The sequence below is a fragment of the Lolium rigidum genome, chromosome 2 (genome assembly GCF_022539505.1).
Source record: "Lolium rigidum isolate FL_2022 chromosome 2, APGP_CSIRO_Lrig_0.1, whole genome shotgun sequence".
Lineage (NCBI taxonomy): Eukaryota > Viridiplantae > Streptophyta > Magnoliopsida > Poales > Poaceae > Lolium > Lolium rigidum.
The window spans coordinates 151043429-151114231 of NC_061509.1; the positions used below are offsets into that span (position 1 = coordinate 151043429).

The 70803-nt window shown below is 44.7% G+C and overlaps 6 protein-coding genes across 10 annotated transcripts; 3 read left to right on the forward strand and 3 right to left on the reverse strand.

The window, feature by feature from the left end:
- Window positions 1-9050: 9050 nt before the first annotated feature.
- On the reverse strand, window positions 9051-10078 carry LOC124690224 (ethylene-responsive transcription factor ERF042-like). Its single transcript, XM_047223638.1, has 2 exons — window positions 9352-10078; window positions 9051-9253 (listed from the first exon to the last, which is right to left on the reverse strand). The coding sequence occupies exons 1-2, from the start codon at window positions 10076-10078 to the stop codon at window positions 9051-9053; spliced, it is 930 nt and encodes a 309-aa protein (XP_047079594.1).
- A 1074-nt stretch (window positions 10079-11152) lies between these two features.
- LOC124692446 (chaperone protein dnaJ A6-like) lies at window positions 11153-15414 on the reverse strand. Of its 2 annotated transcripts, none has more exons than XM_047225827.1 (8): window positions 15297-15414; window positions 14543-14720; window positions 14302-14458; window positions 14007-14145; window positions 12367-12500; window positions 12148-12290; window positions 11829-12027; window positions 11153-11751 (listed from the first exon to the last, which is right to left on the reverse strand). In XM_047225827.1, exons 2-8 carry the CDS (start codon window positions 14696-14698, stop codon window positions 11426-11428), a joined length of 1254 nt encoding a protein of 417 aa, XP_047081783.1. In that variant the 5' UTR covers window positions 14699-14720; window positions 15297-15414; the 3' UTR covers window positions 11153-11425. The 2 variants fall into 2 exon arrangements, with proteins under 2 accessions (XP_047081783.1, XP_047081782.1); XM_047225826.1 differs by having other exon boundaries at window positions 14284-14458.
- A 4415-nt stretch (window positions 15415-19829) lies between these two features.
- LOC124692444 (anaphase-promoting complex subunit 8) lies at window positions 19830-23942 on the reverse strand. The gene is made up of 4 exons (XM_047225825.1): window positions 23851-23942; window positions 23397-23766; window positions 20953-22203; window positions 19830-20632 (listed from the first exon to the last, which is right to left on the reverse strand). The coding sequence occupies exons 1-4, from the start codon at window positions 23940-23942 to the stop codon at window positions 20543-20545; spliced, it is 1803 nt and encodes a 600-aa protein (XP_047081781.1). The 3' UTR covers window positions 19830-20542.
- A 7053-nt stretch (window positions 23943-30995) lies between these two features.
- LOC124692447 (ceramide kinase) lies at window positions 30996-37295 on the forward strand. Of its 4 annotated transcripts, XM_047225828.1 has the most exons (13): window positions 30996-31140; window positions 31826-31984; window positions 32135-32302; window positions 32392-32484; window positions 32600-32692; window positions 33924-34185; window positions 34270-34296; window positions 34411-34495; window positions 35365-35514; window positions 35924-36025; window positions 36118-36498; window positions 36784-36850; window positions 36931-37295. In XM_047225828.1, the coding sequence occupies exons 1-13, from the start codon at window positions 31042-31044 to the stop codon at window positions 37066-37068; spliced, it is 1824 nt and encodes a 607-aa protein (XP_047081784.1). In that variant the 5' UTR covers window positions 30996-31041; the 3' UTR covers window positions 37069-37295. The 4 variants fall into 4 exon arrangements, with proteins under 4 accessions (XP_047081784.1, XP_047081785.1, XP_047081788.1 ...); XM_047225829.1 differs by lacking the exon at window positions 34270-34296; XM_047225832.1 differs by lacking the exon at window positions 30996-31140 and having other exon boundaries at window positions 31881-31967.
- Window positions 37296-39303: 2008 nt separating this feature from the next.
- Window positions 39304-40212, forward strand: LOC124690225. The gene has a single exon (XM_047223639.1). It carries the CDS (start codon window positions 39304-39306, stop codon window positions 40210-40212), a length of 909 nt encoding a protein of 302 aa, XP_047079595.1.
- A 25968-nt stretch (window positions 40213-66180) lies between these two features.
- On the forward strand, window positions 66181-69012 carry LOC124687472 (putative kinase-like protein TMKL1). Its single transcript, XM_047221253.1, has 2 exons — window positions 66181-67063; window positions 68130-69012. Exons 1-2 carry the CDS (start codon window positions 66409-66411, stop codon window positions 68717-68719), a joined length of 1245 nt encoding a protein of 414 aa, XP_047077209.1. The 5' UTR covers window positions 66181-66408; the 3' UTR covers window positions 68720-69012.
- The last annotated feature ends 1791 nt before the right edge of the window (window positions 69013-70803 follow it).

Here is a 70803-nt window from a genome sequence, read left to right on the forward strand (position 1 = left end):
CGACCGTATGTTCTCTTCTCAGCGTTTTCGAACTAGTTCCACCATTTTTTGAAATTTTGAATTAGTCCCACCTTTGCAAAAGTAAAAGGATGCATGGTATCGTTACATTGCACCATCCATAAGCAAAGCTTAATTAAAAGCTTCCGCTCACGCTAGCTCTCGCTGGCGCAGTGGCCACATGCACGCAGCGCAGTGGAAGAGCGTGATTAATTATAAAGCTAGCTTGACAGATATAGCAAGATGCCCTTCGTCATGTGTTCCGCGTGGGTAAACTAAGACCGTCGCGAGTTAACTATTAGTCGATAACGATACTATCGGATCGGGAGAGACGGAAGCCATGTGGGGTTACAGTTAAACAGCCATAGCTAGCTAACGATCGATGGACAAGATAGCCCCTCTTGCCATGGACAAGATAGTGGCAAATCTTTTGCCACTCGTTTCAAAAAAAAAAAAGCTCCTCTTGCCAGGTATAGCCTGGCGGGTAGCACGTCAATGGCCGAGCCATACCCCATTACCTCCAGACATTATATTGCGAGCATTCATGCATCACCTGATGCCAGCGTGAACGAGGGCCTTTCAGTGGAACGAAAGCTCCCCGATCCATGTCCATATACACATGTATGTGTAGTGTATATACTGGTTGCACTTACGAGCTGTATAGATGGAACGGTCTAGTAGGATCCGGTACCCATTTGGTCCTAGTCTAGGGTGCTGCATCTCGTAGTGGAGTATCAATGTATCGTCCTTCCTTTCTTTGGATGTTCCTTTCATTTAAAATGAAACTTTAACATATCTTAAAATGCCAAAATAAAAAATAGGTAAATACGTCGCACGGACATTTGCACAACCTATGTGCGCACCAGATCGCTTCACTAAAAGTCGATTTTTCATGTTGACGTGGTAAAAGAAAGATAAAATTCGGTGCTAGAATTTGTGTGATACATGTTTTATAACGTTTTATGCAATAGATTAGAAAATTGGATTTTCGCAAAAATTTACGTAAACATGGATACGTGAAATAAAATCAGAATTTTCGTCACAATATGGAATGTGTTTTTGGTAAAGGAAGCACCTGAAGGGGGGACTCGTATCGTTCCCCTCGTTCGGTCATGTGGGGCGATGGGGGAACCCTAACGCGCCACAACCTCTAGGCCCCCCTCCACCCCCCTCATCCTCCCCCACCGTCGCCAGAGGGCGAGGCTGGGAAAAAGCCTGGTCGGGGATGTCCCGGGACGCATTTTACTAGTTGGCATGTCGTGCGGCAAGGCGTCACGGCGAGGCTGTTCCGGCAGTGGCGTGGCAGTTGGCATCCGGTAGGGTGCATCCGGGCAGCGTAGGCCACATGGCTGTCTCGGCAGCTATGGTCTGCATGGAGGGCCATATTTTGTCTGTGTATGCTCGCCGTTTTGGTGGCTGCATCACGGACCATGTAGTGGGGATGTGCGGCTATCGTTTAAAACCGAGCTGACCTCGATCGGCGGACGATGGTGGCTTGCGTGTCATTACCTTGTTGAAGGCTTCATGCATATCTCACATCCTTGCTCGGATTGTTCCGGGGGAAATCCTAGATCTAGGCAACCCAGATCGGACGATTAAGACGCTCGATGTCATTCTACCTCTTGGGGGCATTTTCTTAGAGCAGCCGCTAGTCGAAGGGGGGGAGTAGGAGCGCCTTCGTTGCACGGAGTCTTCGGGGGAGATGTCAAGTCATGCCTAACCGCCGGGTGCTACGGACAGTCAATCCTAGTTCGGTAGGTGCTATGAACGACATTTTTTTGGAGGCTTCAAGCTGCGTCGGATGGCGGGACTCGGTGGCATGGTGCCGAGGGGTCTCATTGGTGACCGCGTGTGCGTGTTGATGGACGCTTGCAGGGTGGTGGCAATGTATGGCGTCGTGGTGGCATCGACGACAGGCCTAGCAAGGTCCTTACTTTGATCCTTCCGATGATGAGTTGGCGAAAGACAGTGGCAACAACGGTTTGAGTGTGCACGTTGGTATGCGCTCAGAACCAGCTGGACAGGTTAATTTGTGCTCCTGGCTCGCCGTTGAGCGGTTATGTGGACTCGGATTTTATGATGTTGTGCGTAGGTGTGTGGTCGGAGTGGGCTCCGACATGGCCACCCCCTTCATCAAGGATGTATGTTAGAGAGGTGGCTTCAACTTGTTCCTTGTATTCTCTTTATAAGGTTTTGTTAAATAACAAATAAAGAATGTCGTGTCTATTATATTAATGCAGAGGCCGAGTATCACCTCTGTATGGAAAAAAAGGAAAAGCACCTGAAAGCTCCCTGGTCGATGTCCACATACACATGTATAGTGGTTGAACGTAATTCCGCCGTTCCAAATTAATTGACGAGAGAGGAGCATGTAACGAGATGTACCGATCGACCGGTAGGATCCAGTCCCCATTTGGTCGTGGTCTACGTACGGTGTTGCATCCGGTAGCAGTTTCGTCGTACGAGTCCAGTAGCATCAATGTATATCGTCGTTCGTTTAAAAAAAAAGTATATCGTCGTTTCTTGCAGCTAGCTGCCCGTGCAGCGACGTTTGTGTCCGGTTAATTAAGTGTGCACCGCGCTTTACATCCTGGGTGGCTGGGTCCGTGTGGCTCGTGCTCTTACGTGCAAATGGCCTGGAGGCGTAAAAGCAGGTTAAAGAGGATCGACCTCGACATGCATATGGCGATCGATTTCGTAGGGCCAGGCCGACTTAATTAGCAAAAAACACACGGTGATGAATAATTGACTTTTTTTTCTTTGAGGAAAATCCTCATCTATAATAGAAGTATACACCTACTACAAAGCACCTCAATGTAACAGAAGTTGCATTGAGGTTACTGCATCAGCTAACAACCACCATCGTTGTGGCACGAGTGAACCCTCGACGAGCCGCTTTCGTTGTTTTCCTACCAGAGCCCGCCGGACTATTGAAACGGCAACGAAGCCTTCGTGCACGTGTACTAAGGACCAGCGCCCCGGAGCCCAACGTTTCCGCCATTAAACCCTTCAATTGATTTGAATCTTGTGACAGAAAATCTCTAAAACAAGTACACTGAACGAGACCCACCATTTCATGGCAAAACCAACAAGACAATTTCCCGCCCTCCTCAACGCTACTGGCAAGATCACCGCTGATGAGGTGGACGTCTTGTCCCGTACAACACCACCATAGCCACCATAACGTTGCTACCAATTAACAAATATGTAACTTTATGGACCTTACTACAATGTTGAGCGTAGGATCAAGGTCCCCGCCCCTGTCGCCGCCAGAGCAACGAGCAGAGGAGGCGGGGACCCTTCTATTCCCGGTTAGCGACGACGGAGGCCAGGAAAATAGCGACGACGGCTAGGGTGAAACCACTACCGAAAAACTCGTCGATGTCGTGTTCCATAGCCTTTGTCATGAGTAAAATCTTGGAAAACACATACTTTGTCGTGTTCCGCCACAAAAACACATGGAAAAACTTTGAAATACGGCAAAGTCTAGAAAAAATGCACGACAAAGAAATGGACCACAGCAAAGATCGGGATACATGGCCACCACGACCACCCTTCACGGAGCCGTTAAAACGGTAGGTCTTTTGTATTTGACGGACACTTGGCAAAAAATTAGGGACACATCGACTCCCCAGTCTGTGTGCGCCCTGTTCTCCTGTCCTTTTTCCACACCCAATTCTTCTTGTGGTCTAGAGGGGAAAAACACGGCATAGGGTGTATCTGTTGTTTGTTCAGCTTATGCGCCCACACGACAAAGGGTGTCTTTGTCGTGTGTTTTCTCACTACACCCAACAAAAACCCCTTATGCGTTATGTTTGCCGCCTTTTTACCTGCGGTTTTCTTTTGTTTCTTTCTCGTCCTATTTCAGCCATCATGTCCCTTATATATAGCCTCTCGACGCCACACAAAATTCACAACACAATGTAGAGAGGCAATTTTCCTTAAAATATACCTTCTTCGTTGGTTCTTTCTGTTCTCGGCAAATACAAATCATCCGGATGAGTGGGCTCATATCCAAGGGTGAATGTGATCATATCCAATATATAAAAGGAGATCACGAGCCTCCGTTGGGTATAACCATGTATAACCGTATGTTTTGTTACAAACCATCCGGAATATGTGTTCTTTCTATTCGTCAAATACAAACCGTATGAGGATTCCAACCATCCGAAGAGCGGTATCCAGAAAAACTCATGCCAGTTGAACGTGCGGTCTACCTCTTTGATTTAGTCACTTATGCCTTATTCCCCTATCCATGTTTCCTTATCGCCTTTTCCTTCCATACTTTCTTTTCCCGTTACGCTTCGGAGTCTTTGGATGTTGAGAGACCCAATAACTAGCTCAGTGTGACCCGCTTCACCGACATGCATCTCTACCTAGGAAGGTTATGGATAGGGGGAAACCGCCACGTCGGATCCGTTAGAGGGAATCTTGCGAGATCTTAGCCTCAAGCAGTGCTTTCCATGTTCCTATGTGCTAATCAAACACAAACCAAGGGAAATCCCATTGGCGGGCCATTCTTTGGAGATTCCAGAGGGGTAGACACAACTTACGTCCACACGCAAGTTTTAGGAGGATTTCGACCATCCGAATATCGGTATCCAGCGAAACCCATGCCTGACCTCCGGGTCAACCTATTTGACCGCCTTCCAATGACGGTTTCCCGATGGACTTTTATCTTTATTTTTGTTAGATTAGATCGTAGCAACATGGAAAACCAAGGTTGAGCCTGTTATATCTTGGAGCTGACACAGTGGTTTCCCCATGTACGTCTAGAACCTCCCTAAGTGACAGTGCATGTCTGTGAAGCAGGTCACAAGTCGGGGATAAGTCCAATAACCTTTCTAAGTGACAGTGTAGAACCTTCCTAAGTGACAGGGCATGTCTGTAAAGAGTGTCACACCCGGGGGATAAATATTTGATTTGTCAACATCCCACCACACTTGTATATACCTTAGGTACACATGCAAGTTTTAGGAGATTCCGATCATCCGAAGAGCTGTATCCAGAGAAATCCATGCCCGTTGACCGCGCGATCTACTCCTTTGACCGGGTTTTAACAACGGTTGAAATAAATTTAAAAGAAACTAAAATGGTGTTCATGTGGCAATACACACGGTAAAGACCATTTTCCGTGGCGATCAATGACGTGCGCTATTTGCCGTGCGTCGAGAAGAGCAAAGAGCATTTCTGCGGTAGTGAACCCTAGGTCGCCGCCCTTCTTCTATCGGTGGAGGAAAACAAATTTGTACGTTGATGAAGAAAGTAACTTACCATCAATCAGCTCGCTCAGATCGGATCATATCAGATGAGATGATGAGGCGCATTCATGCATTGGAAGACTGCGTGAGAGTTGGGCTGCAACAATTTGCAGACTTAGCGGTAGCCTGGTGGGCGATCAGCTAGCCTAGCTAGGTGGTTCACTTCACGTACGCGTGCGCCGGAGAATCGGAGCCAAAGATGGTCCATGGCGAGCGCAAATAATTCGATGGCTGCAGAGCTTGACACACACACGGCTGACGGGCAGACCGAGAGTAAATTGACCCAGCGAGGGCGGCGTACGGTACGTCCCACCTACCGGTCGAGCGGCGCTGGAGGTTTTCCGGATCGCGAGATCGACCCGGCAGGTGGGCCTGCACGCGGACAAAACCCCAATATCGTGCCAAAAGAAAAAATTCCGACGGGATATTCAGCCGATTCTCCTTGTCGCCGTCAGTATGTGTTGTCATAGGCAGAGATGGCCGGTGGGCTCTCTCTACCACTTCGTACCGCCATGCCATCCTCGTTCCAAGATGAATAGACGTGCGCCGTCTACTCTACGGTCGTTTGTCTCTGCAGCTGAAGAGTGTGTACATACTCCTACATGATTGTACGTATAGACAGTTGGCGAGAAATTGTGGCTTGGAATTTGGAAGCCTACAATTGTACTTACAACGTGTGGCTTGGAATTTGGAAGCCTACAAAGTGTGTCAACAGTTTGCGAGAAATTCATTGATCGAATGGTAAATGGGCCATATGGACAACAGAGTGTGGCAACTTCCAAGCGTGCCAAGACCAAACACGTGTTAAATTGCTAAACTTTGGCTTACAAAACATGGCTGGAAATCAAACACCCCATGAGTACAGAACCGTGTACAATTCTCATTTGTTATTCCAGAAGATTACGATAAATCCACTTTGATTGAACTGTGGTGTCAATTCGATCTTGTTTCTCTCAATCCCAACGGAAAAGGCGGGACTGCGATTAGGTCGACACGAGAGCTCCTCTTGGTATTTGAGTCGGTGGAAGTACTCTCGGGCAAACTTTAACATTCTTTGGGAGACGGTTGACAATTTAGATCATAAAAAATTTTGGAAAATCTTTTTTTTGTGCGACCCGTGACCTAGCCACCGCCATCCTCCTCTCCCGCCCCCCTCCCGGGCAGCGGCAGAGGATCCGCCCGCCTCGCCCCGAGCAACCGCCCCTGGACCGCCGCCCATCAGCCGCCGCTGCTATCGGCCCCAGCCCCAGCCTTGGCCCCGGCCCCGGCAGCAGTGGCGGCGCCCCTTCCGTCGAACGACGAGGGGGGGAGAGGGTTTCCGCGGCGGTGTTCCATGGGAGGTGATGAAGCGCCGGTGGAGGAAGCCGGGCGGCACGGCTACTTGGTCGGGGCCTGATTATCTCCGTCGGTAGCCATGGAGGATTCGGTGGAGCGGTGGAGGAAGCCGGGCGGCACGTCTACTTGGTCGGGGCCTGATTATCTCCGTCGGTAGCCATGGAGGATTCGGTGGAGCGGTGGAGGAAGCCAGGTGGCACGTCTACTTGGTCGGGGCCTGATTCTCTCCGTCGGTAGCCATGGAGGATTCGGTGGAGCGGTGGCGGCCTCCGCCCCCGGTGACGGTTCGGTGGTGGTACGCATGATCTGCGCAGTTGTCCTCTTCCCTGGTGATCCAACAGGAGGGACTGACGGCGTGGGGTTGCTGGTCTTGCTTTGTTTTTGGTGGCGGTCCTCGGGTTTCTCGCAGGCAAAGATGAAGATCTTCTGGAGGTCAGTTTGCTTTGATCTGGCTGGAGAGATGAGTTCCGGAAAGCTCCGCCGGCGAATGGAACAGTGCATCTTTTGCCTAAAGTTTGCTGGATCAGGTGGTATTCGGTCGCGCGCACCCATGTTTTTATTCCGACCGTTTGGTTTCGGAGGGAGCAGCGCGAAGCTTTATTTTGTGTTGACATCAGGTGACTTTTTGGTCCATGGTGAAGTCAGAAGAAGGAATATCATGAAGGCCAGATTGGTGGACTGGCTAAAAGAGGTTTGAGTCTCCGTGATGCTGAGGGATTTGCTTGGCGTTCCGGGGTCCGCGGCAGTGGTATGCATGTGGGGGCGGCAGCACTGGTGAAGTTCAGAGTCTTACATCTCAGGGTGAAAATCCAAGGTCTGGCCTTAACTGGTTTGTGCTTTGCAATGACCTTGTTGGAGGCATTGTTTTAAGTGTGGGGACTATCTTCAGGGTGAAAACCTAAGACCTTTGGTCGGGCGACAACGGTGCTGGTACACTGTTCCCTTCTTGAAGGCGTCGCTTTTGGAGAGTTTGTATTATAGGTGTTGTCACGGTGGTGGTTGTATTGCTGTTGCTAGGTCTGGAATGCTGTAGCGGGACTTTTATTTCTTAGTTTTCTTTACTCTTTTTTTGGCTATGTGCATCCATACTGCCACTAGGATGGGGCGTTGTTGCAGAGGCCGGGTGTAATTGATATCTTTTGATATTAATATATTCCCTTTATCGAAAAAAACAAAGAAAAGGACTCTTTTCGAGGTTTGAGTCAATAAAATAATTTCTTTGAACATAATGGTCAATAATCCTTATTATATTTAATATGTGATTCAATACCATAAATTAATCAAGCATGTCACATAGGAAAAAAACCTCGGATAAAATCATGTAAAGTTCCTATGAAAAAAATAGGTTTGCAGTTATCCTGCGGTGATCTAGTGGATTGTGACAGTCCATTTTGATTTAATCGTGCATATCAGGGATGTGAGTTTTGTTAGTTTACTATATTTTGTAGAAAGAGATGCTCAAAGTCACACCTTGAGTGACAGAAAAAGTGATATATACACATGTTCAATACTTCAACTAAACATGGTTGGGTGATTTTGGTTTGAATTGGTTACTTTATTTTGATGTGTTTTTTAGAGTAGCTTCTTAAACACAACTGTTGTACTTGTGGGCACATCTTCTGTCTAAAAGCTTAACTAGCATATTGAGCAAATGTAAACTAGGCCTAGGCCGGCGATGTAGTAGTGGAATAATAGCCGGAGTGATCTCAAATGTTAGTACTCCCTCCGTCTCACCAAAGGTGTCTTAACTTTATAAAAACTTGGTTGATAAAGTTAAGACACTTTTGGTAGGACGGAGAGAGTACATGCAATTAAATAGTGAGAAACAAATGTTCTGGAAAAGCGTAGACCCTTTTGGTTCACATAACTTTTAAAGCGTGGGACAGAAAAAACGCAGAAATATGTGCAAAACATTAGTTAAGATTGGGTTTGTTTTGTTGGTAGATGACCATTTCTTTCCTAGCTAGAATAAGAGTTGTGGTGGACGTTATGTGGAGTTCTTTTGATTCCCTCGGAACGTAACAATGTCCAATGAATTTTCGTGGAGCGATTTGTTTATAGAAATGCCCTGTTGTGGTAGAAGACAATACTCCAATCTAAGAGTTAAAAATCTTTGAAAGAGCTTCTGAAATGCTACGGATACATCTGAACTGAACAGGCCCTACATGTCTCAGTCCCAGCTTCACGTAACCTAGGATGGGTGAACAAAAGGGCAACATCGAAGGAAAGGATTGCAGTGTATCATTGTTCAACAGGAGGACAATGTCATGATGAACCACCGCACGTTTGAGATTTCCAGAACGAAGTATTGTATAGATTGTAATTTTTTCTCTCTTTCTTTTTTCTTCTTTTGTGGAAGATTATGTTTCACATTCCGGATACAAACACACATACACGCCGTGAAGAAACAAATGAAATTTCTAGCTAGTGGTTGGATTTTGAGCATATGTATCTGTCTCACGGACTTGTGACCATGGCGCGAAGCGAAAAACGAGTTGATTGGGAACGAAATACTCCATGTCCATGTCCATGTCCATGTGTCTCGATCGGTCTTCTGTTGCAGCCAACCACTGGCCGCGCCGGCGTCCGAACGGAACGGTAGGTCCAGCACTGCTCCGCCCACAGGAGCGGCTGGTGCAGCGCGGCTTCGCCGCCGTCGTACTCCTCGGCGGCCGGCGACCAGGCAGGCATGCACCAGAGGCCATCCCTCAGGTCCAGCACTGCTCTACCCAAAGGAGCGGATCATGCAGCGTGGCTTCGCCGCCGTCGTACTCGTCAGCGGCCGGCGCCCACGCAGGAGAGCACCAGAGGCCGTCCCTCAGGTCTAGCAGGAGGTCGGGCAGGTCGAACAGAGCGTTTTCTTCACCGCTGCCTGCCGTGCCGGAGCTTGCGGGCGATGTACTCGACGTCTCGGCGACAGAGGAAGAAGACTCGCACTGAGCCGGGGTCATGGAGGCCGATGCACTCGACGTCTCGGTCTTCTCGGCCACGGTGGACGACGGCTCACATTGCGCGGCGGCGATGGCTGCCGCGGCCTGGATGTCTGCGGGGGAGGTGGAGGCCGGGCGCGGGAGCGCGTCGGCGAGGTGCGGGAAGTTGAGGTGCGCAGCGCGGCCCTTGATGGCGACGGCGGCCACGTCGTGCGCGCGCGCGGCCATCTCGGCGGTGGGGAAGGTGCCGAGCCAGATGCGCGACTTCTTGCGCGGCTCCCGGATCTCCGACACCCACTTGCCCCAGCTCCGGCGCCGCACGCCGCGGTACGACGGGTGCCTCCCTGCCGTGCGCTCGTCCTCCTCGGCGACGGCCTCCGTTTCTTGGCCGCCGCCGGCAGTAGGAGCAGGGGAGCTGGTCGCCGTCTGCCGCTTGCGCTTCACGATCTTTGGGCGGTGCAGGTTCTTTGACACGACTTGCGCGCCACCATTGATTACCGTTGAATCCGAAGAGGAGGAGGAGGTCGTGGGTGCATGGATCGCGTCAGACTCCATGGCCGGCCGGCGCTCTAATTCTCTACTATAGCTCAGCAGCGTCTGTCTACGAGTGACAACCAATGCTGGAGTGAGAAGGAGCGGTGTGGGCGAGTATAAATAGCGGAATAATTAGTGGGAGGGAGCCCCATGATTTTTCTAGACGATTTCGCCACCATGCGGGGCTAAAATAATTGCGTTGTGGTTAGGATCTTCTGAATTAACAAACACAATAGAGAAGTTCTGCGATTGATTAGATATTTGTAGGTTGGTGCGACCGCGAACAAATGGAAGGCTCGTATTGGTATATGGTTTTAATCAAATGGCGACCGCCCAGTATATGTACTGCTAATTCAGAACCCCAATTGTATATGATGCATAAGTCGGGCCAAATGATATTTCTCTTCTTCTTCTTCTTCTTCTTCTTTTTCTTCTTCTTCCCGAGCTTGAACAAGGCAGCTGTCCACGCCTCTAACTACTAGCCGTTAGTTTAGCAAGATGTTCTTTAGGCAAAGACTCATTCCTTCAACCCGCAGGCGCCTATTATTCGTATTTCCGTGTGCCATATCAGACCACTTGTGCTGGAGTAGACTGAACTGCTGGTACAACTGAAGGATCTGGGGAACAAGGATGTGCTAACGGCAATGCCACACCATGGACGCAAAGACTGGGAAACAAGGAGCGGAAGAACATATATATCTGTTTCAACGGTCTCCTCATCCTATTAGAGTAAATTCCACTATTTCTGAGGAATGTCTTTCTTTTCTTTAGTTTTTCTGAACGAGTACGTCAACGGTCTCCTCTACCTACTAGAGTAAATTCCACTATTTCTGAGACATGTCTTTCTTTTCTTCAGTTTTTCTGAACGAGTACGTGTGAGACATGTCTTTCTTTTCTTCAGTTTTTCTGAACGAGTACGTGTGTCCACATGCCATTCTTAAGTAGCACCATGACTGACGTGTCTGCATTCCGAGGCAGACATGCAAACAGAAACACTGCTTCTTAAGTTGATCAGCAGCAATAGAGAACCCGCAGATACGATGATTTCAACATGAACCCCACATTGAAAGTAAATTGCATCCTCTGATGCGTAGATAGATGAAATTGTGTTCACGAAGCTTTACTAGAGTGAGCAAACAAAGTTACCAGCTCAAAGTCTAGATTCAGAAGTAGTACAACACAGCAGGCATTAGGCCAACATAGCTAGTATGAATGATTATGGCTAACAACTTGCAGTTTCAATACAGCAAAAAAAAATAACAATATCGCTACTTGACAGGTAAATTAAAAGGAACAATAATAGAATGAGAGTTTGACAAATGCAGACAACGCGCTTAACCAAGCACCCTGAATTGCTAGACATGCCCCTTACTGCTGGGCACACTGTACCCCTCTTGGTGCACCATCATCCTCCTCCTCGTCGTCATAGGCTTCCTGCCGCCTCTGGTTCTGCCTGCGCCTCATCTCCTCTTCGATATTCACGTCGTGCATGGTGGTCTCCTCGCACTCATCCAGCTCCATGTCGGACGATTGGCTTGGCCTTGGCGGCAGAATCTTCTCCAGTGATTTGCACTGGGCAGGGCTCAGTACTCCAGGCTCAGGGAACTGGACGTTGAACTCAACAAACAGCCTGCCTTTCATGAATGGCCGGCCATGCTGAGGCATGCCCTCGTCATTGATGGCCTTGTGTTGACCTATTTACACACAAAAAAAAGATCAGCATGTTGTACAGGGGAGAGGAATAGTTATATATAAGAGCAAAATTCTATACCAGGCTTTATGATCTCCCCAGGACTGGACTTAATAAGAAGCTGCCGACCATCAAGATGAGTCAGAACAAACTGGAAGCCACAGAGAGCCTCCGTAAGAGAGATTGTATGCTCAACGAATAGGTCCTCGGACTTCCTCTTGAACTTTGGGTGTTCTTTAAGTTGCAGGACGAAAACTATGTCTCCAGTAACTGTATCAGGCTGCGAAAACATTAATTGACATCGTTAGTACGATTCTCCTAGGTATGTGCATGCAAGTGTCAAGTGCTTTGCACAAATGCAGAAATGTGCTAGTTTGGCGCTTGTGTAAAAGGAACTCACAGCTTCATCAGCTTCACCCTGGAATACAATCTTTTGGCCATGTTGCATTCCTTTCTCCACATGAACTTCCAAAACCTTCTTCTCCTGGGCTAATTTGTTCCCTTTGCAGCTTTGACATCGATCCTTGTCATTTATCATCTCACCTGAATGAAGACAAATTATAAGAGAACTCAAGCAACAGATATAACTAAATGATGGAAATATGCAATGGTACCATACCTTTTCCTCTGCATTCAGGGCAAACAGTATTCATCTGTTGAATCATGCCAGGTCCTATCTGTCTTGTTATCATCCTCATTCCAGCACCACGACAACCAGAGCAAGTAGCCGTTGCCCCACTCTTGGATCCTTTCCTGAATGTGCAACAAGATACAGTGAGATCCTTGCAGCTAATATACAAATGAAAAACGGAGCACGGCACCAGATTTTGTATATAAAGCTGAAAGTACACCAGGTGAATTTGCAAGTTCCCTTTACGGAGTCAGAACCACATTAGAAACAACAAATCTGCAACGATCCCAAGGGGCTAAGTCAAACTGTGTACCCTCAAGCAAAGGCACGGTGCAGCAGCTGAACCGCAATAGATGCTAGTCAGGCAGAAGACCAGTGCCTAATCACCACTTAAGGAGGAGGCAGGAGGGTGCTACCTAGGCGCGCCACCTAGAAGGCCGCTTTAAATACTGTAGGCAATGGACATCCGCAATCAAACAGATTATTCTTCATACTTAAGACCATATTAGTATATATCCATTCCATTAATTAACTATTTTATTTTGGGGAATAGTCAATTCAATTCCATTAAATGCATAATCACCACTTAAGGAGGAGCAGGAGGGTGCTACCTAGGCGCGCCACCTAGAAGGCCGCTTTTGACTGATACATCGATACTGTAGGCAATGATCCGCAATCAAAAAGATTGTTCTTCATACTTAAGACCATATTAGTCTATATCCATTCCATTAATTAACTAGTTTATTTTGGAGTTCAATTAGCTACCTAATCTATTTTTTGGGTAGTTTATATGAACTGCTGATGATTAATGAGTCACGTCTTTGCACCTAATCTAATTTTGGGGGGATAGTCATTTCAAAAGTTTATACCTACTACCCATGAATAACGGGTCACTTTTTGCATTTAAGCCACCCCTGCCCGTGCTTCTTAATGTGAAGAGAAACAAGCAAGGGCATTTCATATGATAAGTGATTAGCTACCCTTTAAAGATCACACCTTAGAACAGGGAGGCAATTTACAGACACTAAAATCCATAACAGGACTTGAATGGAAGGCACAAACTACAGAAAGTCCACCTAATCAAACAGACGACAAACTTCTTTCAGCAACCACAGCTGGTAAAAAGCATGTTTGGCACTTAGACAACGCTAACACCTTTGCAGATAAACGGAACAAGATTCAACTTTTCCAACCTTGATGCAACAAAAAGGCATACTGGCAATACAGAAATTGCATTACAAGATTTCACAAATGAACATATAGTTAATCTACCGATTAAGATTTTGAAATGTTGCGAAAAATACTATTATGAAAACTAGATCTCTGGTGCCTCAATATACTTCAGAAGAACAGAAGAAAGCAAGCTTGAACTGTTGTAAAGAAGAATTATTCAAGCTGCTACATCCCCAAAGAGCATCGAACATGTGTTTTTATACTCGACAGAGCACAGATGTGTAAGAGAGACTTTGCTTGGAGCTAATAAAATTTAAACCACATAACTATGTACACGTGATTATATGTCTTTCTTGTAAAAGTACTGGTAACAAGATATACTCCAAACTTGAACACAGTAACAATCATGTCTGCAGGAAAGGCGATCTACGAACTGAGAGCTTGCAAAAACTTACCCTTTGCACTTTCCACAAAGAACATTACGTGACAAAGATAGCTTTTTGGTAGCTCCATTGTATAGGTCTTCCAAGGAAACCTTCATAGTATGCACCACATCTTCCCCACGCTTTTGTCTGCGTCCTCTTGAGCTACCACCTTTATATCCAAAAAAAACTCAAGTAAGTACACATGGATTCAATTACTTCGCACAAAGCAGAGACGCATTTAATCCAGACAAAGCTGGGTAGAGGAACAAAAGAAAGCACAAAGAACTTGATAACATAAATCTCATACCGCCAAAGCCACCACCACCTCCAAATAGTTGTTCAAATATGTCGAAAGGACTATGCATATCAGCACCGCCGCCTCCTCCCATTCCTTCCTTGAGGGCATCTTCTCCATACTGGTCATAAATTTCCCTCTTCTCGGGGTCATTAAGGACCTCATAAGCCTGCGCCAATTCTTTAAACTGGCCAAGATAAACAAATTGTCAGCGACCACCAATCCAACAAATAGTGCAAGTAGTCATATAAAGAAACGCTGTCGCCACAACCTTCTCAGGGTCTCCACCCTTGTCGGGATGGTTCTTGATAGCAGCTTTACGGTAAGCCTTCTTCAGCTCATCCGGGGTCGCTGTCTTGGATACACCAAGCACCTCGTAGTACTTGGTGTTGTTGCTGGCCTTCCTTGGTGGCATGCGCCCAAACATGGCTGATAAAGTGGGCTCCTACCTATATGAGACGAACTTAATAAGATCACCAAGTGATAAAGTACTACCTCCAGTATATTAAAATTGAATGCTTTTGCAGAAATAACCTGTAGGCAAGACTTGCAACTCTAAACATGGGTTTGCAAAATAATGACAAAACTACTTGTAACACGTTCTTAAATTCTAATGACAAAAGCAGCATGTTCTATTCCACAAACTGCTAGGTGCTGAATCCCCTTGTACAAAATCTGGACATATATACGGACGGACTTTCCGCATGAACTAGTACTCAGGAAGGAAAACAGGGAGCCGTCAAGTTCGGGGGCATCCTGATAAACTAATATTCCCAGGCATCAGGATATATTAAATCAAGTTAAACCACGATATCTAACCCGGTGAGCCACGAATCTAACACCCGCACCACCGAAACCCGCCGCCGCTCCTCGATTCGACAGGACGAATCAGATCGAAAAGCCAACACGCGAACAGATCGAGCAAAGAAGGGATCTTTTTTCTCCAAGAAGAAAGCGCGTCCACGATCTACCCGGGCACCGGGACTGAGACGACTGAGAGTGGAGATCTGGCGGCGGATCCTTACCTCGCCGGCGGCGCCTAGGGTTTTGATGGCGCGGCGGGGACGAAGGCGAGGAGGTCGTATACTGCTCGAGCCGGTCGCGCTGGGAGAAAGAGGGAGCTGACGGACCGCGGTTGCTCTGGCTTTAATATGGGCTTTCCTGCAGGAATCTTCGTGGTGTGAATAGATAGACGGAACGAAGGCCACCGGAACCGACTCTGGTTTGTTTGTGTTACATCCGGTCCCCGCACGGCTCTCTCTTCCACGAAAAAAGTCTACAGGCTACCGCGACTGACCTTCATATCTTTTCTTTTTTAAAGTACTTACTCCTTATATATGCAAAATCATAAGAAGAAACACCAGCATCCCAAGTTTAGATCTTGCTCATCCGCGAGCAAGGTAGCAGCAAGTCGATAAAATAAACGAGACATTGTATCGTATGATAGCTTTTAAGAGATGTAGAACATTCTTATGGGTTTATACCATACTTGCACAAATTGAATTATCTAGAAGGCATTCCACACATTTGTGCGAGGAAAAGTCGATAATGTGATATATCGCATTAAATTCAACCAAACAGGTGTTATAAGGAGATCGGGTTTTAAGGAGATCTTAAACATATTTAGAACGGTCGCATATCCACTTCAAATTTAATGATTTGATGATCGATTTTATTTCTTGTCGTAGTTGCAGCATGTCTGTTTGATCATAGCACACCTTTTTTTTTTACTCATTTAAGAGTTGTGTGATGAACTAGACATGGTTAGTTTTACATGAGAGGACTTAAAAGAGCACGAAACAAATGTTAACTTCGAAGCTGAGTGTGAAGTACTTCATCGTTTGTGATTTGAGTGTCAACCAATCTTACACATGTTCAAGCAACATAAACTGTGTGGAAGATCCCAAAGTAATTATAAAGTACAAGTGTATTTGTACTCAACCTAATTCATATAACTAATAAAACAACCTCGAAAAAAATATAACTAATAAAACAATCACAAACTTAATTCCTCTTTAAAATAAATTGGTCCGTGGTCCAAAGGCTAACAATAATCCCTGTCAAGAGGAGATGATGATGCGACTTTATTATGCAACATGAATAAACTAAACTTGCGAGGAAGTAAACATGCTCAAAGAGTAGCAAAGATTACAGGGTCTTGAGGATCTCCCCAATTAGCTTGGAATCAAGCCATGCATGATCAAATAATCCCCTGCGATTGTTTTGTAACGTGGGTTGACGATGAAGTGGAGCAAAGAGTGGAACGTTAAAGGTCGCTACCATGATCTTATTCACTACTTCCAAACCATGATACGAACTCCCTGGATCATGCTGCCGAAGACATGACCACACCGTCGCTAGAGCAGAGGTGCAGGGACAAAACCGGGACAGGGCGAGGCGGGCGACCGTGGCAGGGAATAGCCAAGAGATGCAGGCGGAGGACTGATATGACAAACAGGTAGAAGTAAAACAAAGACGCCGCTAAATCGATCGACCTAAACACTGAACTTGGAAATTTGCGGTTGGAATCTTTATCTGTCGTGATCAGTTTGATCAGCTAGTTCATCCAGCAGAATAAACTGATAGAGAATGGGAAATCAACTTTGACTCACAGGTGTAGGTGTATATGCATCCATTGTCTAAAAACTATTTTCAAAATGTATAAAAAAATTGAGAATCAACCACTGGTTTAGCACTTTGGTGTCTCATAAAGGCGGAATACTTTTCAGTGGGAGGCGACATTTCCGTCGACAGCGAGACGCCTGTGGTGACTTCGTCAATCTCAAGACTCGCTGGATCAAGTTCATGAACTAGTCTCTCGAAGGTGCTCATTGGGGTAGGGTGTGCGTGCGTGGGTTCATAGGGGTGAGTATGTGAACTTCTGCGTCTGTACTGTGTTTCGCAAAAAAATATAAATTCTGAAAAAAATATATCTAGATGTACATCTAGATATTCTATGTTTACACACTAAGTTTAGCAAATAAATGATAATTTTTATAGCTTGTGTAAAAAAATGACAATTTTCGATGATCCAAAATAGTTTTTCACAAATTTTTATTTTTTGCGTAGGCCACACAAAAAGTCATTTTTCCACAAACTTTCATGATTGAATATAGAATGTCGACATGTACACCTAGGATAGTTTTCCATAATTTTTTAATAATTAAAAATAAATATACTATGCATTTTTTAATAGATACATCTAGATCTATACCCTTTTTTAGGGGAAACCACACTCTCTATTAAACTTCAACAATCATATCTAGACCTATACCTACTCCCTCTCTCACAGTTTATAAGGCGTGCACGTACCTCTAGGTCGCAAATTTGATCAAATTAGCATTAGTTATATGTTATAAAAATTATATTATTAAAAAGTTTATATATTCTATTTTTAATAATATAATTGTTGCATTATATAATTTAAATTATATAGATTAAATTAGCGACCTATGAACTGAAACAGAAGGAAAAGAGCGAGTATGAGCCAAAACACGAGAGAGAACCTGTTTCAGCAAATTTAAAGTCACAAGAGGACCGGACACGTTAGCATGGGCCTTAGCTGCTGATACTATTTATGGGCCGACCCAGGGATGGTATGGGCCTTACGAGCTCCTTATCAACGAGACTCTGCAAGTCCATTGTGGACAAAGAGGCCCACCGGCTCGCCGGTAAAGCTGAGTAGTGACAAAGGGAGAGGAGCGGTAGTTTGTCTCCGCTCAGATCGGCCCGAGCGACAGGCATATATAGGCTCGGCCCATTTAAACTGTGTGCCTGTTATAAAAAATATAATATCAGAAATGTAGATTTTAAAATCAGAACAAAATTCAAAACATAGCAAAATTCAAATTCGAACAAATAAAAAACCAAAATTTTAAAAAGCAAAGTATTTTATGTCGAACAAAATTCATATTTAAACAAATTTTAAATTTGAACAAATTCCAAATTCGAAAAAATCCAAATTCAAACAAATTCAAACAAATATGAATATTTTTAAAATCATACCGAAAAAAAACTGAACAAATTTCAAAATCAGTAAACCAACACACAAAAACCAAAACGAAATCATCCAAAACCCGAAAAAACCAGAAAAACAAAAGAAAAAACCATAGACGCTAATGGGCCGGCCCACCCCATCCATCGCTTGAGCGGGAGCGAATCGCTACCACAATGAGCGGTGAATAGGAATTGCCAACAAAACATCACTGTCCCCTTCTCTTTCCGAAAAAGAGAGAAACAAAACAATGCCCAGCCAATGACCGACCCGCACAAAACTGAAGAAACAAAAAGGACCAACCCGCACACAGTACACCAACGCGAATTTTCACAACATGGACACTCCTACAACCTTATTATACTCACCTTGTCTCTGTGTTATATGGTTATTATCCGACCTATAAGTTATAGATCATTCGGAAACTTGAGATTTTTTCGTACCGTTGATTTGAAAACTTATCATTCTTCATCCAAAAAAAAAAACTTTCTTCGTTAAGCTACATACTTTCGATCTTTTAGTACGTAAATTGGCACGTACATACATGCGTGCGTCCTCTACATGTAAAAAGTTATCCGCATTTTTCAAGACTTGAAAATACGATTTTTAGGCTCGCACAGTATTTTGGATTCATATGTATACCCGGTGTGTATTTTCGCATTGTACACCACTGTTCATGACGAATTGGCGGCATCTTAGTTCCTTGTAGTTTCTTGCTGGACAGGGACGCACACGTGAATACACATCTTCTAGCCACACACACACAAGAACTGCCGAAAACCGAGCATACTTCTACTCTACATAAGCTTTTTGCAGTTCTTGGAACTAAAAAAGGTTCCACTTCCCAGATATTTGACCTTCGTAACAAAAGAATGATCTGTTTGCCCTCTCTGCCTGTTGCAACCAGAAATTGGAAAACAGCGAGCAAAGAACAGGGCGAGCTTGTACGGATAATTGTAATTATATGAGCATTCCGTCAGTTGCGTGCAAGGTGCATCTTGATTCCCAATCAGTGCGCGGTGCCGATCTATCACCTCACCAAGACGATTGATTACCTCATTTCGTTCATTCGTTGTGGATTACCCCAGGCGTAAAGCAATGGTGAATGTTCGTGATCAGCTCACTGCTCTAAGTAACAGAGATCAGACGATGCAAGCAACGGAACGTGTATTCTAAGCATCGTTGCACGCACAGGTGATGCTATTACTCGGGATACATGTGAACACTTTGCAAACTTACCATTGAACAGCGCACAATCACTTGCAGTTAAATAGGGGTAGCATCACAGCGAAGATACACACCTCAGTCCAGGATATCTAAAAGAAAAGGGGGATTTGCGGCTCAATAATAAAGACAACATCACCAACAACTAAATGGTAGTATGAAGAATAAAACGTGCGTGCCACTTAAACGATAGCCATTAAACCAATAAAGAGTAGAATATTTGCAATCAGATAATGTTTTTTTCTTCGGAAGTGCTATACTACTACTCCATCCTTACTGCAAGATAATAAATCCCTACACTCCAACGGCCACATAAAGTGGGGCTACCAAACATCCACCATTGCAAACGGCAGAGATGCCATACTTCGTAAGCAAACAAACTCTATTGTCGTTATAATAAACAGTGAACAGCAACTACTGTAAAGATAAGCAATAATGTATGCACCCGGGGTCCAGACAAGGCAAGCCTTCCAAAGAAGCTCAATAGATTATATATGCAAGCAACTGCAGGGGGGCAACACAGACCAAAGCAGTCCAGTGAAGAAAAGCCATAGATATTCAGAACTAGAAGCCTGGCAGAAATCCATCGACGATGCTGCTTGAATTGGCGATCTGGATCATCCCAATGACGCTCATCTTCGCACCATGCAGGCGCCTAGTTCTCCTAGTTGCCAATCTCCAGCAACTCAAAGCGAGCATCATGCGTACAAGGTCATCATCTCCAGAATTGTGGAGTCGTCTGGCAAGGCTACAGACGATGAGCATCACTGTGTGAGGGAAGATTGGAGCTAGATCCTTTGCCCCAGTTATTAGAAACACCAGTTTCATCAGGTGGGCAGCCCTTGCTAGCTTTTCCCTGGCTGGAGTGGGGTGAGTAACAAACCGACTCTCCTTGTCCATGAATACTCTGGTTTGTAGCTTTCTCTTGAAATCAAATGTATCGTGCCTCACTGCATGCAAGATGGAGATAAAAAAGAAGCAGATTGCACTTCTCTCTTGTACATTTACACTTGGCCGAGTTTCCCAAGCAAAAAACTTATCTGCAGGTCAAATTTACAATGCAAAATGATCAATATCCATTGATGGAAATCCCGATTGCTCTCGTTTTATCCCTTGTAACATACTTTTTGCAGTCTCCTTTTCCTGCAAATGTTGAGCACAACAAAGTTGTAGCAGATCAAAAGCATCAGGAAAATAGAGCAAAAATAGAGTGGTTATATATGATGTTATTCTATTTTCCGCTAGTAAACCCTGGACTCATAAGTGTGATTTGAGCAAATATGCACTGTTAACAGAATAAACTAAAGTGGATACAAGGTTGAAGCTGGTTCGAGCTGCATATTTGCGCACAAACATGATCATTCATTAACTTGTTTGTTAATTATAGTGTCAGCATTTCACCTTTTAGTCAATTTAATATGCCGTTCTATTCAACAAGGTTGTTAAGTATATAGAGAACTTACAGGGCCGGTGTAATCCAAGAGTCTTGTGCAATAGTGTTCTGCTTCCTCATACCTGCCGATGCTCTTGCAATGCTTTGCAAGGAAAAGCAAGGCTTCGACAAAGTTCTGGCCCTGCCTTTCCTCAACTTCCATTCTCTCTACATCCTTCTTGTAGTAAAATGCAGCCTCCTCAGATTGCCCAAGCATACTGTGCAACTTTGCTAACTGATGTAGTGCTATTCCTTCAGTGTCATTACTATTTGCAGCCCTCTCATAGCACTTGATAGCTTCTTCAATCATTTGAAGTGGGTCACTTTCATAGCACTGAGCCATAGCAATCCACAGTCGAGCATCATTAGGTTGTAGGTGAGATGATTTTCGGAAGTAGTACAGTGCATAAAATGGCATTCCCATCATCTCATAGATCTGACCAAGACCATACCAAGCACGGTAATCCCTCGGATTTATATCAACAGCTCTCCTGTAGGCATCAATTGCAGCAGGTGTATTTTTCAACTCAACATACTCATGTCCCATGAGAGTCCAAGCTGAGAGGTACTTGCGGTTAAGCTTTAGTGCCCTCTGGAAATACAAAACTGACTTCTCATGATGCCCCTTCAAACTGTAGTAATTTGCAATTATGCAGCAAGATTCTGGACGATATTTATCCGTCAAAAATACTCTGTGAGCAAGGAAACTCAAAGCAGTCAAGCTTTCCTTGGCATACAATAAATTTGAGTAAATATCCATAGAATCCACACGAAAAGGATCAGTTCTGAGGAGTTCTTCAAAAATCATGTCAGCATCATCCAGTTCCCTCATGCTATACTGAACAGTTGCTATTTGAGCTTGAATGTAATCACTGCAACGGAAGACACCCATCAAGCGCTCGTATCTTTTCAAAGCTTCTTCATGCATCTTTAACTCCAGATGTGCACTAGCAATGAAGAAATCTTTCATCCAGTGATTCTTCAGATTTAAGTTGTTCAAAATATCACTGGTAGTGCACAAAGATTGTATCTCTAACCAAGCACACCAGTTCCAGGGGTAGCTATTGACAGATTCCACCAGAACAGTTCTAGCTAGACCTTCACAGCCTTTATCGCGTAGAACTATTCCATACAAGTACAAGCCAAACGAATCAATAGCACCAGTTCTCCGATATGTAGAGAGCTCTCTCTCCAATGCAACTAGTTCCTGATTAACAACATTGCTCTTCCCCAAAGATCCTTCAAGCTCTATTGTCTCTTCATCTTTCCGCTTTTCTCCAGCCTAGAAGAGCAAATTACAATGCTCATCAGGCATGTCAATTAATTAAACTACAGATAGAACAGAGACAGTTTGCAGAATCTATAAGGGTAACTAGACTGTGGAAGAAACAAGGGGAAAAATATCGCCTTAGTTAGACATGGTCATAGTTCCATAGGCCAAATTATGGAATGTCAGTAAGCCATAGACATTACCAAACACTGACACATTTGTAAGAAATAGAACACCTTTCCCCCCTTCAAATTTGAATGGCATGCATATAGGGTTAGAAGAATCCAAAATAATGTTAGATAACAATAATTTCCAAGCTTCTTTAAAAGAACGTACAATATATGCATCATCATCACCATCATCAACGCCTTTTATCCCAATCAAGTTGGGGTAAGCTAGATATGAAACCCAACAGAAATGTATGCAAACCAAAGAGAGAAAGTAAACAAAGTACGAGTAAGCTAAGATTCAGGCACATGGATTGCTGATTTCCATGCAGTCCTATCCAGAGCCAGATCTCTAGGTACATTCCAATCCCTCAAACCCCCTTTAATCTAATCTAATTTAACATCACAACAAGTACTTACCATACAAAGAGTTAGCCAATCATTTTACAAACAACTAGAGAGAAAACCACTGACAGACAAAAGAATAAAGTAACAGATACGAACAGAAAATGACTACATTCTTTAGATGTTCGCAGCCCAATCTGAACTTTCATCAAAGAGGTAAAAATCAGAACCCGGAGGATCCATAATGTATTCCTGCTTTATTAAACCATGACGAAAGCAAACCTCCTCTTACTAGAGAACCTCTCATTCGATGACGTGTTTCAGCCCAGCCCAAGTCTAATGATCAGGTGATGAACAAAAGGGCACAGAGCACCATTTATTCACCACCGCTAACAGTAATAATTATTGAGTATTCCAGTTATTGTCTACACTAAAAATCACAGTACATCAAGGAGAACTAGAGAGACGCTTCCTCCAGTAAATCCCGACAAGCATCGTCAAAACATCCACAAAATACCATTTCCTCAATTGGCAACTCACAGCGATGCCCAAATCTGGCCTATTCTGTACCAGCCCCAGCGGGGCATTACATCAAACACCTCCCGCCCCACCCCAGATCTGCAAAGCTAGCCAGGCCTCCACTCCAAAGAGCAAGCAGGAACATCGCTGAATAACAGGGCAGGTGCACCTTACCATGTAGAGCGCGTAGCAGCGCAGGAAGACGGCCTTGCGCCCAACATGGCCGCGCAGGACGTGCGCGGCGCGGCGGTACTCGCGGCAGTCGAAGTAGGTCTTGGCGAGCAGGTACTTGTCGGCGCCCGCGTCGAAGGCGTCGTCGTCGGGGATGGGCGTGCTGACGTACGACACGCCGCCGAGCGGCGTCCCGGCCTCGGACCCGCCGCCGCCGCCGGGCCGCATGCGGCGGCGGAAGCTGGACCCGCCGCTGCGGTGCAGGTGCAGCAGGCGCCCGCCGGGCCCGGCGCCCGAGGAGGACGGGGTGTCCATCGCCGGCTGGGACGGCGCGGCGGCGTCCGGCTCGATGCCGACGAGCAGCTCGGCGGCCCTGCGGATGGGGAGGCGGGGGCTGTTAGTTAGGGTTAGGGTTTTGAGTTTCGGGAGGGACAAGGGGGTTTCGGGGGCGGCGTACCATTTGGCGGCGGAGTAGAGGCAGCGGTCGCCGAGCTGGCGGGCGGCTGCTCGGAGCTCGACGCGGTAGCTCTCCTTGGAGGTGGAAGCCATTGATCTGGCTGGCAGTGGAGCGGATGCGGATCGGCGCAGTGAGAGCGTAGATTTTGAACTTTGGCGATGCGACGGGAAAGGGGAGAGAGACGAGAATTTGGAGGAGGCTGTGGCTGGCGCTGCTGTCCAAACTCCAAAGTCCAATATTTAGCATTTCGAGGGAAAACTTGGTTGGGCTGGGCTCGCTAGCTGGTTCTGGTTGGGCCTGAGCAGGAAACCCGCGTGGTAAAACTAAACTCACACAACAACATAGTAGTATTTTTCGCAGAACCACAACATTGTTTTCAACCTCTAGACCGTGTCGACAGCAGTGGAACGGAGCCCTCCCGCCGACCATGCCGTGATCCACCCCGCCTCCATGGCCTGAAGGCCACAGAAGCGAGGCAGATCATTGGCGGCACCGACAGGAGACGAAGAAACCCTAATTACCTCCTAAGCGTTCTCTCAGGCAAAGGCGTACGAGACATGTAGCTGCTGATTAGCTGGTAACTACTAGAAAAACCATAGATTGTTTCTAAAACCCTCTCCAATCCAATGATCTCGTCAGCAGCAAGAGGATGGGGACCTATTCTTGTGTGTTCTGATTTTTCCAGGTCCTTGTTTTTGTTAGGTTTCAGTCTCCCTTGTGGCTTCGGCAAGGTGGTGACAACAATTGTGCGTTTGAATAAGATCTCTCTGGCCTCTGTCTACCTCGTCAATGTTCAATATGGCGTTGGCGTTGGCGATGGGATAGTGGGGGTATGTGTTGTGCCATATCCATTGGATTTGCATGGATCTTGCGAGTTAGTGTGGTATTCAAGGAAAGTTGTAGTTGGTTTGTTGTGCGACATGTTCGATCTCTTTGTTCATTTGGGTATGCGGCAATGTTATGTTTATCCAACCCTCTGGAGTTGTGGCGAATGACTGCAAGTCTATGTTGCTTGGGGTGTGTCCTTAGGCCATGTTCCTTCAATGATTATTTGATCTTATTGTTCTCGGCGAGTGGCTATATTGTGGTCTTCAAAGACCCGATTCGCGAGGCTGTTTGCACGTGCTCCAGTCTTTTTCTGATTGTTGAGTGCATATTTTAAGCTCCAACAGTCGTTGAATAGTCGAAGAAAGAAGACAACCAATATGATTTTCGCATGTTTTTGTATCTCTATTATTATGTCTCCAGTTTTCCTTATGTAATCAGATATAATGGCATGTACAATGACGTGACGTCAGTCGTCACTCATGGTTGCCACGTTCAATTTTTTTTACTTAGTTGGAGGAAAGATAATAAAGAAAGAAAATATTGTTATCCATTAGCTAAAGGATAATCCCTTGCAAGATAGAGAAGGCTATTTTCTCCATTGTACCATTTATTTTCTCTCACAACATAATTACTATTAAAATATAATTAGTTCTCAATTATTGCTAGGGATGACGATAAAAAATAATGTATTATACGTACCACTTATATTCATGTTTTTTGTTTTCTCTAGATACTAGTACAAATGCCCGTGCGTTGCCACGGGAAACAATATAGAATTTTTTACCGCATATGCAAAGAAAACACACTGCAAATTCACACGATGAAAAGAGATGGCTAGATAATATTGCAAGAAAAATACTTTGCCTAAAAGATAGATCAATATGAAATGTAATTCTACATCATATGCATGAAGGCAACAACCAATAATTATCTCTGCATGCCAAGATTTCACTTCATTCCTATCTTGCAGCAGGCGACTTCAAAAAACAACTTTAATATGCATTTGAAATCAAAGCTGTCTTCCTTTGACTAATTTCATTTTTAATCCATATACATCTTGACGGTTACATGTTTAGAAAAGACCCTAAAATAAATAAAAATAATATCATGTTTCATACATGACGTAAAGTTTAAAGTGAAAGATTGTTTCTAAGTAGCCTAAGGTTGTCTTCAAGACACATGCAAGTTGCAAATGTAAAAGAGAATGTATCTAAGAGAATGTATATTTTTTTATTTACATAGACAGAGTAATAGAAACATCCATATTTTTGAGATTTCGATTAGGGGCGCAAATATCTCGCTTTTTCTACCTACCATTTAATTATCCTAATTTATCCATCTGGCCTTACTGAAATGCTTTCAATCAAGACGAAAAACATTATTGTTTACCACAATAGCTTAATAGAATCAACACTGCAGTTCAACACATCGAGACCTGGCCACGACTGTAACGTGCAAAACTGAACTAAATCAGGATGCTAATTCGAGGAAGAACATATTTTTCTGGTTCTAAGAGGAGAAAAGGCCCACATCGACCATCACATCTGAAATATAATTGACTGCGGAACGGGAACATGGAGAGGTACGTAGCTCTTGCCTTTAGCCCTCTACATGCACACATCCTCACAACCTTTGTACTTTGACCACAGCCCTAGCATATAGATGTACATATGCAAGCAGAAAGAGGGTCAGAATGAAGCAGAATAAAAAAAGGTCTTCAGTAGATCTATAATATTTTTTTCCTTTAATGCTCCAAATTTTTGCACATAACTCAGCAATGTTTATCAGTACAAAACGATCTAATATCTATATCTATCATTCGGTTATAGAAGCTAACTACATAATGCTGTCTGAACTTGATCTCACATTCTTTTTATGATAGAAATAGAAATAAAGACAACTTTAAACATTTGTTGATATAAAACCAAGAGAAAAAGCCAAAAGATAATTCATTCATAAATAAAAATGTGTTGGCTAGTATAGCAGTATTGAGCCTTATTACCTGAATTCCCCATAGATGTCTAGCATACACCGGTACCTACTCATGATAATCTGGTTGATACCCGTGGCTAGTTCCATGAAAAAAAAAGGAAATGATGTGATTAACCTACAGTTGTACCTTATGTGATGATTTAGAAAGAAACACCATATTTGACGCACCCCGTTGTTGATCAGCTAGTGCTAGCCCTATCCTCCCTCCACGCGAGCACGTGTCATCAGCTCCTCCGACCAATTCGCCGTCCTCGGGTCCTGGGACGGCAAGATCCGATGATGTCGTGGCCCGTGGCCATCAGTGGGGTCAGGGCCGTGTCATCATCTCCCTGGACGCCTCAATGGCGCATCGACTGATCTCCTCCTCGCCGATCTCCTCGAGGAAGCCAGAGGAGGAAGTGGCGCCGGAGGAGGAAGTGACACAAGATCGCGAGCTAAAGAGCACCCCAGCCCGATACTTCGAATTCCATAATATAGATCATAAAGACAACTCAAGTAACAATCATGATTACCAGAAGATCACCATTTCAGGATTTGAGTTCCTCGGAGAGGATTGCCCATCTGGCTATCGTAAAAATTGAGATGTTACAAAAGTATCAGTGTCCAATAAATTAATTGAAAGCCTATGTACTCCTCTAAACCTGGCCCAAACTATTAAATAATCTTAATAGAGAAGTAGTTCTCACACTTGAGAAATAAACCCAAAATATCTTCAATTGCCGAGTAGACCAAGTTTATCAGATATACTCATGTGGTGATACTCGCCTACTCAAGTAGACGAATCATCTATGCATAGCATATGTAAAACTACACGCTAGTGTGAAACGATTATAGATAGATGAACTATTCAGATTACCCAAAATAATAGCGGGTGCTTCCTGATTAAAAAGATGAACGATTCAGAAGAGAGCATATGTAAAATGGTAGGACTGTTATGTATCTTGCAAATTTAAGTAAACAGATTATTATGTCCCTCATGGTTACGAGCCCAGTTAGATTCTGAAACATTACAATGCACAACCCCAAAGTTCTTCCGTTCACGTGAATCAAAAGCAGTATTTGACCATGTCCTTAGCAATTATAAAAGTGTCAATAGTCAAAGCTGCACAATGGTCACACAGAACAACAAATACACCACAGAGGCATTAAATTAAATACTTGAAGAGAAATCGACTTCACGTTATTAGAATGTCGTGGATACGATCTGGAGCGGGGTGTGGATGTATCCCGTGTCGGCGGCCTACCTGAGCTCGATACAACCCACACATGGATGCTCACTTACAAGTACCTAGAGCTTGAATTCAATCTTCGTTCTAGGATCCACAAATATGCAGATCGAGAAGAATTCGAGGGCCACGAGTACTACCTGTAGAACTTGACGGGGACGACAATGACGAGGCAGAGCATGAGTTTGAAGTTAAATCGGCCTGACGCAGTTAGAAATTGGCGAGCGATTCCTCGCCCCCAACGCTTCGTGCATGGCCTGGCAGAGCGGAGGAGGACGAGGATGGAGGCAGAAATGCATATGAGGAGCATGGAGGTACCAACCTGTGAGAACGAATTTGTTGTCATCGGAGGCATCTCTGGATCTTGTCAATGTAGCGAAAACATTTACCATCAGTTGGCCAGCCGCCGTGGTCTCTGATCAGGTCGGCATGTTGCGGTACATAGAGGCGGCTATGATCTCGTGGCGGCCTCGTGTGCTGGCTCGTGGAGACCGACGACGTTGACGGTCGATGCGGCGGCACCGTTGGGACTCGCGCGACATCGGCAGGTAGGCTCGAATGGAGGTATCGCTTACTGGATCGTGGCGGACGACGACATGCTGGATCGAGGCGGCGGTGTCGCGGAGACTCGCGCGGTGGCGATGAGCAGGGTCGTGTGTTTGGCGGTCGACGACGCGTGCAGGATCGAGGCGGCGGTGCCGGAGAGACTCGCCCACAGCGACCGACAGGCTCGTGTAGCGCCGCCACAATGTGCCAGGGATGTTTCGGAGTCTAGGAGATCAAAGCGATGGTGATTTTTGGGGAACAAAAGGAGAGATAATTGTCTCCGGGCGTCCCATTTTATTTTCCAAATATGTGGATGTGATGTATTAATGAGATTTATATAGGCTGAAATCATGGAAACTTACTAGACGTCCTATTTTATTTTCCAAATATGTAGGCTGAAAATATGGAGTCTTCCCATTCTATTTTTCAAATATGTGGATTTCAGCGGTGTGTTTATGGGATTTATGCAGGATGAAATCATGGAGTTTGGGTACACGTCATTTATTTTGGAAACTTTCTGAAATCTTGTGGTTTAGTGGGAGGACGAAATGGTCTTATGAAATTTAGGGGTTTATTATGTAAATGTCTGAGGAAGGTAATTTGTGAGATTACCATAGCGTGATTTCTGGGCTGATGATTCCTAAAGCGACCCATGCTGATTAAATGCGCGAGTTGATATTCTAAAAAATAGGATGACCAAAGTGCTAGATTGCAGCGTGAGTGATATTGATTGATTGATTGCTGGATTGCAGCGTGAGACTTTCCCTGTTTTGGTGGGACGGATGACCAAAAGGACGATGAAAGTAGTGGGAGAAGGGGAACACTTCGTTCTTTTTAAGTAGTAGAGATAGAGATAGAGATGTTGAGAGCATCCCCACTCGTCTCCCCGACGAGGCCCCCGAGCGACGGTTTTCCCATCCGGACGGCGTAATTCGGCCCAGTCACGCCCCCGGTTCCTCGATTTCGTCCGGATTTGGGCCTAAATTCATCCGGCGAGCCCACGCCATCCCCGGTCCCCCGAGGCGCGCTCGGGGACTCCAGACGAAAGAATTTGGCGCGAAAGAGTCGTGTGGACCCTCGTAGTCGGCGACTGGACCGCCAAATCCTGTTGATTTCCCTCCAATTTGCTTGCATATCCCCATTCTCTCCCGCCGAATCTGTGTAGCCGTCTCCATTCCCCTCCTCCTCCTCTTTCTCGTCCACCACCATGCCGCCGAAGCCGAGAAAGTCGCGGCCGAAGAAGGAGCGGCCGCCGGGTGTGTCCAATGCCGAGTGGGCGGCGGACGAGCTCCGACGACAGGTCGAAACAAGCGCCAGGGCGGAGAGGGAGAAGAAACTCAATGCGAAGAGGGTGGCGTTGGCGGCGGAGGACGAACAAGCGAGGAAGGTCTCCATGGCCATGAGCATGGGACATCCTCGCGGCGGTGGCGGCGCCGCCATGTTCCTCGGCCACTGGCCGATCCAAGGTACAAGCACTTCCCCGTCGGCTTTCTCCCCTTCGAGCTTCTCCCCGTCCTCGCCTGCCATGTTCAAGAGGCGACCTACGGCCAACCGTCCAGGTTCACGCCGTCGCCGCCCGATCTTGCCGGCGGCAACCTGAACGAGGGCTTCTCGCCGACCCTGCGACGAGGGCCACTCCCGTTCGGTGCGACGGCAGCGCCGAACGACGAGGTGATGAACGAGATGATCGACTCCGGGGTTCTTCACACAAGAGGAGGCGAGAGCGACGGCAGCTATCGCGGAGCGCAACCGGTGGGTGGAGGATGTGGCCGACGGAAGCCAAGCCGTCGAAGAAGAAGAAGAGGAAGAACCAACCCAAGTCGAGGTCGCCGAAGTCAACCCGCCGCCGAAGGGAAGGAAGAAGAGGAACACAGACTTGGCGTTCCTGATGGGCGGCGGCAACACGAAACTGATGGACGAGGAGATGAGGAATTGGTACGAGGGACATCGCAGCGACATCCTCCGACCCGTTCCGGCCAGTTCTTCGTCATCTCCGGCGCCTACCTCGTCGTCCTCACCTTCTACGACATCGACTGCCGCTGCTTCAACGTCGATTGCGGCCGCGGCGTCGGCCACAGCTTCGATCACGGTGTGTGACACCGCCGTGCCAGACGGGACTGCCGACGCCCCTGTTTTAGTGTAATTTCCCTAAGATCGCCGATCTATGGCTGATCCTTTTGCCGATCGAATTTGTAGCGGGACGACGACTTGTTTGAATTTCAACTTTGTCCGCTGAACTCCGGGTGAACGAGTGGAAATATGGTTCTCCCCACGAACTGATGGTAGTTTTGTCCAGATTTTGGCGTGGGAGGCCAACGAAAGTGGGGATGCTCTGACTGCTACCGTTTCACATGTCCCCCTCCGGATCAAACTAGCACGGCTGCGGACTGCACGGGCGGCCGTCACAATCCGCCCTCCGGCCAGGAACTTCGAGCAAGCAAGAGGAAGCAACCAACACGGACCGGGTCAAGTCCAACCCAATCGCACACGCACCAATCGAACCGAGAAAAAGAAAAAGACGAACAAGCAGCGGCACAACGGAAAATTATAGAGCGACATACGATCGAGCTCAGTAGCGGCAGAAGAGAGGAGAGGGGCCATGCAGGGCGACGGCGGCGAGGTGCTGTTCCTGGGCGGCGAAGGAGAGGTCACCGTCACCCTCGGCCACGACGGCCTCTCCTTCCAGCCTCTCCACCCGGTACGCCTCCCGATGCTGACGGACCTCCCGCCCGCCTCTGCTCGCTGTCAGATCCTAGGGGCTAAATTCTGTTTTGTACACTTAATTTGAAGGGATTCTGTGGTTTTCTCGGCGGATTGCTTGGTAGGGCCGTAGATTTGCAGCTTCGGAGGCTGAATCGAACAGTTGGCTGATAAGCAGCTGCAGATTTACAAAGAGGGCTACTCGGTACAGTTGCAGTTAACCGCGTTGGGAACATTATACTAGCTGTGAAACTGTGAAGGATCACCACCTCGGACAGACAACATTTAAGTATTTTTGTTCCAACAGAAGTAGCATTTGTGAGTGACGAAAGAAGGGTCTGGCCACTGGCCAGCTGAAACATGATCTTCTTTAAGTATCCAAACTAAAAACCAAGAATCCTTCCGTGCCTGTGTGAACCCATCTTTTCGCAATTCGCAACCTCAACCTCAGCTTTCCTCTTCAAGGAAGGGTTCCAGACGGTGTGGGGAGCCAAACATGTGAATAGGACATTTCATATGCATCCCATCTAATTCTATCAACCAGGATAGTTGTTGCAAGTTTTCCGGTTCCTTGAGGGTTACATTCTTTCTTGGAGTGACATGTACTTGCAGGAGGGTGTTGTATTTCCTTTTTACCATTTGCCTCTGTGGTTTCTGCTCATCATGCTACATTTTTTTTGCAGGAACCGAGTTCTTCATGTTGGACATCCATAATATTGCAACCAAAATTAGAGAGCCAAATCAAGTTTGCAGATGTCTATGCCGTGGAGCTTCTCGGTGAAGGCCCGGTGTGTGGACCTTGGAATCCAAGGATTGCCATTCAAGGCAAGACAAATAATGAGGTTATAGCATACATTCTAGTCATTTTGCAGAGTTTGTTTTCCTTACTTTGTGCCCAAGCCTTCTGCCACTAAAAGAGCATTATTATAGTTCCCCCGCATGTCTTCATGTTTATGATTGCGCTCTTTTCACAAAAGCTGTTTCTCATGCAGATGCACCGATTTGCCGTACATGTGGTGACCAGATCAAGAAAACAACCTTCTCCATGGGTACCTTGTGAATATCTTTTTGGACACAAAGACCCGGAGATCTGCAAAAACTGGGTTGAGATTCTCAGTGCATGCACAAATAGTGAACAGGATAGGCCCAAGAATCTGCTGGTAGTTCTGATGTGTTTCTTCCATATCTAACGCAGCATTGCTCTGATATATTTAGTATTTAGTTTAATTAACTCTTCAGCACACTGCAGGTATTTGTCCATCCACTGTGTGGAAAAGGTAGAGGTTGCAAAAATTGGGAAGTGGTGGCTCCTTTATTTGACCGAGCGAAAGTGAATACGAAGGTAAACCTTTTTTACTGATGGAAGCATAAATGACAACAAGAGTTAGATATGAGTAACAGTGCTCATGCCTGATTTTCTTTCCTTTTTGGCTGATGAGTTTGTGACACATCTTCAGGTGATAACAACGGAGAGAGCAGGACATGCATATGACACCTTAGCATCACTGTCAGATAAAGAGCTCAAGAAATTTGATGGTGTTGTTTCAGTGGTATGTCGATTTATTTATTATGGTACTATGTTCATTTTTCTATTCTTATACCTCTTCGCATTTTATGGGGCAGTATTTTGCTAGTCACGAGGTTCACGAGGTTTCATTTCCTTTTCAGTGATCCGCAGCTAGAATTTTTCATTTTCATTTTTTTCAATAATTGATGATCTGAAGCCAGAATTTGGCATTTTCTAGTACCTTTTCTATAATTTATGAAGTTATGTTAGAATGATAGGAAATAAGCCTGTGCGTTGCTATGGTTTCATTTTTATTAAATAAATGTCAAGTCAAAAGCAAGCTTCGTTCTTTAGCTTGGACTGTGTGGGTTTGTTGCTTTAAGATTTTGATGTTTGTACGGATAAAATGGTAATATAACCAGGAACCAAAATACAGTGAACTGAAAATGGAATATGCATATTGCGATCCCCATAAGGTGAAACTGAATCTGCACATCTCCATAAGCAAATAATTTTTTTTGACAGCACTACAACTGAATAATCACTTAATTGGGATGAAAATTAGTGCCCTAAAATAGGAACTCCAGCATGAGACCTTCCTACAAGAACTTTTGTATCCAAAATAAGGGAAAATATCGGCACTCACCGGGCACTGGGAAATATCAGTCTATATGTTGAAGACAGAGAGATTATCCGAACCAGCGATGACAGGTTGGTCCTGAACGGAGGTGGACTGGAGCCATGATGAACCAGATCAACTGTAACACCACTTGGTTGGCGCAAACCCTTTTCAGTTGCTCGTTCTGAATAATTCATCTAATCCGCCAACATGTTTTCTCGAAATAACATTAATTGAAGAAACGAGCACACTGCTAGCTGGTGCGCCAGCAGCAGTAGACCTTTTTGAGCCCTCTGAAACGAAAGGACCAAGTCATGTGTAGTTTATTTTGCAAGATAAAAGGCTGTTACGAAATTACAGACAAAAGGGCTATTGTACCTCCTTAATAAACAACCACTATCTAAAATCAGTGTGAACAAGCTGTATGTCTTTGGTAGGAAAATTCACAGAAATAACTTCCCACGTGTCCTAGAGTTTTTTTTCATATGACAAATGGAACCTTCCATTGTTTACTGTTTGAAAAATGAAAATGTAATTCCATTCTGCATTTTGAGAGAAATCAGAACACAACTCCTATACTTTATCTTCTTTTGGACCTCTTATTAAGCTTACTATGTTCATCCTAATTTTATCTCCGCTCCCTTCACATTTATAGGGTGGTGATGGTTTATTTAATGAAATTCTGAATGGGCTGCTAAGCTCGAGACATAAGACTTCATATCCGCCTACTCCGGAGGGATTCGGTTATGTTGGAAGCACTGAGACACACCAAGGATATAGAAATGATGGGCTAAGCAACAGTATGCCCACATCTGATGCTGTAAATGTCATGCTCCCTGGGGGTTCGAACAAATCTGATGACCATGAACCTCTTCTTTCAACTGCACAATCTCCTGGATTAGACATCTCATCATTAAGTATGTCCCTTTTTGTTTTACATGCACCGCATATTATGTAGAGCAATTTACCGTGTAAAGATTTTTGCATGTTTCTGATTGCAGACTCTAATACAGAACCATCCAGTGGAGGTCAATGTGTAACCAAAACTCAGTTATTCTGTCTATCTTAAAACTGCTAAATTTGAGGGCCACTGACATGACAGATCTCACTTTTGTGTAATGTTGAACTTGGTGATACTGCAGATCAAGTGCCTTCAGTCTCCTTCCCAAATGATTGGTTTAGGCTTGGCATAATTCCTTCTGGCTCAACGGATGCTATCGTTCTCAGGTATTGATTGCGACACCTAAGTTGTAGCCGTACAAACGGAGACCGAGCTACACGTAGTCCTTTATTTCCAAACACTCAGAATTTGTATTTCAAAATTTTAAAAATCTAAATCAAAATTCTAGAGATAGCCAATGATGTATAGTACAATGGTGTAAAATCTCAATACAAACTACTTTATATTCTAGGCTACACAAAAATGACAAATTCTGACAAATTTTATAGTGAATAGTATACATTCCAAGACTACTAATTTTGTCAGATTTTGTCAATTTCGTGTAGCCTTGAATACAAATCAGTTTGCACTGAGATTTTGCACCATTGTAGCGTACATCATTGGCTACCTATAGGATTTTGTTTCAGATTTATTTGAAACTTTGAAATACAAATTTTAAGACTTTGAAAATAAAGAGCTACATGTAGCTCGGCCGCCAAAACGCCACACTCACGTACAAACAGATTATACACTTCTCAGTACTAATCACTGAGTTTGTATTTTTAGGGGTAGGCTGTTATGTACCTCATGCAATTCATTCCCCTTCTAGTCTGTAGCCATATTGCATTGCATGTCACTATGTCAGTTGGTCATAATCCCACATGGTAGTGGATATTTTCACCATTACCATCTGTCCATCTCCATTGGAGCATTGTGAAGCAAAGCATCCTGTAATTGACACACCTGCCAAATTAGCATCATCTACATCTTTCGGAACAATCATGTATCTTAGACAATTTCTTAGGTTTATACATTTAACTCTAGCAGTGCATGTCATTATAACCATTTGCTTGCTTGCTATAGCTAAATATCCTTGTGTACATACTTATCAAATCCGGTTCTATTCTGGTTGTAAACATCTTATCGATCTGTGCAGCACAACTGGGGAGCGTGATCCTGTGACATCAGCTCTGCTTATTATCCTTGGTAGAAGGATGTCGCTTGATATAGCTCAAGTAGTCAGATGGAAGAGTAGTCCATCGGCTGCGATCTTACCTACTGTACGCTACGCGGCTTCATTTGCAGGGTATGTAACTTCTTTTAGGACATGATGTAGCTGCTATCTATAAATTGAGGGAGAAAACCATGGATATGACTACTGATCATCTAGTTCTTAAACGCACTAATATGCACTACCAGCATATGTATGCTACAACAACTTCGACATCAGCCTACAGGAGTTTCAATGTTCAGCTTAATCTCCTTAAATAATCTTGAACATAGCTAGACTTAGCGTTGCTTTCATTGTTTGATGTAAGTAGGTTCTTCGTTTTGATGCGTCATTTGGATCGCTGATTTTTATGAAGTTGCAATTTAACATGGATTGATCATATAGTTTTATTTTTACCTAGTCAGGGTATGTGTATATCATATATGAACCCTCTATGGGTTCCTCTTCTGCACAATTGTTGATGCTTTTTGGAATCTGCTTCTAGATATGGATTTTATGGAGAAGTTATAAGGGAGAGTGAAAACTTCCGATGGATGGGCCCCGCACGTTATGATTTTTCTGGAACAATGGTCTTTCTGAAGCACAGGTGGTTAATAGTGGCTGTTGGACCCTTTCTGGTGTTATCTGTTTTTTTTTTCCAGTTAGATCACAGAATGATAAACAGTAACCATTTTTCAGATCTTACGAGGCAAAAGTGGCTTTTCTTGAGAATGGGAATACTGATTCACTTACAGCATCAGCAGAGAATGTTTCAAGTGGAGTAAAACTACTACAACCACGTCAGAAAAGACCTCGCAAGACCATCTGCCAAACAAATTGTTCTGTATGCAAAGAAACTTTAACGTCTGGACAAAATTCAGAAGGTGAGATTCCAGACAGCTCTGGGCCTGAGAATCCGAAATGGGTCTGGTCCAAGGGGCGATTTCTCAGTGTTGGAGCAGCTGTCATTTCCTGTCGCAACGAAAGAGCCCCCGATGGCCTAGTGGCTGAAGCACACCTCTCAGATGGTTATCTTCATCTTCTGCTAATTAGAGATTGCCCTCTTCCCTTATACTTATGGTAAGAATACTGTTGCAACTTATCCATCTTATTTTATAGTACTCCGCAGACCGCAGTGCAAAGTGCTTACAAAACCTATTCCTGAAACTATTTAATTGGGCTGAGTTACTTCATATAAAGATTGGTCAGGCTTCAACCTTTCAAAAGCTAAACCTCCGTGGTCTGCCCATTTTTTAAGAAAATGAAAGTTCTATTGTCACGACTCACAAGGCATATAGCTTTTCAGAAAATTGAAGTATCTGGATACCTAGAGCATGTTTTTTTACGAGGACATGCATTCTGCAGGCACCTTACACAATTTACCAAGAAGGGATCAGACCCTCTAACCTTCAAGTTTGTTGAACATCATAAGGTATCCCTTTCTTTTGTTCTACTCTCCCCTGTTACTATGTTCATGTCATTGCTTTTAGTGAAATCTTACGATTTCCGCAGACAAAAGCATTTACCTTCATCTCATTGCACGACGAAAGTGTCTGGAACCTGGATGGAGAGCTTTTTCAGGCCAGTGAGGTGTCCGTCCAAGCTTGCCGGGGCCTTGTCAACCTCTTCGCATCAGGGCCAGAGGTGTAGCAAACTAGCATTGCAGCATAAGTTATAGTATCCCTTTCACCCTCTGTTTGTCCCAAGGGAGGACATGCGAAAGTTGTGTTGTAGGCCACCCTGTAGAAAGTCACCTGTACATATGGATATTACAGTACCCGCACCACGCAGTAGTAGAGAAACAGTGAAATTTCATCTGTTGTTGTAATGCTGCAAGATTAGGGGTTGCCCTCATGAATGAATCCCCGTTTTCGCTAGAAGCTGTGTGGACTGCGGACATACCCGCTGTAACTCAAAAACTTGGCTCCTGAATTTTTACTCCGTGTATCGGCACACAAGCTGAAGTTTTACTCTCTTGTGAGGATCTACTCTTGGTTGGTGGATGCGCAGAGGGCGACAATGAGAACAAGCTGCCTGTTTCGGCCCACTTTGCAGCTGAGCTAATTGAAAACACACGTGATGTCATTTTTGGATGTTGTCGGCATCGGTGGGCAGCACGACTTTACTCCTTCTCTGGACACAACTGAATGCCTGAATCGTGGTTCATCCCCGTGTTGTTGGCGTCAAACCAGTTCTTCTGATGATGTGGCCATCTTCTCATACTTGCAGTCTTGCAGCTAGTAGCATCCATGTGCCGGAACTGTGTGCGTGCAACGTGCACCGTGGCGTGACAGACGAGGAGATGCATTCGAGCCGACCGTGCGAGGAGAATGATCGCCTCACCTGCACTGGTGGCGGGTGTCGGTCGGCGTGGAGCAAGACAAAGCGACCGACGCGGCCTTCGGATTTCTGACCCCGGAAGAATGGGTGTCGTCGGTGCCTTTTGTGGTGCGGCAAGTGTTTCTTTACGCCCGGCGACGAATCGGGGACCCATATTCCGTCGCGTTTGTGTTGTGTCGCTAGAGTCATCTTTCTCTTTTCGCTTCTCTCGAGAAATCATCATCATCTTTGTCTCTCTTTGGCGTGATAGCTCAGCATCTGCCATGGTGCTCAAAGCAAGAAAATAATCTTCATTGGTCAAATTACACTTCGGTTCCTCCTTATTACAGAGAAAAGCAAAAGGAAGAATAAGCTGCAGATTAATCATTCCGTTGTAGCAGAAGATTGGACGAGGCTACTTCTCGATGGACCTAGAACTATAACTTAATTCTCGGAAAAACAGTTTTATGTGCAATTCATGTGTAATTAAAAGGTACACGCAATTACATCCTCATGTGGAATTCTCACGTGTATGAATCACAATGCAAATCTAATAGCACCTGATTTATTCTCAGTTGACTAGAATTAAGCTAATTTTGACTAGAATTAAGCTAATTTTGATGTCATTGAATATTAGTTGCAACTTGTGATTAGCATGAATCACGGAGCAATCCAACAATCAAGGACTCTTGCAACTCATGTTGTAACTAATAACCAGCATGAATCACAAAGCAATTTGATGGTCCACACATTATTTTCTTATCTGCAACCCAGTGTGCAACTAGAAATATCTTAGTTGCATACCCATGCTGCAACTCATGTTAGCATAAATCACGATGCAATTTTATAGTTAGAAGTTGACTAAGAATTAAGGTAATACCAAACCTAATAATATTAGAGCCGACTTAGAAGTGATTTTAGTTGCAACTTATGATTATCATGAATTGGGGAGTAATCCAACAATCCTGGACACTTGCAACCCATGTTGTAATTCATAACTAGCATGAATCGCAAAGCAATTTTACGGTCCACATATTTTTTTTCTTAGCTGCAACCCTTTGTGCAACTAGAAATATCTCAGTTGCATACCCATGCCGCAACTCATGCTAGCATAAATCACAATGCAATTTTATAGTTAGAAGTTGACTAAGAATTAAGGTAATACCAAACCTCATAATATTTGAGCCGACCTAGAACTGACTTAATTCTCGGTCGGTCTAGAACTTGCAAAAGCTAGAAGATTACCGGCCGTCCGGCCGTGGCGTGTGGGCGTGATTATGCCAAAGCGGCCGCGCGGGGCGAGGCGAGCAGCCTTTGAAACAGCAGAGCAGCTTCATCATCTTCCTCCGCGCGTCCACTCTTGCTTGCTTTGCAGCCAAGGCTTAGCCGCGTGCATGCAGCCTGCGCCTGTGTCTGCCTGCGTGCATGCTAGCTTCTCCTCGGGGCAAAGCAAGGAATCCAAGTGCGCAACCACCAACGTTACACTAGAGCAAAAGCACGGCCAAAACCACCAAAGTACCGGACGCACAAATTAACCTAGCCGACCGACACACCTCCCCGCGCGCAATGGCGAGCACCGCCGCAGCCCCAGCCCCCGCGCAAGCCAGCCGAACGAAGCCAATCCCGGCCGCGCTCGTGCCCGCGGCGTTGGTGCTCGCCGTCCTCGTCGCCGTGTTCTCCCTGCTGCCCTCCGTGGCCCAGGCGGTGTGGGAGCTGCCACACCTCCTCCTCCTCGGCCTCGTCGTCACCTACGGCGTCTTCGCGCAGCAGAAGAACAACGGCGACGCCGCCGCCAAGGACGACGGCGCCCCCCGGGCGTGGAGCTCGCGGTACCGCCCCGACGACCCGCTCGTCGTGGTGGCGCCCGACCACGCGGCGGGCGACGACGGGGAGGACGGCGCGAGCGTGAGGCCGTTCTCCCTGCCGGTGCGGAGGCTGAAGCCCGTTGTCGAAGAGTCCGAGGCCGGCGGCGCTACCGACACCGACGGCGGCATTGGCGAAGAGACGGACAGCTCTGCGTCCACCGCGGGATTCTGGGCCGGCACGCCGCCCACCGCTCCTTCGCCGCCCTCTGTCCTCGACGCCTTCGACTCCACGCCGCCGTCCACCGTTTCCAAGGGGTTCCCGGGTTACGATTCTCCGTCGCCTAATGACCAGTCCTCGTGTAATGAAGACGAGGAAGAGGAGGAGGAGGAGGAGGAGGGCACCGACTGGGACGAGGATGCTGATGGCTCGGAAGAGATGACCGCCCCGTCGTCAGAAAGGTCCTTCCCCGGCGACTTCGTTGCCTGCCGCAACCGCCGCTACGACGGCGCCGGCGACGGGGATGGCGAGTCTGTCGATGAGGAGCTTGTTGAGCTGGCGACGCAGGCGGCGCCGGCGTGCGGGGACGAGGTGGACAGGAAGGCCGACGAGTTCATCGCCAAGTTCAGGGAGCAGATCAGGCTGCAGAGGAGCCGGCCACGCGTGACATAGGCATGCGCTGCATGCATGCTTCGTTCCATTGCGGATGACGTGCTTGTGATTCGTCAACTTCTGATTATCATTTTTCTTCTGTAACGCCATGATGTCTTCATGTATCATTTTCTTCTCTCTTTTAGTGCCCTGATCGATGCCGTCATATATTAGAGGCTGGAAAGAAGATGTGAATGAATGGAAACCAGTGTTCATTCACTGCATTCAGTAATAATTTCGCAATATTTGTGCTACTAACAAGTTTAATCGTGTTGTTTAGACAGATCACGTTACCTTTTGCCTGGAGGAAATACACTGTGTATCTCTTGTTGCTAGGACGTGAACGGAATCAGTGTTTGGATGAAATTTGCATCCGCATGTCACCAAATTTTGTGAACGCATCTCGCATAACACCAAATTAGGTATGATCGGGACTTTTCTGGAATTCTGGACCATGATTGCTAGCTTGACGTACGAATCATGGATTCTTGCTAAGATCAATACGTGATAGGAGGTTTCTGAATTGGACGCATCAAAATACGATGGACGCCTGCCGCTTGTACTCGCTCGAGGAGACTCCACACCAACAAAACGCTTGATCCGACACGTTTGAGGGACACGACTGGAGACATGGGCGGCGCGTCATGGAGACCATCCTTGGCCGTGGCCCAGTCTTTCCAACTCAATTTCTCTTTCAAACAGTAGATTGAGACCATAAAAAAATAAAATATATGTAGATGTTACAATATTGGCCCATCCTATCTCATGGGCTAATTAAATTGGCCCTACCTAGTTTGATCGACACGCTCCGCCACTGCTGAAGATGCTCTAAGGCGCATTAGCGGAAGATAAAAACACACCCCAAAAACTTTGTTTGGTGTAGGAGAGGAGAGAATAAATTGTGAGTCCATTTTCACGCCTATTTTATAGTAGTACATTTTTGTCGATTACAATATGGACGATGCTGAGCCGCCCCCCCCCCACCCCACCCCACCCGTCAATAAAGCTAGAGCTACGGGAAGTTTGTTACATAATAGAGCTTAAAGGATTATGTGGTGCTTATGGGGGAGAATCACGGGAGGTAACCAGACCCGAACCAACCGAATCTATCCACGTCCCTAAGTTTATCCCGTAAAATTATTTACGCAGGTCTAGCATTATTGGCGTCCCCAGGTGGATTAGAGTTCCCATCCCCAGGGTTCAGGAGGTGACACGTGTCCCCTATACATGGTCAACGAACGAACCACTCCCCCGCGTTGGCACCTCATCTCTCTCCCACGGAGAATTTTGTCCGCCGTCGACCCTTATCCCCGTCGCTCTTCTCTAACTCAATTGTCGCATGAGAAGGTGCTCATTGGAGAAGACGCCGTCGCGGGAAAATTCACCATCAGCAGAGAAGACATTGCCACCTAGGTAGCAATGCTAGACACCCCTTGTAGCAGCGGCTTCCACCGCTGTTAACAGAGCTACCCACCGCTTGCAGCAACAAGGTGTCATAGTCGAAGAATCCGTCGCCGGAGAAGACCCCCACCACTCGCAGCGAAGGCGTCCACCACCATAGGTACCAAACATGGGTGCCTGTTGTAGCAAGGCCTCTCGCCCCTTGTAGCAACTACATCAACCACCGGTAGAAAGGATGGCCGCCACCCTTGTAGCAAATCATGGCACCTACGTAGCAAGGCCCGATACCCCATGTAGCAAGACGTTCCTCCTCTTGTAGCAAATCCTCTCGCCGCTCGGAGCAGCGCCGCCTACCGTCGGTAGCAAGTCTGGCTGCCTGTTGTAGCGAAGCCTGGCCGCCCATGTAGCAAGCCCCACCACCTCTTGTAGAAATCCCGACCGACCCTTGTAGCAGCAGCCATGTCCGCACCAGCACCACCACCGTACGCTGACGGGACCTTGGGTGGCGTCGAACTCAGAAAAGCAGCGGCGTCGACCTCGGAGTGTTGCACGTGGAGGGGTCAGGGGAGTCGACTACCACACGTAGGGGAGGCTCACTATGGGTGCCTACGAGAACGTGGCGCGTCGGTAGAGGAGGAGGTCGAGGGAGGCAAAGCACAACGCAACGGTGGAGCGTGGCATCGTGATTGGGGCGCTACGGCGGAGCTCGATGGCATGGATTTCTTGGCCTCATGGGCAGATAGTCTTGCGGGAGAGGGACGCGAAGAGATAAGGTCAGGGGGCCCACCCATGATGCGTCTTGCTGGGGCGCTAGAGCGTGCACATGCGATGATGCTCATCCGAGATCCACGAAGCTGAAGGTTGCATCGCGTCTTATCCCCCGGGGGGATTGGATCATTTTCCTTACAGTATTGACAGATGGGACCTACTTGTAAGGGTTTATTCCCAAATCTCCTCCCAACCCGCAACTTTCCTACACGACTGCACCTCCCCTGACCCTGTCCTTTCCTGCATCGTGGTGCTCCTCCACTGTCTCGTATCCATGTGCTCCTTTGCCCCCCTCATTCTCAACTTCCAACGTGCTTCACAACTGGACCCAACGACTAACCTTAGTGGGGGTCAACCTAGGCTGCGGCCCCTCCAAATACTATGGTGGCATATAACCCATAAGAGCAACTCCGTCGACGCCGAAGAATATCCTCAATAGGGCTATTAGGGTGGTGCCCCCGAATCCCTACCGGTAATGTGTGAGGCCCAAAACTACGCCTGACAGACCTACGTCGGACCCGACCCATAAGGACCGTCCTGCGAGCGACAATACATGTACCACGTCGAATACCGATAGGTGCACCACACGGCTATGACCCATCCATTCTCCCTTCCCAACCTCTCCTTTCTTGCGGCATCCCCTGCAGAATCGCCACAACCGCCTGCTTAGAAGCAGAAAAAATTGACCACCGCTGCCTAAAAACAACATGCAACTACCATATGCTCTACTCGGAATTGTTCGGAAACCTCCGCTTATCTTTGTTGCTTGGGCCACTTCTCCGCGAGCCACATCTGCCACCGACCCCACCATTGGCTGTTTGTGACCATCGCTGCCATCTCATCGGAGTCGGGGAGGTGGGGCAGCTCATTTGACTAACCATCACACAGCTCTAGGGCACACCCACCTCACACACAACTTGTTCAGCCGGTTTCCTAGGTATATGTGTTTTCTAGAATTTTTGCCTCGGCAATTTAGATAGAGTGTTCAATATTTGATTGCTTAGTTATTTGATAAATATACTATGGATAGTGAATGTGAGATGATGATTCAGAAATTGATGCAAGATGAAGCAAATGCTTCTGTTGGTGATGAAGACAAGTTGATGAACATATCTTGCCTTCTTGGTTTAGGAGAGAAGATGAATGCCCCAGGGGCATGTAGGTTTTAGGGTTGGAAGAGTAAGAACAAGGACATATAACAGATGTAGGGTGGTTGATGACCCACAAGTATAGGGGATCGCAATAGTCTTCGAGGGAAGTAAAACCCAAATAATTTATTGATTTGACACAAGGGGAGGTAAAGAATACTTATAAGCCTTAACAGTGGAGTTGTCAATTCAGCTGCACCTAGCTAGAAAAGCACTAGTAACACGGGTGAAGTGAAAGCAACAGTAACATGAGAACAATGAAAATAGTAACACGGCAGCTGTAGCACATAGGAGATGCATCAGAAAGTATTCCAGTGCGGAGTTAACTGTAGAGAAATGATGATGATAGAAGGACCGGGGTTCCCATGTATCTATATACTAGTGGTAACTCTTGAAATAACATGCGTTGGGTGAACAAATTACAGCTGGGCAATTGATAATTGTGAGGGCATGACAATGCATGCTATGATAAGATAAAGTTTACTGTAGTATTTAATTGGGCATTACAACATAATACATAGACCGTAATCCAACTGCGTCTATGACTAATAATCCACCTTCAGGTTATCATCCGAACCCCTTCCAGTATTAAGTTGCAAGCAACAGACTATCGCATTAAGCAATGTGTGTAAAGTAAACAATGGAATTATCCTTAGACAAAACATTGTTGTTTTCTCCCTAGTAGCAACAACACATCTACAATCTTAGAAGTTAAAGTCACTCTTCCAGAAAACTAGAGGCATGAACCCACTATCGAGCATAAATACTCCCTCTTGGAGATACATGCAACTACTTGATCAAGGTAACTACAAGTACCGGAAAGCATGCAAGATCTTAAATAACAGTAGTATGATAATATGATGAACAATCTGATCACAATTCCATAATTTATTGGACCCCAACAAACACAACACCGATTACATCATATGGATCTCAATCATGTAAGGAAGCTCATGAGATCATTGTACTGAAGTACATGGGAGAGAGAGTACCAACTAGCTTCAGCCGAGAACCCGTAGTCCAGGGGGAACTACTCACGAACCATCATGGAGTCGAAGTGGAGGCGATGGAGATGGCTCCGGGGGTCAATCCCCGTCCCAGAAGGGTGCCAGAACAGGAACTTCTGACCCCCGAAACTCATCTGGAGGATGACGGCAGTGACGGAACTTTTCGTGGATGGAGGCTGGTATATTAAGGGTTTTCTCATCGAAGGCTTTATCTAGGCGTAAGATTTAGGTCGGTTGGGTGCCTGGTGGCCCCACACCTACCCTAGGCGCGAGCCAGGTCTAGGCCGTGCCTAGGGGTTGTTTGGGTGCCCTGTTGTGCCTCTTCGACCCCCCTTCGGACTTCGTCTTCGTTTCGGTAAAATATTGACTTCGGCTTTTGTTTCGTCCAATTACGAGAATATTTCCTATACAACTTTTCTGAAATACAAAAACAACAGAAAATAGGAACTGGCACTGTGGCATCTTGTTAATAGGTTAGTGCCGGAAATCATGTAAAAGTGCAACGAAGTGTAAGCAAAACATATATGAATTGGTGTAAAACAAGCGTGGAGCATCAAAAATTATAGATACGTTTGCGACATATCAAGCATTCCCAAGCTTAACTCCTGCTCGTCCTCGAGTAGGTAAGTGATAACAAAAATATTTTTTTAGGTGACATGAGGCCAACACAATCTTGATCAAGTTATTGTAAAAGCATTGTGAGCTGAGATCAAAGTACTCTAAACATAGGCATGATAGATATAATTATAACCATAGAGCTTAGCAACTATATGTTATAACATGAGAAGTAACTCAAACAAAAGATCATGAATAATAATGCATTGAAAGCAACTTGGTTTTTATGGGCATAGCAAAAACATAGCTGATGGTGTGTGCTCGTCGTACGCAGATACGCTGTTGGGGAACCCCAAGAGGAAGGTGTGATGAGCACGGCAGTAAGTTTTCCCTCAGTACGAAACCAATGTTTAATCGACCAGTAGGAGAAAGGCGTGACTTCTGAAGGTGTTGCTGGCTGACTAGTGGAAGGGCGCACTACCGGCGTCAGCAACAACATGAAACCTGCACACAACACAACCAAAGTACTTTGCCCCAACTTAAAGTGAGGTTGTCAATATCACCGGTTTGCTGAACACAAAGGATTAGACGTATCGAATGGAAGGAGATGTTTGCAGAAAGTAAACAGAACATGATTGCAGTTGAATTTATCAGTAAAGGAAAATAGGACCGGGGTCCACGGGTCACTAGAGGTGTCTCTCCATAAAGAAATAGAATGTTGGTTGAACAAATTACAGCTGGGCAATTGACAGAATATAGACCATACATGATAAGATGATTACTATGAGATTTGGTATTGGGCATTACAACATAATACATAGACCGTAATCCAACTGTGTCTATGACTAATAATCCACCTTCAGGTTATCGTCCGAACCCCATTCAGTATTAAGTTGCAACCAACAGACTATCGCCTTAAGCAATGTGTGTAAAGTAAACAATAGAATTACCCTTGGATAAAACATTGTTGTTTTCTCCCTAGTAGCAACAACACATCTACAACCTTAGAAGTTATAAAGTCACTCTCCCAGAAAACTAGAGGCATGAACCTACTATCGAGCATAAGTACCCCCTCTTGGAGTCACAAGTGTCCACTTGGCCAGAGTTTCTACTAGCAACAGAGAGCATGCAAGATCACAAATAACATATGACATGAATATATAATCAATCTCAACATAGTATTCAATATTTATCGGATCTCAGCAAACCAAACATATAGGATTACATAAAGATGATCTTGATCATGTAGGGCAGCTCACAAGATCGATACATGAAGCACAAAGTGGAGAAGATAACCACCTAGTTACTGCTATGGACCCATAGTCCAGGGATGAACTACTCACGCATCACTTCGGAGGCGGGCATGGTGATGTAGATGCCTCCGGTGATGATTTCCCCCTCCGGCAGGGTGCCGGGAAGAGCTTCAGAACCCCCCGAGATGGGTTCTGCGATGGCGACCACGACAGAAATTTTCGTGGATGGAGGCTCGGGTATCCATGGTTTTCCCGAGAAGATATATAAATAGGCGGAGGATTCAGGTCGATGGGGCGCCCAATGGCCCCACACCTACCCCAGGCGTGGGCTAGGCCCATGCCGCGCCTAGGGGTGGTCTGGGCGCCCTGGTGCGCCTCTTCGTCCCCCCTCCGGACTTCGTCTTCGTTTCGGTAAAATATTGACTTCGGCTTTTGTTTTGTCCAATTCCGAGAATATTTCCTGTACAACTTTTCTAAAATACAAAAACAGCATAAAACATGGAATTAGCACTGTGGCATATTGTTAATAGGTTAGTGCCGGAAATCATGTAAAAGTGCAACAAAGTGTAAACAAAACATATATGAATTGGTGTAAAAAAAGCATGGATCATAAAAAATTATAGATACGTATCAATAGTAAAGTCGTATTCAGCTTGTCCTTTATGAAGTAGCAAAACATAAATACGAGGACACCTTTAAAGTTTAGAGGGTGACTAGATACAAATAATTTGAGAACAAGCAATAGTCATAATCATGAATCAATCAATAATAAATTTTGGGAATATGCATATTATACTCAGAATAACAACTATGCTCTCTTAGTGGTGCATAAAGCAAGAAGATGAAGACTCAACATAAAAGTAAAAGAAAGGCCCTGCGCAGAGGGAAGCAGGGATCACTCATGTGCTAGAGCTTTTTATTTTGCATAAAACAGAGGTGTTGAAAATGTATTTTGATAGGTATGTATATCTATGTCAAGGAATGGCATCAAACAATCTATCATCCATTCATATAGTGACCTCAATAGAGGCTCCCATGTACTTCTCCATTGCACACTATTATTTAGGATCTCTCCGGTACATAATGTGCGGATCATTTATTTGTTTATTTTATATTTTGTTTGGGATGGGCACCCAGTTGCCTTGCTATTTTTGCAATATTAAGAGACTTTAGCACATTATTCTTGCTTAGTTAAGGTGTGAATTCATGAAAAGATAAAAAACCATTCAATACTTCCTCATGAGCTAAAACAAAACACAAAACATGTAATTATTTTGAAGATTTTAAAGGTAGCACACAAGCAATTTACTTTGAAGTGGCGGTGAAATACCACATATAGGTAGGTATGATGGACACAATTGGAAAACTTTGGTTTTTGGTGGTTGGATGGACGAGTAGAGCTCATACTCAGTACAGGCGAAGGCTAGCAAAAGACTGGGAGCGACCAACTAAGAGAGCAATAATGGCCATAATCATGCATTGGGATAAAACATTATTAATCAAAACATAAAGTGATATTACAAGTCAAAAAATAAATGATCTTAAAGGCTTTAGGTGACTGGTTTGTAGTCATAACATGGTGTAAGCATGTGCCAAGTTGACCCAATAACAACATTAAAGGAGAATACCACAATACTATGCTTTTGTACGATGAAAACAACACATGATTCTTTCAATGATGCATTAAGCACTCTCATCTATTTGAGACAAGTCATGCTACAATAATAAATACTAAGCATATGACAAGAATAACACCCAACATGACATGCCAAAGTCTATGCCACGGTCTAGATAAGCTTCATTTTCATCACTATAGGCATGAAACATTTTACTCGTCTCCAACACCAATCAACTTATTTGAAATAGCTCTCAGAGATTAAAATCAATATGTACCATAGAGCTAATCATACGTAAATAAATGATGCTAACGAGCTCTGAACAAAATAAGAATCGAAAACCAAGAGCTAAACGCAGTACCAGAAAACTAGAACACCCGCAGAACAGTAAAAGTGAAAACTAGAGTGTTATTTGCAATGAAAACAGAGCATGTCTCTCTCCAAAACAAATATGTTGGGGTCCAACCATATGCTACAGCAAACAAAATAAAATAAAACTAAAAACACAAACAAAGACACTCCTAGAATAATACATAACATACGAAGCAATAAAAATATAGCATATTGAAAGATGACCTGATACTTTAGATGGAGAGGGGATGCCCAAGGCATCCCCAAGCTTTGACGCTTGTACCTCTTGGATATTTCTTGGGGTGAAATGGGCATCTCCAAGCTTGAGCTTTTGTCCATCCTTCATCTCATCACATCATTCTTCTCTCCCTACACTTGAAAACTTCCTTCATACAAAACTTCACACAATTCTTATTAGCAGCATATCATTAGTGCAATCAAAATAACAAATCCACTTGGTTCATTTATAACATAAATAAAACATCCATTAAAATATTTAGCAACTACAGCAATATCTTTGAAAATCTCCTTCTCTCAAAAGAACTAAAAAAATAAGAAAGAGATCAAGCAATGCAAATGGTGATAGAAATCTGTCAAAGCAGAACATCATGTCAAGATCGATTTTTTAGAAAATCTTATGTTGCTCATACCGAAAAATGTTCAACTAACGAAAGTTAGATAATAACCTGGGGCATATGTATAAAACATGTCAGCTCAAAATTCTGCACTTTATATTTATACGAATTTTTATGGTGACAACATATAATCTGTTTTTAGGACATCAACTTCCCCAAATCTTACTTTCTTCCTATTAGAGGCTATTCTTGGCACAACAACGAACTAAAAATGATAAGAAGAGGTTTTACAGAGGTAAAAACTTCCAAGACTCAACATAAAATAAAAATTACAGAAATAAAACAATGGGTTGTCTCCCATAAACGCTTTTCTTTAATGCCTTTTAGCTAGGCTCAGTAATTTGAGAAGATGCTCACATAAGAAATATGAATTGAAGTAAAAAAGAGCATCAAGATGAAAATTCAAAACACATTTAAGTCTAAACCACTTCCTATGCATAGAAATCTTGTACACAAATAAATTCACAAAGAACAAAGTGACAAGCATAGAAAGACAAAACAAGAGTAACTTCAAAAAAAATTAACATATAGAGAGATGTTTTAGTACCATGAAAACTTCTACAACCATATTTTCCTCTCTCATAATAATTTTCTGTAGCCTTGATACGTCTCAAACGTATCTATAATTTCTTATGTTCCATGCTACTTTTATGATGATACTCACATGTTTTATACACATTATATGTCATTATTATGCATTTCCAGCACTAACCTATTAACGAGATGCCGAAGAGCCAGTTGCTGTTTTCTGCAGTTTTTGGTTTCAGAAATCCTAGTAAGGAAATATTCTCGGAATTGGACGAAATCAACGCCCAGGGTCCTATTTTTGCACGAAGCTTCCAGAAGACCGAAGGGAAGACGAAGTGGGGCCACGAGGTGGCGACACACCAGGGCGGCGCGGCCTAGGCCCTGGCTGCGCCGGCCTGTGGTGTGGGCCCCTCGTGATGCCCCTTTACCTGCCCTTCTGCCTATAAATAGCCTCCGTCGCGAAACCCCCAGTACCGAGAGCCACGATACAGAAAACCTTACTGAGACGCCACCCCGCCAATCCCATCTCGGGGGATTCAGGAGATCGCCTCTGGCACTCTGCCGGAGAGGGGATTCATCTCCCGGAGGACTCTACACCACCATGGTCGCCTCCGGATTGATGAGTGAGTAGTTCACCCCTGGACTATGGGTCCATAGCAGTAGCTAGATGGTTGTCTTCTCCTCATGTGCTTCATTGTCGGATCTTGTGAGCTGCCTAACATGATCAAGATCATCTATCTGTAATGCTATATGTTGTGTTTGTTGGGATCCGATGGATAGAGAATACTATGTTATGTTGATTATCAATCTATTACCTATGTGTTGTTTATGATCTTGCATGCTCTCCGTTGCTAGTAGAGGCTCTGGCCAAGTCATTACTTGTAACTCCAAGAGGGAGTATTTATGCTCGATAGTGGGTTCATGCCTCCATTAAATGCGGGACGGTGACGAGAAAGTTCTAAGGTTGTGGATGTGCTTGTTGCCACTAGGGATAAAACATTGATGCTATGTTCGAGGATATAGTTATTGATTACATTACGCACCATACTTAATGCAATTGTCTCGTTGCTTGCAACTTAATACCGGAAGGGTTCGGATGATAACCCGAAAGTGGACTTTTTAGGCATAGATGCATGCTTGGATAGCGGTCTATGTACTTTCTCGTAATGCCCAATTGAATCTCACAATATTCATCATGTCATGTATGTGCATTGTCATGCCCTCTCTATTTGTCAATTGCCCAACCGTAATTTGTTCACCCAACATGCTATTTATCTTATGGGAGAGACACCTCTAGTGAACTCGTGGACCCCGGTCCATTCTTTTACATCGAATACAATCTATCGCAATACTTGTTTTACTTGTTCTCTGCAAACAATCATCATCCACACTATACATCTAATCCTTTGTAACGAGCAAGCCGGTGAGATTGACAACCTCACTTTGTTTCGTTGGGGCAAAGTACTTTGGTTGTGTTGTGCGGGTTCCACGTTGGCGCCGGAATCCCTGGTGTTGCGCCGCACTACATCTCGCCGCCATCAACCTTCAACGTGCTTCTTGGCTCCTACTGGTTCGATAAACCTTGGTTTCTAACTGAGGGAAAACTTGCTGCTGTACACATCATACCTTCCTCTTGGGGTTCCCAACGGACGAGTGCTTTACCGTCACAAGGAAGCTACTACACGCTAGCAGCTCTTTTTCTGGCGCCGTTGCCGGGGAGATCAAGACACGCTGCAAGGGGAGTCTCCACATCGCAATCTCTTTACTTTGTTTTTGTCTTGCTTTATTTTATTTACTACTTTGTTTGCTGCACTAAATTAAAACACACAAAAAATTAGTTGCTAGTTTTACTTTATTTACTATCTTGTTTGCTATATCAAAAACACAAAAAAATTAGTTACTTGCATTTACTTTATCTAGTTTACTTTATTTACTGTTGCTAAAATGAATACTGCTGAGAATACTAAGTTGTGTGACTTCACAACCACAAATAATAATGATTTCTTATGCACACCTATTGCTCCACCTGCTACTACAGCGGAATTCTTTGAAATTAAACCTGCTTTCTTGAATCTTGTTATGCGAGAGCAATTTTCCGGTGTTAGTTCGATGATGTCTGCTGCCCATCTCAATAATTTTGTTGAACTTTGTGAAATGCAAAAGTATAAAGATGCAGATGGTGACATAATAAAATTAAAATTGTTCCCTTTCTCATTAAGAGGAAGAGCTAAAGATTGGTTGCTATCTCTCGCCTAAGAATAGTATTGATTCATGGACTAAATGCAAGGATGCTTTTATTGGTAGATATTATCCCCTGCTAAAATTATATCTTTGAGGAGTAGCATAATGAATTTTAAACAATTAGATACTGAGCATGTTGCACAAGCATGGGAAAGAATGAAATCTTTGGTCAAAAATTGCCCAACCCATGGAGTCGACTACTTGGATGATCATCCAAACCTTTTATGCAGGACTGAATTTTTCTTCGCGGAACCTATTGGATTCAGCTGCTGGAGGTACCTTTATGTCCATCACTCTTGGTGAAGCAACAAAGCTTCTTGATAATATGATGATTAATTACTCTGAATGGCACACGGAAAGAGCTCCACAAGGTAAGAAGGTAAATTCCGTCGAAGAAACCTCTTCCTTGAGTGATAAGATTGATGCTATTATGTCTATGCTTGTGAATGATAGGACAAATATTGATCCTAATAATGTTCCGTTAGCTTCATTGGTTGCACAAGAAGAACATGTTGATGTGAACTTCATTAAAAATAATAATTTCAACAACAATGCTTACCGGAACAATTCTAGTAACAACTATAGGCCATATCCTTATAATAATGGCAACGGCTATGGTAATTCTTATGGGAATTCTTACAACAATAATAGGAATACACCCCCTGGACTTGAAGCCATGCTTAAAGAGTTTATTAGTACACAAACTGCTTTTAACAAATCTGTTGAAGAAAAGCTTGGGAAAATTGATATACTTGCTTCTAAAGTTAATAGTCTTGCTGCTGATGTTGATCTTTTGAAATTGAAAGTTATGCCGAATAGGGATAATGAAAACAAAATTGTTACTACAGCAAATGCCATCCAAGTTAGAATTAATGAGAATATAAGATTAATGGCTGAATTGCATGCTAGGTGGGAAAGAGAAGAAAATGAAAAACTAGCTAAAGAGAATCATGTAGCTAAAGTTTGGACTATTACTACCACTAGCAATGCTAATGCTACACATGTTGCTGCACCTCCTACTAATAATGGTAAAAGAATTGGTGTTAGCAATGTTTCCACTTCTAATGCAAAGCGCGAAAACGCACTGAAACTGCTAAAACTGCTGAAACTGCCTGTGATAAAACTGCTGAAATTTTTTCCAACATTGGGGATAATGATCCCATTGCTTTAGATCATAATGGTTTAGATTTTGATTATTGTCATATCTCTGAAGTTATAAAGTTCTTACAAAAACTTGCTAAGAGTCCTAATGCTAGTGCTATAAATTTGGCTTTCACGAAACATATTACAAACGCTCTCATAAAAACTAGAGAAGAGAAACTAAATCGCGAAACATCTATTCCTAGGAAGTTAGAAGATGGCTGGGAGCCCATCATTAAGATGAAGGTCAATGACTTTGGTTGTAATGCTTTATGTGATCTTGGTGCAAGTATTTCTGTTATACCTAAGAAAATCTATAATATGCTTGACTTGCCACCATTAAAAAATTGTTATTTGGATGTTAATCTTGCTGATAACTCTACAAAGAAACCTTTGGGGAGAATTGATAATGTTCGCATTACCGTTAACAATAACCTTGTCCCCGTTGATTTTGTTGTCTTGGATATTGAATGCAATGCATCTTGTCCCATTATATTGGGAAGACCTTTTCTTCGAACTGTTGGTGCTATCATTGATATGAAGGAAGGTAATATTAAATATCAATTTCCTCTCAAGAAAGGTATGGAACACTTCCCTAGAAAGAGAATGAAGTTACCTTTTGATTCTATTATTAGAACAAATTATGATGTCAATGCTTCATCTCTTGATAATACTTGATACACACTTTCTGCGCCTAGCTGAAAGGCGTTAAAGAAAAGCGCTTATGGGAGACAACCCATGTTTTTACTACAGTAATTTTGTTTTATATTTGAGTCTTGGAAGTTGTTTACTACTGTAGCAACCTCTCCTTATCTTAGTTTTATTGCATTGTTGTGCCAAGTAAAGTCTCTAATAGAAGTAAGATACTAGATTTGGATTACTGCGCAGAAACAGTTTTCTTTGCTGTCACGAATCTGGGTAAAATTCTCTGTAGGTAACTCAGAAAATTATGCCAATTTACGTGAGTGATCCTCAGATATGTACGCAACTTTCATTAGTTTTAAGTTTTCTCATCTGAGCAAGTCTGGTGCCTGTTAAAAATACGTTTTTACGAACTATTCTGTTTTGACAGATTCTGCCTTTTATTTTGCATTGCCTGTTCTGTCATGCTTGATGGATTTTCCGATTCCATTGACTTTCAGTAGCTTTGTGCATTGTCCAGAAGTATAAAGAATGATTGTGTCACCTCTGAATATGTTAATTTTGATTGTGCACTAACCCTCTAATGAGTTTGTTTCGAGTTTGGTGTGGAGGAAGTTTTCAAGGATCAAGAGAGGGAGATGATACAATATGATCAAGGAGAGTGAAAGCTCTAAGCTTGGGGATGCCCCGGTGGTTCACCCCTGCATATATCAAGAATACTCAAGCGTCTAAGCTTGGGGATGCCCAAGGCATCCCCTTCTTCATCGACAACATTATCAGGTTTCTCTAGTGAAACTATATTTTTATTCCATCACATCTTATGTACTTTACTTGGAGCGTCTGTTTGTTTTTGTTTTTGTTTTGTTTGAATAAAATAGATCCTAGCATTCAATGTGTGGGAGAGAGACACGCTCCGCTGTTGCATATGGACAAATATGTCCTTAGGCTTTACTCATAGTATTCATGGCGAAAGTTTCTTCTTCGTTAAATTGTTGTATGGTTGGAATTGGAAAATAATATATGTGGTAATTGGTATAATATCTTGAATAATGTGATACTTGGCAATTGTTGTGCTCATGTTTAAGCTCTTGCATCATATACTTTGCACTTATTAATGAAGAAATACATAGAGCATGCTAAAATCTGATTTGCATGTTTGGTCTCTCTAAGGTCTAGATAATTTCTAGTATTGAGTTTGAACAACAAGGAAGACGAGTATAGAGTCTTATAATGTTTACAATATGTCTTTTATGTGAGTTTTGCTGTACTTGGTTCATCCTTGTGTTTGTTTCAAATAACCTTGCTAGCCTAAACCTTGTATCGAGAGGGAATACTTCTCATGCATCCAAAATCCTTGAGCCAACCACTATGCCATTTGTGTCCACCATACCTACCTACCACATGGTATTTCTCCGCCATTCCAAAGTAAATTGCTTGAGTGCTACCTTTAAAATTTCCATTCTTTACCTTTACAATATATAGCTCATGGGACAAATAGCTTAAAAAACTATTGTGGTATTGAATATGTACTTATGCACTTTATCTCTTATTAAGTTGCTTGTTGTGCGATAACCATGTTCCTGGGGACGCCATCAACTACTCTTTGTTGAATTTCATGTGAGTTGCTATGCATGTTCGTCTTGTCTGAAGTAAGAGCGATCTACCACCTTATGGTTAGAGCATGCATATTGTTAGAGAAGAACATTGGGCCGCTAACTAAAGCCATGATCCATGGTGGAAGTTTCAGTTTTGGACATATATCCTCAATCTCACATGAGAACACTAATTGTTGCTACATGCTTATGCATTAAAGAGGAGTCCATTATCTGTTGTTCATGTTGTCCCGGTATGGATGTCTAAGTTGAGAATAATCAAAAGCGAGAAATCCAAAATGCGAGCTTTCTCCTTAGATCTTTGTACAGGCGGCATGGAGGTACCCCATTGTGACACTTGGTTAAAACATGTGTATTGCGATGATCCGGTAGTCCAAGCTAATTAGGACAAGGTGCGGGCACTATTAGTATACTATGCATGAGGCTTGCAACTTGTAGGATATAATTTACATAACTCATATGCTTTATTACTACCGTTGACAAAATTGTTTCTTGTTTTCAAAACCAAAGCTCTAGCACAAAGATAGCAATCGATGCTTTCCTTTTTGAAGGACCTTTCTTTTATTTTTATGTTGAGTCAGTTCACCTATTTCTCTCCACCTCAAGAAGCAAACACTTGTGTGAACTGTGCATTAATTCTTACATACTTGCATATTGCACTTGTTATATTACTCTATGTTGACAATATCCATGAGATATACATGTTACAAGTTGAAAGCAACCGCTGAAACTTTACCTTCCTTTGTGTTGCTTCAATACCTTTACTTTGAATTATTGCTTTATGAGTTAACTCTTATGCAAGACTTATTGATGCTTGTCTTTAAGTACTATTCATGAAAAGTCTTTGCTTTATGATTCAGTTGTTTACTCATGTCATTTACCATTGTTTTGATCGCTGCATTCATTACATGTGCTTACAATAGTATTGACCAAGATTATGTTCGTAGCATTGTCACTTAAGAAATTATCTTTGTTATCGTTTACCTACTCGGGACGAGTAGGAACTAAGCTTGGGGATGCTTGATACGTCTCAAACGTATCTATAATTTCTTATGTTCCATGCTACTTTTATGATGATACTCACATGTTTTATACACATTATATGTCATTATTATGCATTTTCCGGCACTAACCTATTAACGAGATGCCGAAGAGCCGATTCTGTCGTTTTCTGCTGTTTTTGGTTTCAGAAATCCTAGTAAGGAAATATTCTCGGAATTGGACGAAATCAACGCCCATGGTCCTATTTTTGCACGAAGCTTCCAGAAGACCGAAGGGAAGACGGAGTGGGGCCACGAGGTGGCGACACACCAGGGCGGCGCGGCCCAGGCCCTGGCCGCGCCGGCCTGTGGTGTGGGCCCCTCGTGACGCCCCTTTACCTGCCCTTCCGCCTATAAATAGCCTCCGTCGCGAAACCCCCAGTACCGAGAGCCACGATACGGAAAACCTTACTGAGACGCCGCCGCCGCCAATCCTATCTCGGGGGATTCAGAAGATCGCCTCCGGCACTCTGCCGGAGAGGGGATTCATCTCCCGGAGGACTCTACACCACCATGGTCGCCTCCGGATTGATGAGTGAGTAGTTCACCCCTGGACTATGGGTCCATAGCAGTAGCTAGATGGTTGTCTTCTCCTCATGTGCTTCATTGTCGGATCTTGTGAGCTGCCTAACATGATCAAGATCATCTATCTGTAATGCTATATGTTGTGTTTGTTGGGATCCGATGGATAGAGAATACTATGTTATGTTGATTATCAATCTATTACCTATGTGTTGTTTATGATCTTGCATGCTCTCCGTTGCTAGTAGAGGCTCTGGCAAAGTCATTACTTGTACACTAGTAGGAAAAGCCTCATCAGTGGCGCACGAAAAATGGATTCTGTGGCGCATGGGAGGTGCGCCACAGAAACGTCGCCACAAAAATAAGGTTTCTGTGGCGCACCTGCCCATGCGCCACAGAACTAAGGTTTACGTGGCGCACTTGTTCTTAGGTGCGCCACGGAAAAGGGTGCGCCACGGAATTGGTTCTAAGTGCGCCACGGAATTTGCTTGTATTATACACGATTTTGTGTCTGCTCGCTATACATATGCGGTTTATACACGGCAATACGGATACACAATACGGATACACAGGTTATATACAGCAACATTCAGATATAATATAAATATCATGTACATTGCACAGATATAACATAGACATCATCATCACATTACTTAGAGCCCGATCGAGATACATATATAGTGGCAAGTGTCAAATGTTTTGCATACAACTCTTAATTCATACAAAATTCACAATTTCGAGATACAAAGTAGTCTTCATCCGGTTCCTCCTTTGCTCCGTCATATCTACCCACCAGGCTCGCTTGCATCGGGGTCCTTCATCCAGTTCCTACTATGATGAAAATGGAAGAAAGTGAGACCAACAAGTCCGATGCACAAGAGAAATGGAATAAATGCCTCATACATTGTTGGTCAACACAAATATTAACATTCGGGGACGGTGTAAGTGAGACCAAGTCCGATGCACAAGAGATTGATATTTGTGCTATCTTACCAGACTCACTTACGCCGCCCCCGAGTGTACGGTGACCAAACATTTTAATCATCGGCATTTTGAAAATCTCAAAGCAAATGGAATGACAAAATGGAATAAGTGCCTCATACATTGTTGGTCAACACAAATATTAACATTTAGGGATGGCGTCAGTGAGGCCAAGTCCGATGCACAAGAGATTGATATTTGTGCTATCTTACCGAGCTCACTTACGCCACCCCCAAGTGTACGGTGACCAAACATTTTAATCATCGGCATTTTGAAAATCTCAAAGCAAATGGAATGACAAAATGGAATAAGTGCCTCATACATTGTTGGTCAACACAAATATTAACATTTAGAGATGGCGTCGGTGAGGCCAAGTCCGATGCACAAGAGATTGATATTTGTGCTATCTTACCGGGCTCACTTACGCCACCCCCAAGTGTACGGTGACCAAACATTTTAATCATCGGCATTTTGAAAATCTCAAAGCAAATGGAATGACAAAATGGAATAAGTGCCTCATACATTGTTGGTCAACACAAATATTAACATTTAGGGATGGTGTAAGCGAGGCCGGGTAGGATGCACAAGAGATTGATATTTGTGCTATCTTACCAGAGCTCACTTACGCCACCCCCAAGTGTACGGTGACCAAACATTTTAATCATCGGCATTTTGAAAATCTCAAAGCAAATGGAATGACAAAATAGAATATGTGCCTCATACATTGTTGGTCAACACAAATACTATGGTCGGAAACCATAGTTGCGGTATACACCGCCGTATACTTTGCGAAGGGCCCCCTTTCCCCGGTCGGCGTTCAGTCAACGGGTGCTTGACGACACAACAACGCCGATCTGCATCTCCGGCGCGGAACCACGCCGGTCCCTCGGCTGTCCAGTGAACGAGTCCTTGATGCAAAGACCGTGCCGGCCTGCCCAGCATTATGCCGGGCCGTGTTGCCGCGCTTCAAGCCGTGTGTCCCGCGCCCTGCAGGAGAGTGCAGGGCGCGTGATCGACACGGCCTGAAGCGCGACAACGAGGGTCGGCATGATGCTAGGGAGGCTGGCACCGTCTTGGCATTAAGGACTCGTTCACGTACTTGGACGGCGAGAGAAGAAAAGTGGTGCTGCGCCGGAGAGGCATGTCGGCGTTGTTGTCTCGTCAAGGACTCGTTCACGGAACGGTGGCCGGGAAAGGGGGGCTCGTCTACAAAGTATATTGCGGCGTATAGGTGACCAAACATTCTAATCATCGGCACTAAAATGGAAGAAAGAGCCAAGTGGTATCTCAACTAGATATCATATGCCTCATACTTTGTTGGTCGAAAGAAATATTAACATTCCGGGATGGGGTCGGTGAGGCCGGGTAGGATGCACAAGAGATTGATATTTGTGCCATCGCACCAGGCTCACTGGCCCCACCCCAGAGTGTACAAGTGACCAAACAATTTAATCATCGGCACTAAAATGGAAGAAAGGCCAATGCAATTAAGAAGTAGCTAGTATATATGAACTAAATGGAATTCCTCATACTTTGTTGGTCGAAACAAATATTAACATCCAGGGATGGAGTAAGTGAGGCCAGGTAGGATGCACAAGATATTGATATTTGTGCCATCACACCAAGCCTCACTTGCTCCACCCCCGAGTGTACGAGTGATCGACCAACCATCTAATCATCGACAAGTAAATCACTTGGGGTAATGTTAAAATGTTTGTCTCCATATTTGGGAGACATTTTTAATATTGGAGTCTAGCTAATGGAAATCAAGAACTAGTCTTGATCTCCAAATGGTGATTAGAGGGAATTTATTCATCTTAAGCAACATTAGGGACAAATGGGATCATGCAAGGGACTTGGGTCATTTGGATCATAAGGCATCAATTAAGGAGGCAACCAGGGACAAAGGGAAACATTTGATGATCCATTATCATAGGCAACAAAGCAGCAACTTTTTCCCCTCTAATCTAGCTAGAGTCCTTAAAAGAAATCCATCATAAGCATGGTCAAATACACATATATAGCATTTGGAGAGCAAACAAGCGAGTAGCCATATCACTCAATCCAATAATATAGTAATTTGGATCATAAGGCATCAATTAAGGAGGCAACCGGGGACAAATTAAGGGAAACATTTGATGATCCGAGTAAGTGCATGACACTTTGAGCTACCCAAGAATAAAGGCCAACGAGTGGATAAACATCTGCTCAACCATTTCTTGCACTAGAGGAAAAGTAACCAACATTGAAACTTGAATAGTCAAGTGACACTACAAGCAGACTCACACACATATGCAAACACATGTGTTGACGAGTAACTAATGGATATCAAGAACTAGTCTTGATCTCCAAATGGTGATTAGAGGGAATTTATTCATCTTAATTAAGCAACATTAGGGACAAATGGGATCATGCAAGGGACTTGGATCATTTGGATCATAAGGCATCAATTAAGGAGGCAACCAGGGACAAAGGGAAACATTTGATGATCCATTATCATAGGGACATAAGTCAAGATGCTCAAACACACATAGCATGCATGGAGCACAACAAGCATTTAAATTCCTATGAACCCATCAAGAAAATTGTTAACAGTTAACCTCACTGAGCACAACAAATGAACCAGTAGTAATAAGCCATCAAGATTAACGAGTTAACCTCACCGAGCACAACAAATGAACCGAGTAGCATCAAATGAACCAACCGAGCAGCAATGCATCACTAGCGAGCAATGCATCCAGAGCCAACAAATGAACCGGTAGCATCAAGATTAACAGCTAAGCATCACTAGCAGCAATGCATCCAGAGCCAACCGAGCGAGCATTTCGTCGAGCACGTTGTGCTCGCGCGGGGGAGGAAGAGGGAGGGGAGGGGAGGGAGCTCACCGACGATTTGGAGAGTCGTGGAGGAGCTCACCGACGACGACGGCGCAGGGGTGGAGGTCGCGGCGGCTCCTCCACCTTGACGCGGCGGCGGCTCCTCCACCTTGACGCCGCGCCGGCCCCTCCTCCTCCACGCCGCGGCGGCTTGTGCTGCTGGTGGCGGGGATGGGTGGAGCGTGGCGGCATCCGGCCCTCGCGGAGGAAGGCGGCGGCGGCGGCGGCGGCGACGGCGGCGCTCGCCATGGAACACGGCGGCGCGGGGAGAGAGGGAGAGAGGGAGAGGAACCGTGGCGAGGGAGGGGTACGGCCTTGATATAGGACACGTTATTTCGTGGCGCACCGAGACAAGTGCGCCACGGAAAACATTATTTCGTGGCGCACCGAGGCCGGTGCGCCACGAGAATACGTTATTTCGTGGCGCACCGGGTGCGGTGCGCCGTAGAAAAGGTAAGACCAATGGTTGGGCGTGACGGGATGTGGGCCCCACCAAGTTTTTGTGGCGCAGCGTTTCATAGTGCGCCACAAAATTAAGCTATTTACGTGGCGCACCCAGAATGGTGCGCCACAAAATAATATTCTGTGGCGCATTTTTAGTGGTGCGCCACAAAACTAAGCTTTGCCTATAAGGGTTTTCCTACTAGTGGTAACTCCAAGAGGGAGTATTTATGCTCGATAGTGGGTTCATGCCTCCATTAAATCTGGGACAGTGACAGAAAGTTCTAAGGTTGTGGATGTGCTGTTGCCACTAGGGATAAAACATTGATGCTATGTTCGAGGATATAGTTATTGATTACATTACGCACCATACTTAATGCAATTGTCTGTTGCTTGCAACTTAATACCGGAAGGGGTTCGGATGATAACCTGAAAGTGTACTTTTTAGGCATAGATGCATGCTGGATAGCGGTCTATGTACTTTGTCGTAATGCCCAATTGAATCTCACAATATTCATCATGTCATGTATGTGCATTATCATGCCCACTCTATTTGTCAATTGCCCAACTCTAATTTGTTCACCCAACATGCTATTTATCTTATGGGAGAGACACCTCTAGTGAACTGTGGACCCCGGTCCATTCTTTTACATCGAATACAATCTACTGCAATACTTGTTTTACTTGTTCTCTCGCAAACAATCATCATCCACACTATACATCTAATCCTTTGTAACGAGCAAGCCGGTGAGATTGACAACCTCACTGTTTCGTTGGGGCAAAGTACTTTGGTTGTGTTGTGCAAGTTCCACGTTGGCGCCGGAATCCCTGGTGTTGCGCCGCACTACATCTCGCCGCCATCAACCTTCAACGTGCTTCTTGGCTCCTACTGGTTCGATAAACCTTGGTTTCTAACTGAGGGAAAACTTGCTGCTGTACACATCATACCTTCCTCTTGGGGTTCCCAACGGACGAGTGCTTTACCGTCACAAGGAAGCTACTACACGCTAGCAAGCCTCATGAATAAACTCAACGATATAACTATCACATAAAACATACTTTTTATGATCTACAAACACATAATTTTTTATCAAACTCAAAAATAGTGAAATTAAAACATTAAAATCCACTTTTAACAATTTTATAACAGGATGATCGATCATTCTCAAGAGGTATGGAGCTCCAAGATAAAGTCAAGAACCCTCCAATCTCATTTTCAGTAGTAGTACAATTAATATTATCAACCAATATAGGACCATCATCTTGAGCTTTATCAAATACATTTTCCAAGAAAACCTCTTTAGTACGATGCATTTCGAAGTTAAGCACAAATAAAGGATTATCATAAGATTTATCAAAATAGCATGGATTATCATAGATAACAGGAGCATAATATTATCACAAATTTTTATCCATTCTTTCTCCTTTAGTTCATCGCTCTCCTCCTCTTTTTCATCTAATGAACTTTCAGGTTCAGCCGTTTCTTTTTCCACAGGTTCCTGCAAATTATGGATACATTCTTGTGCATGACTGAGTCTCTCTTTATAATCAATGATATACCAATTATTGCTGAAATTTTCTATGCAATAATCAAGGATAGAAGAGACATATTCTTTGAGGTCCAGGCCGCGCCTAGGGGTGGTTTGGGCGCCCTGCTGCGCCTCTTCGACCCCCTTGGACTTCGTCTTTGTTTCGGTAAAATATTGACTTCGGCTTTTGTTTCGTCTAATTCCTAGAATATTTCATGCACAATTTTTCTGAAATACAAAAACAGCAGAAAACAGGGAACTGACACTATGGCATCTTGTTAATAGGTTATTGCCGGAAATCGTGTAAAAGTGCAACGAAGTGTAAGCAAAACATATATGAATTGGTGTAAAATAAGCATGGAGCATCAAAAATTATAGATACGTTTGCGACGTATTAGTGGTGTGATGCTTGAGACCAACTATTGTTTGCTAACAATCCAACAATACACCCAAGGACTTTGACGACGCTTTATGATGAACATGGAGTTGTTCATGAAGATGGTGTATGGTGTGAGGGAGTATGATGAATACTTCAAGCGCAAGAAAAAACCAACCAGGTTGGTTGGTTTCTCCCCGGTTAAAAAATGCATGGCTCTTGTGAGGTATCTTGCATATGGAACTCCTCCAGATACACAAGATGTCTATCTATGCATGTCGAATTGCATATGTTAGGAGAGTGTGTACAAGTTTTACGGGGTAGTCGTGGCAGTGTTTAGACTAATCTATTTAAGAGCACCAAATTAAGAAGACACAACTTGGATCTAGGCACAGAACAAAGCAAGTTGATTTCTGAGATGCCACACATGCATTGGGGATGGAAAAATTATCCATTCAGTTGAAAAGGGATGTAGAAAGGTTACACCAGAGAGTGTTGTATGGTACTTGAATTTGTGGTAGATTATGACCAATGAATTCGGCACGTTTTTATTGGCATGACAGGATCTCACAATGACATCAACATATTACAAAACCCTCTAATGTTTGCTAGAATTACTAAAGGCCATGCTCCTGAGGTAAACTACGAAATCAATGTCCAGGCATATAACAAAGTATACTATCTAGCCAATAACATATATAAAAAATGGCTAATATTTGTGAAAACAATCACCAAACCTTTTTCTGAAAATAAATCTTGGTTTGCTATATGTCACGAGAGAGTTATAGGAAGGATGCCGAGCGGACATTTGGTGTGCTCCAAGATCATTTTGCTATTTTTCGGCACCCTGATCTCACATGGTCGACATATCAGATATGGAAGGTTATGAACTATTGTGTATCATACACACCTTGACAAGAAAGTGAGCGCGTTGCTTGAGTGATTGAGGATGCGTCGTATGATTGCCATGGCCCTATTGCCAAAGTTGATCATGTGTTGGCCGTGTTTGGAGCTTTACTCACCACGCACCAAAGAAATCTGTAATGAATAGTTCATCACCAATTACAAGATGATCTAGTCGAGAATTTGTTGGCAACGAAATGAAACACACATGATTGAGTCTTGATCTATTCGAACTTCTCAAATTTCAATTTTGTTTGAGTACTTTTATTTATTGGTTTGAATTATCTTTATCCTAAAATTTGTGTGTTTCAAAACTCTAGAATATGATTGCATTGTGATAGAATATTTGATATAAAATATCCTAAAATCTATTGGGTGCGCCGTGGTGGGAAGCCGCCTCCAATAGAGCATAAATTGTTTTGGGGCCCGGATACCTTCGATACAGATTACGAATGCAGTACAATAGCTTTTTTCCTAGAAAATCTAGGTTTATCGAACGTTTGGGAAACACTTGCTATTGGTTAAGAAACGTCTACAAAACTTGGTATTTTATTTTACCTTACGTTTACCACACATTTCTAGTCTACTTTGTATTTTGGGTTGTGTCAATGAATGGAGATAGGTCCGGTCAAAGTTTCACATACAGCTATGCATACATATGAGATAAAGATAAATTTAAGCACATTCATGTGTAAACCGTCTAGTTAGGATTTGTAAACAACAAATATGTAGAATACTATAGCTCCCGCGAGCCACATACGTAGCATGCAGTCTCATGGTCCAACCGTTATACCAGCACTGGGCTATGAACGATTATTAAGTAAATACAGACCAACCATTAAGATAAATGATGCTTTTGTTATTTCCAAGTGGATCAATAAACGAATATTGTACTCCCATTATTGTTATTGGGTTTCACGCGTAGACGCCCCGTTTACCACACATCTCACCTCAAATCTTAATTAATCCTCGAGATCTTTGGTATGCGACAAGTCCTTAGATTGATACAAATACAAATCTTTTATGAAACCGGCACACAATATTCCCATGTATTTAGACGCACATAATTGCTACGAATCCTCAACCCGTAGCTCGCGAGGACTACTCACTCATAATAACAAGATCGAAAATAGAAAATATTGTAGAATTACTTGGATCAATACTAAATATTCTTACAAGGTCACCAATCGCGAGGAGATCCCAATTACAAATAAAACATATGGAATTTAAAAATGTCCAGATCATGTTTATTTAAAATATTTTTGAAAATCAAACCTTTTCGAATTTGAACATTTTTTAAAATTTGGGATTTTCCCCAAAATTTTAGCTTTTTTAGTATGATTTTTTTTTTGATTTTAAACATTTTTCAAATTTGAACGTTTCTAAAAAATTGATTTTTTTTGAATTTGAACATTTTTAATTTTCAATAGTTCCTAAACTTGAACATTTTTCAAATATGAATATTTTTAAATTTGTGCATTTTAAATGTACACATTTTATGTTTAAAATATTCGTTTTTTTTTGAAAGTGCATATTTTCAAATTAAATATTTTTGAAATCTAAAGAAAGAAAAAATAAATAGAAAAGAAAAAGAAAAAGAAAAAGAAAAGAAAAAAGAATTGAAAGGAAAATATAAAATATAAAAAAATAAAAGAAAAAAACACACGAACTGGGCCAACCAGGCCGGCCCATACTGCGCGCAGGGGTGTTCGGCGCGCTGTAATGATCGACCTGATCGGCATATAGGGTTTGCCCACAAACTAAGCCCCAAATTCACATGGACTATCTCATATGTGGGCTTTGAGATTTAGTTAAAATCTGAAATATACTACATGGACCAAATGTTTTAGCCCATTATTTCAACAAATATTTTGCCATCATGAAAACTCAAAAGGGAGAGTGAAATTCACAACAACTGAATACAACTGCTCACCACAGATTGTACTACCATGTTCAACCAGCGCAAGCCGGCCAGAGGAGGCAACCAACGTTGGGGCCGATCACTCCCACTCCCAGGTCCCTCGCCGCTCTCGCCGTCCATCTGTATCTGTATGTCTGCATTGCACCACAAGTCCACCTTCGTTCCAGGCCAAGGCCGCGATAGTAATAGGGCACCTTCCGCTCCACGGTCCCGGCAAAATTCCTACCCCTACCCCTAACCGCCGCTGCTGCTGCCTACGCCAGCTCCCGCTCACCCAACTTCAACGGAGAAAATGGCCATGCACAGCACACCACAGCTCAGTGTACCTACCAACTCCTTGAGCTAACCTCCAAAAGAAAAAGGCTAAAGGCAAAGGAAGCTGGTTTGGAAGCCACCCTCCTCGCACACTCATCACTCGTCACAGTAGCTAGCTCCCACAGTGACTGGTGATAAAAACCTCTACACGATAAGAATCTCAAGCCACCCTCGCTCGTCTCCCTAGCTCACCAAAGCTTCCTCCCCAGTCCTCCCTCCACCCTTCCTTTCTTCCTCCCGGCGTCCCCGGTTTCCTCCACGGCTCCACCACCCAAAGGGAGGAGCAAAGCACGTCAAAGCAACGAGCTTTGCCTCGATTCCCGGCCGAACCCCACCACCATTACTTTCACCTTTCCGTTTATTCTCCAAGAGCAGCAGGGCGCAGAGCTCGCAGACACACACACGCACCACGTACATGGCGCCGGCGGCGGCGGACGGAGCCCCGGACGAGCCGGTGCACAAGGGCCGGACCAACACCATCCTGCTCCCCATCCTCGGCGTCCTCTTCGCCTACCTGCTCTACCGCTACCTCCTGCCGCGCCTCCGCGGCCTCCGCCTCCAAGACCGCCTCCCGTTCCGCCTCCCGGTCCCGGCCTGCCTCCGCCGCCGCAGCGACGGCGCTACCCGAGGCGCCCTGCTGCCATACTTCGCGCCGATCGCCGACCGGCTCGGCGCGCTGCAGCCGTACCTCGGCCCCATCGCCGAGCGGCTCGGGGTGGTCCCGGTCCCCCACGGCGCCGGGCACGCGGACGCGCTCGTCAAGTTCCCCGGCGGCGAGGCGCTCACGGTGGCCGCCATCCTCGAGGCGCCCGGCGAGGTGGTCGCCAAGTCCTCGCACAGCACCGTCTACCGCGCCGCCATGCGCTCCGGGGAGGCCGCCGTGCTGCTCCGCTTCGTGCGCCCCGCCTGCGCCGTCGGGCCGGACGAGGCCACCGCCGCGGCGCGCCGGATCGGCGCGGTCACCCACCCCAACATCGTGCCGCTCCGCGCAGTCTACGTCGGGCCCAGGGGCGAGAAGCTGCTCGTGCACCCCTTCTACGCCGCCGGCTCGCTCCACCGCTTCCTGCAAGGTTGGTGCTCTGCATCACTCGTACTCCGTATCACTGTCTGCTTTCGGCTTTCCGTAGTAACAAATGTTGAATGTGTTGTGAGAATTGGGTGACATGTTTACTCTGTTTTGTCAAAAATGCACACCTGGCTATGTTTAAAATGCACATGGGGCCTGAATGCTAATTATGCGGCCTTCAAGGAAGCAAGAAATGAAACACATTTTTTTCCCTGCGTGGGGACTACAAATAAAAATAAAATAGGATTGTAATTTCACATTTTATCAAAAAAGGAAAGCATGGCGTAGTTGCTAAGCGAGTTTGAAGACAAAAAGCAGATCAGTAGCTTTTCTTTTCAAAAACAATAATCATTACGGCCATCAGTTTGAACTTTTGAGGTAATTTGGAACGTGTTACACAGATAGTCATGTTGGGTTATTAGAGTTCGTTTCTTACTTCTAATCTATATATTCGCTGGTACATTTGTTCATATTATTGCTCACTGCAGCAGGAAACATTTCATCTGCTCTTGTCAAGACCGTTTCTCTGCTGGTTGTTAGTTTGAAACACTCACATGATGCATTGTCCCGAAGCGATGGTCCTGTCTCCTAATGTCTGTTAGGTTATTAGATCACCCTTCACAATCATGATCATTACTATGATACAGTGAGTTATATGTGTGTTTTAAATTAAAACAGTGGTTAGGGCTGTTTATAGTCATCTGTCCAACTGGACTTCTGCAGAAAGATTAGCAAACATAGGCTCATAATTACTGTTGTGCCTTAATTGAGGGAAAATGCACATATGTGCAGCCTTTTCGATCCATAACCCAGCATTTGTACTACAGTGGAGTAATTGTGGTACTTCAGAACCATTTGGTTCACGCATCACTGTCCTTTGCATGTGGAGTTTCTGAATCGCAATCTTCAATTAAGCAGGTTTAGTGCGTCAGTGTACAGATCGGGCCTATCGATTAGGACTCGCAAAATTAATTGATGTTTTGCATGATGCAGAATACCAAATTAAGTAGGCCAATCTTCAATTATGATGGTAGCTAATCAAACACTGCTTGTCTGTTACCATCACACAGAGGGCATCGCCGACTCTCAGAGGTGGAAGATAATCTGCAAGCTCTCCCTCTGCATCGCCAAGGGGCTGGATCACCTGCACACAGGGATGGAGAAGCCGATCGTCCACGGCAACCTCAAGACGAGCAACATCCTGCTGGACGCCAGCAGCGAGTGCAGGATATCGGACCACGGCCTCTACCTTCTGCTGAACATCGGCGGCGCCCACGAGATGCTCGAGACGGCGGCGGCGCAGGGGTACAAGGCGCCGGAGCTGATCAAGATGAGGGACGCCACCAGGGAGAGCGACGTCTACAGCTTCGGGGTGGTCCTGCTCGAGATGCTCGCGCAGAAGGACTCGGCGAAGAACGACGGCGACGGCGCGCCGAGCTCCCGCGACATCTTCCTACCAGCGTCGTTTAAGAATTTGGTGCTGGAGAGGAAGATCTCCGACGCGTTCAGCTCGGACCTCGTCAGGCAGAGCAGGAAGGCCGGGAACGAGAAGAAGCTGAATGCGTTCTTTGAGTTGGCAACGGCATGCTGTAGCCCTTCGCCGTCGCTGAGACCCAACACCAAGGAGATAATCAGAAGGCTGGAGGAGATAGCGAAGTAGATCAGTGTGGGTAGGCTTCGTTCAGCAGATCAACATTGCGGTATAGCAGTGTGTACGATGGTGGGAGTGATGCATCCAGCCGTTAGACCAGACAAGGCTGAAGGAGCAACTGAAGTTCATCTGGAATATGTATAGTCTTCATAGAGTGTGTAAACGCAGAGGAGATCATCATCGCAGCATATGACAGGGATTCCTCCAAGTTCGTAGTATTCTCGTCGTGCTTTGCTTAAAACCGATTATGTACAAAATGTTCAGAAAGTGAGAAAGGCTTCTGCTGCATCTTCACGCTTCAAGCATCGCTGTAGAGCTTGTGAAGCTCCCGGTGCATGTGCATCTGTGTTCTACACTTCTACGCACCGACCACGACAGAGACTGATTCGCTGCAAGGGAATATGCCCAGTGTTGCCTGATTCTGCACAGTTGAGTATTTGTCCTTGGCACTAACACTAGCTTAGTTTAATCTGCTCCCCTGAAATGAGAAATCGAGATTTAGAGATTTTGGTTGTAGCAAGCTATAGATTCCTCAGCCGTATGGGCTCGAATCAATCAGGTCGCCATCCACCCTCTCTCTTTCGCCGACAACAAGAGCGTAGCATCCGTACGTAATACACGGACCTGAGGTGTGCTGAATTGTTGTTTCGTAATCTCCAAACAATAATGCTAGACTTGCGGACATGCTTGGCTTACAAAAAGGTGCCCGTACATGTAGCAATGTTGATCTCCAAATTAGAGACTCGCCTGTTCAGTATCACACGTCAACAGTTGATCGATCATCCGTCCGAGTGCAACTTGTCTTTACCAAGAATCTTCAGCTTCACGTTGGAAGGAAAAAAGTGATTTTGTAGCATGATCTCTTACAATCATCGTGACGAGACGAAAGCCATGGATGAGTAATAATCTCCGCTGGTTGAGTAATTATTGTTGAAATACATGTACACGGTATGTTTTAGGCACGGTGTAGTACACCGCCCCACCTCATACGATCTCTGTAACAGCCACAGCAGCCACAGCAGCCACAGCAAAGGCTTTTTTTGCCTATATAACATGAAACCCGAGACCCCTAACAGGTCATCGGTTAAACCCTAATTCTCCAATATGGTATCAGAACAACTCCCTTTCACGACCTAGCCGCCGACAAAAATCGCCTCCACGATCGCTACGATCGGAAAACCCAAAGCCAACAAAATCATCTACGATCTTCAGATCGGAAATCCAACAATCAAAGCCAATCACGATCCTCTCGATCGGAAAGTCCCACAAAATCCTCTCCACGATCCTTGATCGGAAATCAACCCCACGATCCTCAGATCGGAAAGCAGCTACATAATCCTCAGATCGGAAAACAACTCCGAGTCCATGGCGTCCTCGTCAACGGCATCTGCCCTGGCTGCCTCCCTCGTAGCCCCACCTTCCCAGAAGCTCACTAGGTCCAATTTCCTGTTCTGGAAGACGCTGGTGCACCCTGCTATTCGTGGTGCTCAGGTGCTAGAGCTGCTCGGCGGCACTGATGCTGCACCGGCGAAGCAACTGGAGGTGGAAGATGCAGACAAGAACAAGCAAACAGTCCCAAACCCAGCCTATGCAGCTTGGATGTCACGTGATTCCACGGTGCTGAGCTGGATCTTGAACTCCCTCTCACCGGAAATTCTTGCTCATACCATCGGCGTCGAATCGACAACCGCTGTCTGGGCCATCATCAACAACCTATGCGGCTCTCGCTCTCGCTCCAGGATCAATCAGCTTCGAGGAGCCCTTCAAAGCACCAAGAAACTTGACATGTCAGCCTCTGTCTTCTTTGCCAAGATTAAGGCCTTCGCATCCGAGTTTGCCGCTCCAGGGAAACCAGTTGAAGAAGACGAGATGGTTGGGTATCTAGTCAATGGCTGGATGCCTCATACAACGATGTTGCCGCGGCAGTCAACGGCAACATCGACACAACTCTTGATGATATCTATGATCATATTGTTGCCCACGATATGCGCCAGGAGATGTTGTCTGAAAGTGGCCAGAACGCTGGCTTTACCTCGGCCGCAAATCGCTGCTGCTCGTCGAGGCCAGGACACCGGGCGTGGTGACCGCGGTGA

Bases quoted from the DNA above. Each gene is read 5' to 3' on its own strand.
- LOC124692444 (XM_047225825.1), bottom strand. From the start codon at position 23,942: ATGGCTTCCACCTCCAAGGAGAGCTACCGCGTCGAGCTCCGAGCAGCC. The intron at 23,767-23,850 runs GTACGCCGCCCC...CCCCATCCGCAG, and splicing joins CTCTACTCCGCCGCCAAATG to GGCCGCCGAGCTGCTCGTCG. The intron at 22,204-23,396 runs GTAAGGTGCACC...TTGCTCTTCTAG, and splicing joins GCTGCTACGCGCTCTACATG to GCTGGAGAAAAGCGGAAAGA.
- LOC124690225 (XM_047223639.1), top strand. From the start codon at position 39,304: ATGGCGAGCACCGCCGCAGCCCCAGCCCCCGCGCAAGCCAGCCGAACG.
- LOC124692446 (XM_047225826.1), bottom strand. From the start codon at position 14,698: ATGTTTGGGCGCATGCCACCAAGGAAGGCCAGCAACAACACCAAGTAC. The intron at 14,459-14,542 runs GTTGTGGCGACA...TATCTTGGCCAG, and splicing joins AGGGTGGAGACCCTGAGAAG to TTTAAAGAATTGGCGCAGGC. The intron at 12,291-12,366 runs GTATGGTACCAT...GTCTTCATTCAG, and splicing joins CCCTGAATGCAGAGGAAAAG to GTGAGATGATAAATGACAAG.
- LOC124687472 (XM_047221253.1), top strand. From the start codon at position 66,409: ATGGCGCCGGCGGCGGCGGACGGAGCCCCGGACGAGCCGGTGCACAAG. The intron at 67,064-68,129 runs GTTGGTGCTCTG...ACCATCACACAG, and splicing joins GCTCCACCGCTTCCTGCAAG to AGGGCATCGCCGACTCTCAG.
- LOC124690224 (XM_047223638.1), bottom strand. From the start codon at position 10,078: ATGGAGTCTGACGCGATCCATGCACCCACGACCTCCTCCTCCTCTTCG. The intron at 9,254-9,351 runs AAGCCACGCTGC...CCGCCGAGGAGT, and splicing joins TGACGAGTACGACGGCGGCG to ACGACGGCGGCGAAGCCGCG.
- LOC124692447 (XM_047225828.1), top strand. From the start codon at position 31,042: ATGCAGGGCGACGGCGGCGAGGTGCTGTTCCTGGGCGGCGAAGGAGAG. The intron at 32,485-32,599 runs GTAAACCTTTTT...ACACATCTTCAG, and splicing joins GAGCGAAAGTGAATACGAAG to GTGATAACAACGGAGAGAGC. The intron at 34,297-34,410 runs GTCAATGTGTAA...GTGATACTGCAG, and splicing joins TACAGAACCATCCAGTGGAG to ATCAAGTGCCTTCAGTCTCC.